The 58,478-nt window shown below is 35.9% G+C and overlaps 4 protein-coding genes and 2 pseudogenes across 6 annotated transcripts; 5 read left to right on the top strand and 1 right to left on the bottom strand.

The window, feature by feature from the left end:
- The first annotated feature begins 25,230 nt into the window (after positions 1-25,230).
- LOC140831671 (aldehyde oxidase GLOX1-like) lies at positions 25,231-26,966 on the top strand (annotated as a pseudogene).
- A 1,690-nt stretch (positions 26,967-28,656) lies between these two features.
- LOC140832656 (uncharacterized) lies at positions 28,657-35,897 on the top strand. 3 transcript variants are annotated; one of them, XM_073196786.1, is made up of 17 exons: positions 28,658-28,879; positions 28,999-29,187; positions 29,327-29,388; positions 29,485-29,552; positions 29,718-29,839; positions 30,831-30,936; positions 31,354-31,405; positions 32,036-32,153; positions 32,272-32,302; positions 32,413-32,436; positions 32,518-32,642; positions 33,039-33,120; positions 33,597-33,719; positions 33,853-33,906; positions 33,983-34,052; positions 35,053-35,086; positions 35,367-35,897. In XM_073196786.1, the coding sequence occupies exons 2-17, from the start codon at positions 29,013-29,015 to the stop codon at positions 35,705-35,707; spliced, it is 1,587 nt and encodes a 528-aa protein (XP_073052887.1). In that variant the 5' UTR covers positions 28,658-28,879; positions 28,999-29,012; the 3' UTR covers positions 35,708-35,897. The 3 variants fall into 3 exon arrangements, with proteins under 3 accessions (XP_073052889.1, XP_073052887.1, XP_073052888.1); XM_073196788.1 differs by lacking the exon at positions 35,053-35,086 and having other exon boundaries at positions 28,657-28,879; positions 35,367-35,547; XM_073196787.1 differs by lacking the exon at positions 28,658-28,879 and having other exon boundaries at positions 28,994-29,187; positions 29,327-29,392.
- Positions 35,898-37,649: 1,752 nt separating this feature from the next.
- On the top strand, positions 37,650-41,016 carry LOC140832655 (zinc finger CCCH domain-containing protein 6-like; annotated as a pseudogene).
- Positions 41,017-44,397: 3,381 nt separating this feature from the next.
- LOC140831905 (uncharacterized) lies at positions 44,398-46,000 on the top strand. The gene is made up of 2 exons (XM_073195617.1): positions 44,398-45,726; positions 45,872-46,000. Exons 1-2 carry the CDS (start codon positions 44,398-44,400, stop codon positions 45,998-46,000), a joined length of 1,458 nt encoding a protein of 485 aa, XP_073051718.1.
- An 893-nt stretch (positions 46,001-46,893) lies between these two features.
- LOC140832654 (probable methyltransferase At1g29790) lies at positions 46,894-48,432 on the top strand. The gene has a single exon (XM_073196784.1). It carries the CDS (start codon positions 47,060-47,062, stop codon positions 48,221-48,223), a length of 1,164 nt encoding a protein of 387 aa, XP_073052885.1. The 5' UTR covers positions 46,894-47,059; the 3' UTR covers positions 48,224-48,432.
- A 64-nt stretch (positions 48,433-48,496) lies between these two features.
- LOC140832653 (auxin response factor 5-like) lies at positions 48,497-54,333 on the bottom strand. Its single transcript, XM_073196783.1, has 14 exons — positions 53,258-54,333; positions 52,990-53,102; positions 52,371-52,469; positions 52,191-52,247; positions 51,964-52,116; positions 51,794-51,878; positions 51,543-51,633; positions 51,250-51,414; positions 50,999-51,121; positions 50,846-50,921; positions 50,603-50,738; positions 49,352-50,523; positions 49,020-49,207; positions 48,497-48,874 (listed from the first exon to the last, which is right to left on the bottom strand). Exons 1-14 carry the CDS (start codon positions 53,358-53,360, stop codon positions 48,721-48,723), a joined length of 2,715 nt encoding a protein of 904 aa, XP_073052884.1. The 5' UTR covers positions 53,361-54,333; the 3' UTR covers positions 48,497-48,720.
- Positions 54,334-58,478: the final 4,145 nt, after the last annotated feature.

Raw genomic sequence — 58,478 nt, 5'->3', positions numbered from 1 at the left:
AACGTACTTTACTAGTTGAAGAATCTATTCATGTCATATTTGATGAAACTAACTCTTGCTTGCCTAGAACTGTTGTTTCTGATGATGATGATATAGATATCCTTGGCGAAAAGTTGGAGTCCACAAGCCTAGATGATGTTCCTAAAGAGCAAGAGGACGCACCTCTTCCGAAGGAGTGGACTACACACAAGGATCATCCCATGGACCTCATCATTGGTAGCCCATCGAAGGGAGTATCTACTCGCTCTTCTAATATGTGCAATTATCTTGCTTTTCTTTCTCACATAGAGCCTAAGAACATAGAAGAAGCTTTACTTGATGATTCTTGGATTATTGCTATGCAAGATGAACTAAATGAATTTAGAAGGAATAAAGTTTGGAATCTTGTACCTAGACCCACTGATAGACCTGTCATAGGAACTAAATGGGTATTTAGGAACAAGTTAGATGAGCATGGTACAATCACTAGAAATAAAGCTAGGCTAGTAGCTAAAGGATATAGTCAAGAAGAGGGAATTGATTATGATGAGACTTATGCCCCTGTTGCTAGACTAGAATCCATTCGCATGCTACTTGCTTTTGCTTGCTCTAGAGACTTTAAATTGTTTCAAATGGATGTTAAAAGTGCTTTTCTTAATGGTGATTTGAAAGAAGAAGTGTATGTTGAGCAACCTATTGGTTTTGAAGATGTGCACTTATCTGATTATGTGTATAAACTTGATAAGGCTTTGTATGGTTTGAAACAAGCTCCTAGAGCTTGGTATGAGAAATTATCTACCTTTTTGCTGTCTAATGGTTTTTGTAGGGGTAAAGTTGATATTACCTTATTTACCTTGACTAAAAATAATGATTTGCTGATAGTACAAATATATGTAGATGATATTATTTTTGGTGCTACTAATGAACACTTGTGTAGAGATTTTTCTAAGCTTATGCAGGATCACTTTGAGATGAGCATGATGGGCGAACTCAACTACTTCCTTGGTCTCCAAATCAAGCAATGCAAGGATGGTTTCTTTGTCAACCAAGGAAAGTACATCAAGGATATGCTAAAAAAGTTTGGGATGGAGTCTTCCAAAGCCTCATCCACACCTATGAGCACGACAGTCAGACTCGACAAAGATGAGGGAGGTAAACCTGTTGACCAAAAGTTATTTCGTAGCATGATTGGCTCCCTACTCTATGCGACTGCTAGTAGACCTGACATTATGTTTAGTGTTTGCTTGTGTGCACGATTTCAATCATGTCCAAAGGAATCACACTTATTCGCCTTAAAACGCATTTTCAAATATCTTTCAAATACTTCAAATCTCGGATTATGGTATTCTAAGAACTCATTTTTCGATTTAAAAGCTTACTGTGATGCCGACTTTGGAGGATATAAGGTGGATAGAAAGAGCACTAGTGGAACTTGTTTCTTTTTGGGAAATTGCTTGGTGTCATGGTTTTCTAAAAAGCAAAACTGTGTTGCACTTTCAACGACCGAGGCCGAGTATATGGCTGCCGGTAGTTGTTGTGCACAAATTCTTTGGATGAAGTATCAATTACTCGACTATGGTGTTACTTTTTCAAAAATTCCAATCTTTTGTGATAATACAAGCACCATATGTCTAACAAAGAATCCAGTTCAACATTCTCGTACTAAACATATTGACATTCGACATCATTTCATTCGTGATCACATTGAGCAAAATGATGTTGAACTTCACTATGTTGACACCAAGAATCAAATTGCTGATATTTTTACAAAACCACTAGATGAATCTACTTTTACTCGTTTGCGTGGTGAACTTGGCATGATTGAGTTGTAAACACTAGTCTAATACTCTCGTACATATTTGTTAAATTGAGGGGGATTATTATTAATGTGAGCATTATAATGTCGGATAATACAAATTAATTGTATTTATCCATAATTATGGCTCAACATTCATTTATGTGCTAAATATTTTAAATTTTATTAGTGGATATTTTACCTGTTTATTTGTCTCTCTTTATACTTATGTCTTTTTGCTTATCACAAAAAGGGGGAGAATTTATTTGGTTAAAATTGCTATTAAATGGTTATTAAATAAATTCGCCTTAATTCAACCTCTTAGACTTGTTATTTGATTAAGGGGGAGTTATTTAATAATAATTTAAATTATGATGATTATTGTTATCTCAATTTTTAACCAAGTTTTGTGATCATCAAAAAGGGGGAGATTGTTACGCCTTAAACGCATACAAATCTCGAGGATGAGATTAATGTTTTTAATGCTGTAACATATCCCAAAGTTTTTGTTTTGATGATACCAAAACTTGGCTTAAAAATGTACTAATGTTTTATATTGAGGCATGCAGGAAATTAAGAACAGTTTACGTTCGGAAGATCCGAAATGTTGTTCGGACGGTCCGAAATTGTGCAATTCGGAAGCAAAATAGAAGCTGTTCGGAAGCTGCGATGAGAGCGTTCGGACGTTCCGAAGACGTGATCGGACGTTCCGAACACAAGCAATCAAATCACTTCAATGCGGAGACAAATTGATATGACTGATTGATCGAGTAAGATTTCGGACGCTACGAAGACTCTTCGGACGCTACGAAGTGTTGAAGATTTCAAATCTCCGGAAACGCGGGAAAGTTCGGACGGTACGAACTTGAGTTCGGACCTTCCGAAGTTGTTCATCACTGTCTGAAAGAACTGTTCGGAAGCAACGAAGTATGATCGGTCCCTCCGAAGCATATGTTCGGACCCTACGAAGTCATGAACGGACGATCCGAAGTCATCCCAGATTTACGCAAATTGATTTCAATCAGATCGGACGTTCCGAAGCATAAACAGAAGATCCGAACCTTGGCGTCCAAGTCTAGTATAAATAGGCCTTTGAGGATGCATTTTCAATCATTCGATCCCACTCCACTCTCTTGTCTCTTACAAAGCTTTCTACTATCTCTTGTGTGCGTTGATTAAAAGAGTTGTAATATCAAAAGAGTTGTAGAAAAAGAGTGAAAGTAATACTCTCGAGTGGGTTGTAAAGTTCGTGGCTATCCTTGGAGCCCTCAAGGCCAAGTAGACGCATCGAGGCGTGGTTGTAAAAGCTAGCTTGGAGCTCCTAAAGCCAAGTCGATATAGTGATACCTCGATCCTCATCGAGAAGGGGAGACGTAGACGATTCTTCGTCGAACTTCCATAAACATCTCTATCCCTCTTTACTTTACGCATTTACTTTACTACGCATTTATTTTACGCACTTACTTTACGCATTCACTTTATTTGTGATTGTCCCTCAAGTCTTCCGCTTGCAATTTTTGCAAACTCGTTTTAAAAACGCTAAAGGGCCTAAAAGAACCTATTCACCCCCCCCTTTAGGTTCTTCACTGGTAATCCAGATACATTGGCAAGAAGAGCCTCTTTCCTTAAAGGAAAATTGGCAGAATGGTGTCATATGGCAGCGTTACAAAAGAATTACAAACGCCTAAGGGGTATCAACAAAAGAACTCCTTTGTGTTGTAAGGAAAATGATCTTCCAACTATTATTGGAAGTAAACCACAGAAGCATAAAAGGAGAAGTTTTAGGACTCATCCCTATGCACGAAGTGGAAGAAGTTCTTGGAAACCAAGATCTGTTTGGTCCAGACAGAAAGCCAGATCTTATAAATCTGGACAGAGAAGCGGACCATCAAGAAGTAGGATATCGTCCCATGCATCAAACTCATCTCGAAGCACAGGAAGAACACCTACAAAGAAAACTTTCAGAAGAGCTCATACGCGAGCCAATGAAAGTTTCAAGGATTGTAATTGTTGGACATGTGGAGCAAGAGGTCATATCTCGACCAACTGTCCAGAAAATGAGAAAAGAGGTATTAAACGCTTCGATCCTACTCCGGATATAGAAGATGCAGTTTATTACCAAGATCTCATTCAAGTATACCGATTTGAGGACATTGCCTCAGATGAGAGTATATATGAAGAAGAAGAAGTCTTAAGTCAGGAAGAATCTGATGGAACAGAATCGGAATCTGACTGAAGACGAGATGTTTCGACACGAAACACATGAAGATCTGTCTGGATTTTTCAGCCAGACAACAATATCTCATAACATGGTTCAAAGAATCATGAGAGAAAATCCGAGTCTACAGAGATATCAAGGTTTCTCTGCAGGACAGGTAGAAAAATTCTTAGGAAGTCTTGGCCTAAGAAACAGAAAGCATCATCTAATCTATAAAGTTTCTAGAAGGGAAATGGCAATCCCTATGGAACTCACAGGAAATAGAATGGAGATGCAGTTAATTCCTTCCGAAGAAATTAAGGAGGAATTACAAAAACTCAAGATAGAAGTAGCAAGGACTATGTCCTGGATTCATATCGGAGCAATCCAAATTATGATAAAGGCTACTTTCAAAGAAGGGATAGATTCACCAATCGATATTGCTATATGCGATAAAAGAATGGGGAATCTACAAGATTCAGTACTGGGAACAATCTCAGGAAACCTCTGTGCAGGGAAAATTGTAGGGGTAATCTATCCAAGGATAGCCTACAACCTGGCAGATCGAGATTTCAGCCGAGCCTTGACATTGCATCAGAACTTCAAGGAAAAAAGGCTGATGAAAGAAGGTAATAGGCCATATTCTATTACCTATCAAATTTCATATGCTCTATCTAATACACATCATTCTGAATTGTTTATTAGAAACGAGTTTATTGAAATCCCTGAAATATTCGGAAAAGTTGCTCAGGCAATTTATCCAGAAAGAGTTGAGTTTCCTCTAATACAGGAAACAGATATCCAGATCCAAGACAAACCAATTCTACAGAGGAATCAAAGCCTTAGACTGGAATCAAGAAGACTATCTTTTCAAGGAGATAGAATCACAAGTTACAGATGGGATAAAAGGCCTGTCATAGACACCCAACAGGAGCTGAAAAGTTTTTCTACAATAGGAAAACTCAGATGTCCGGAAGGGTGGAAGGAGGTTGAAATAGTATTTGATATTACAAAGCAAAGGAATCAATTTCCTTGTAATTCAATATACTATTTAGAACAACCTGCGATAGGAACTTACCAAGGACTGATTAATATCGGAGAATTGGAAGTACATATTCAAGGAATTTCGGGAAAAGAATCAGATCGACTGATTCTTGGACTAGAGTTTCTCGAAGAACACAAACCTTGGAAACGTCTAGAACATGGAATGGAGTTTATGGCAGAAGATAAAATGTGGAAAATCCAATGACCACAAGTCCATTCTCCATATACATTCCAGTAGGAATGTTGTATGAACAATATAAGGCAGAATACTTTGCTGCATATATTGATTCAGGTGCTGGAATATGTACAGCAAAACGAGGAGTTTTTCCAAATAATTTGGAAGAAGAGTTACCCAAGATTGCTGGAAGAGACTTTTCCAGAAGAATCTTAATCTTATGCAAAGGGATTAAGATGACTGAAATCATGATTGACGGTGCTGGACAAACACCTTGGTACAAGGTAAAGACACCACCAATCTATTTTCATGATACAGGAGCTGACATATTGTTAGGAAATAATTTCCTACAAATGTTCAAGTCCTATACACAAGAAAATGAGAGTAGAAGATTAGTGTTCACAACACCATGTGCTCACAAAATCATAGTCCAAAGACTTCGAGAGGCATTTTACAGAAAATTGCCAATCCAGTTTCGCAGCAAGCGTGGTGATTCAGGAAAACTTCTGAATCCAAAAATGAAGGATTCAAGACGGTTTGGAGAAACAATGCTCCAGTTAAGAGCAGATAAAAAACTCCAACCAGAAGATATAGAATGCCTTAAGATAACTCTACAAACAAATGAAGTAGAGTTCGAGTCTAAGGTATCATTGGAAGATGTCAAGAAGAGGATCAAAGAAAATTACAATGAAGATCCCTTGGCATGGTGGGACAGAAATCAACTCAGGGCTTGCCTTAAGATCAAGGAAGGCAAAGAGTATGAATTTGTCCGTTGTAAACCCATCCCAATGAACATCATTGATCAGAGGGATATGCAGATTATAATCAAGGAACATTTGGACCTTGGATTAATCAAAGCAGGTATGTCACCATATAGCAGTCCAGGTTTTCTGGTAAGAAATCATGGTGAGATTAAACGAGGAAAACCCAGATTGGTTATTAATTATCAAGAAATTAATAAGATTCTGGAATTTGATGGGTATTTTATACCTAGTAGAGAACACTTGATTAGTTGCATTCGCAATATTCTCTAAATTTGATTGCAAGTCTGGATTTTATCAGATTCGGATGCAGGAAGAAAGCAAGAAATTCACAGCTTTCTCCACACCTCAAGGACACTATATTTGGGAAGTATTACCAATGGGATTGGCAAACTCACCCCAAATATTTCAAAGAAAGATGGATAATCTTTTCAAAGATTATTTCAAGTTTATGTTTGTTTACATCGACGATGTTTTAATAGCATCCAAAGATATGAATGAACATGTTAAACATTTGGAGATTTTCTCTAAAGTTTGCAAGAAAGAAGGACTGGTTTTATCTGAAAAAAAAGCAGTCATTGCTACAAGAAAGATTGAATTCCTCGGAATTGAAATCGATGAGTCAGGAATAATTCTGCAAGAACACATAGTCGAAAAAGTGCAGAATTTTCCAGAAAGTCTCAAAGACAAGAAGCAACTTCAAAGTTTCTTAGGAGTTGTTAATTTTGCTGGGATGTTTATAAAAAACCTAGCAAAACACAGGAAAGTGTTCAGTCCATTGTTGAAAAAAGATGCTAGATTTATATGGACAGACGAACACACAAAAGGACTTATCCATTTAAAGAAGGTTTGCAAAAACCTTCCAAAGATGGCTATTCCTCAAGACGAGGATGATCTGGTATTGTATACCGATGCCAGTGATCATTGGTGGGCTGCAGTATTAACAAAGCTCACACCAGATGGAGAACAACCATGCAGATATTGTAGTGGGTTATTCTCAGATGCAGAAGCCATAAGATGGCATATCAACGAAAAAGAATTTTATGCAGTAAAGAGGGCTTTTGAAAAATGGCCGTTATTTTTACTTGCAAAGAAATTCACTTTGAAAGTTGATAACACTCAAGTTAAAGCCTTTTTAAGGAATAAAATTGAGTCTAAACCTGAGAAGGCTAGATTATTACGATGGCAAGCTTTGTGTCAAAATTATATTTTTGATATTATGATAATAAAATCTCATGAAAATATTCTTGCAGATTTTTTAACAAGAGATGGACAGCATTGACATTGATGCTATTATCAAGATGCAGAGGCATTTAAGGGAACACCTTGAAATGCTTCAAACCGAGTTCAACAAGTTAGCTGTTAACGCAGAAGTTGCGGGAAGGCTACAACAAGCTGATAAGAGAATTGTCTCTGATCGAATTACAGGATGTTTACAGGCATATACTCAGTTATGGTCTGTAACGCAAAGGCCTATCCTCCAGGGCATTGAGAGACCACTGGTTTCTCAAATGGAGAGTTTTCGAGTACAGGACTCTATACCTGTAGCAGGGGATTCAAATACCCCTTGCACAAGTGTTAAGTCGGGATCATCACGAGATGAGTCGGCTAAAACAAAAATTGAGACTCCTGATCCTTATCTTGAGTCCTCAAGTCAACCCTTCACCTCGGGGATTGAAGAGGAAGAGATCAACCTTAGGCCTCATATTGACAAAGGCAAAGCCAAGGTTGGTACTAATGAAGGTGTAATTTCTCCATTTCAGGTTTATCAGCAGAATTGGGAGAAATTAAAAACACGTATTGGCATTAACCCAGCTACAAATAGGGTTGATGTTTCAGGAAAATATCCAAGGATATGGATGAAACCTAATTCATATCCCAAGGAGGTTAAAGCTTGGTATGAATTTGGGGCTCTTGCCTCAGTTTATACTACATCACCCAGCTTTCCGGAAATCTCAGGTTTACCAAAGTGGATCCAGGAAGCTGTTCACGAGACTTGGGCAAACAATGATTATTTGTCCAGAGGAGATGTTTTGGAGCTATACTTCTTTAGTGCAGCACCAGAACCAGCAGGGAAAGGCTCTCACGAAGCCTTTCATTTCATCAAGCTAAGGAGGCCGGATACAAATATCCAAAAATTTATCAAGGATCCTCCAACAGAAGAAACACCCCTGGTTGCTTCAATCACTGAAGATGACATTTCTACCAGAAGAGCTTGGGGTTTATGGGTCTGTCTTACTGAGATGGACAAAGTCAAGTTTCCGTTCAAATTCTACAATCATTCAGTGAACGGATCATTCCTGTTAAATACCATGACAGGAAAAACAACAAGTTTTGCAGAAGATCTATTTGAAAAGAAAAGAAATCTTTTGTGGAACAGCAAGCTGCCGGCAAGCAAAGAGACTCGCCGAAAGTTCTGTAATATGGCACATATAGGAAGATGGTCGGAGAACATCTGCCCTGAATGCCAAATTCAGAAAGAACCAGAATTCGGTAAAGGTTTCAAACCGAGATCGGATCGGAAACATTTTACCGAAGCAAGGACAAGTGGAGAAGGTCCACATACACATTTTCCTCGAGGATACAAAAAACCGAAGATTCCTCGACAAACTTAAAAGGGACATGTGACCCTCAAAAAGCAGGACCACTATCATGTGAATGATAGAATCAAGACAACCACTAATTAGTGGTAAAAGACAAATGGACCACCAATAACAAATGGTGGATGACTCAGCAAGCATTGGATACCAATCTAAAAGGAATCCAATGAATAAAAAATTAACTGGTCCCGAAAAATTCATCCATAAATAAGGACAGAATGAAAACCAGTTAACATACGAGAATCAAAACTTAAAAATGTATCGAGTATATTTGAAAGTTTTGAAAAGAAGATTAACATACAAGAGGAAAGAGGCAGAAGCTCTTAAATGGTTAGTAAATCATTTTAAAGAGTATAAAAAAGATGAAATTACTGCCGATATCCTGGAAACTCATCGTCAATGGTACCTAAAAGAGATAAAGGAGGATGAGAAGTTGATGTCCAGATTAATAATCTAGACAGGGACCCTTCAACCACTACATGGTCCCCAAGCAAGCTGTAAAGGCTAATGAAGATTTGAAATCCGAGTTTCAAATCCGAAGAAGCCTTCTATAAATAAAGACGAAAGAAGGAAGTGAAGATCATCAAATATTTTCTCCATTTCTTTCATACAAGGTTGTAATATTTTCCTTTCAAGTTATATGAGTGTTAAGAGTCCAGCTACGATAAGTAGCTAAACAAGTTTCTCCTCCTCTACAGGAGGTTACTAAGTAATAAATAAATGTTTGTGTTTGAATAAAAGAGATCTTTGCTCTAGCCCCTCTCATGTATTATTTTCAAATTTTATTTTATACTGTACACTCTAAGGTAGGAAACGAATTAGAGTTGTGCCAAGTGCTGCTGAAGGAATCTGCGTCTGTAACCATCGGTTGCGATCGTGTGGTTGAACTGTGAGGAGCAGTTCGTAAAATACGGTGGATATAACCCGGTGGTACTCCGGTCAAAAAGGTATAAGATTTAATTTTATTTTACGGAAGCATGATGGGCCATTATTTGAAAATAAAATCAATTATTTGAAATTAAGGCTTGAGGGGTATTTTGGGAAATGAGGTATCAAAACCAAATTTGATAAAAATTGGGTACTGAATCCCAAGTTACCCTAAAATGAATTGGCATGTTGACTTTTTATAGATTGACCTAGGGGTGCAAACGAACCGAATCGAGCCGAATAATACAAGAATATTAATATTCGAGCTCGAGCTCGAAACATATGTGTAATATTCGTATTCGATTCGAAGTTCGAAAAAATGAAAATTTTTTGTTCGAGCTCGATTCGAAATAAAGTTCGGGCTCGAGTTTGATTCGAATTATTCGAATTTTGATTCGAATAGAATCGAACTGTAGTTCGAAATATCTCCGATTCGAGCTCGATTCGAAATATTCGAGCCATTATTTTGTAATTTGTAATTTTTAACCAATTAATGACAAACACTGTAATGAAAAATAGGTAACTCTATATTTTGGAATCTAAACTTTGGCATTTCAAAGATGAAATGAAAAATTCATCAAACATGAAAAAACAAAGTAGACAAATTAATTAAAATAACATCATGCAAAAACAAAGTAGACAAATTAATTAAAATAACATCAACTTATGCTGAAATATGCAATTCATAGCAAAAAAGTCAAGTAAATGGTTAAACTATTTTTATATGGAATCCAAATCCACATCATACTCCTAGCAAAAAATCAAGTAACTGGTTAAACAAACTGTATAGAGTTGAGCCACATGTCCCAAGCCAACTCTCAAGTCAAGTACTAGTTTCTTTTACATACCAAAATATACAAAAGTTGTAGAATGGTTAAACTACTTTCATATGGAATCCAAATCCAAACACTATACAGTTGAGCTGCACAGCTTGTCCCAAGCTATCTCCAAGTCAAGTCTGTTGCTTTTATATACCAAAACATACCAAAGTTCTAGGAAATCTAAAAGAAAAGTTCCACATTTCCAAGTATTAAAACCTATGCAAAAATCAAAATAGTCATTTTCATGAGCATGACTCTAATCTGCAACACAAAAACATAAGATGTAAGCATATAATGCTTCTTTTGATATCTGAAATCTGCAGCATTTTCAAATACACATGTTAGTAAACTAAAATAATTTAAATTAAGTTAAAACTAATTATAATTTAGACATACAATAGTTTACCTTCCAAAAGTAACTTGTTTTTAAAGCTGTCCATCAACTTAATCCATAGGAAGATTGATTGTCAAAGCTTGCTTTTCAGCCTGCAATAATAATGATAAAGGCATCATTTACCAACTTATTTTAAAAAAAAAAGAGCATTAGCAAAACTTTATATCATTACCTTAGTTTTTTTAGTCACCCCATGTCGTTTTCGACACCAATCTCCGCCGCACATCAGCATTTCTACTGTTGTAGGAGCTAAAGAAGAACGGTACTTGTCTATCACACGACTCCCGGCACTAAATGTTGCCTCTGAAGCTACTGTGGTAATTGGTATTGCTAATATATCTCTAGCCATTGTCGACAACACCGGAAATTTGTATGTATTGAGCTTCCACCAACCGAGAGCATCAAATTGCTTGTTAGGATGCCTGTGACATCCTTCTTCTAAATACACAGCTAACTCAGATTTTTTAGGTTGTACCATTTCAATTTCGTTTAAATAAGAAGAGAATTCAGACCATCCCGAAGAAAAACTAGGAATTTCCTCACTAATTTGAGTTGACCTACTGCTACTTCCTTGAGATTCAGAATTGGTTCTTGTTCCTTGAAGTTTTTCAGTAGATGCGTCTGAATATTCTTTATAAATTGCATACAGAAGCCTCTCAACCTCTTTAATATTACTCTCTGCTTCAAATGAGGTATAAAGTTTAGGAAAACTGAATTCAAGTGCACGCATTTTGCACCTAGGATCTAAAACACAACCAACAGCCATTAACAAATTGCATTCACCCCAATATTTATCAAACTTTGCCTTCATTTTTTGCACCATGTTTCTAATAAACTCCTCTTCATCACAAGATCTATCATCCAAGACTACTTTCACTCGAAAGACTTCATTTAAAAAAAGATTGGCAGTAGGATACTCACTTCCAGAAATTATATTTGTTGCATCATAAAATACTTTCAAGATTGAAAATACTTTAAGCAATTTATCCCAATCATCTTCAGTTGGACAATGAATGTAGCTTGGTTCCCGATCTTTAAATCTTGGAAAAACCTCTTTGAAAGCAATTGCTATTCCCAGCATCTCATAAGTTGAATTCCACCTTGTCTTACAATCATCAACCAATCTTCTTTCATTTAATTTCAATTGCTTCACAATTTCAGCAAATTGAATGAGTCTAGCATCTGTTCTTCTAATGAAATCCACACTCTGACGAATTACATGAACAATCCCCTTGATTTCATTGAGTCCATCTTGAGCTATAAGATTTAAAATATGCGCACAACATCGTACATGAAATAATTTCCCCCCACAAACCAGCTTTTTATTTATTCTCAAGAAATCTTCCTTCATATATTTAATTGCAGCATCATTAGCACTTGCATTATCAACAGAAACTGTAAAAATCTTATTTTCAATTCCCCACTGTCTTGCACATTTTAGAAGAGTATCTGAAATTTGAGGACCACCACGAGGGGGAGGAATATGAAAGAAATTGAGAACACGCTTATTCAATTTCCAAGACGAGTCAATCCAATGACCAGTGATGACCATGTACTCTAATTTCTGATTTTTTGATTTCCATAAATCTGTTGTGAGGCTAATCTTTTCTATATTTTTCAGCAAACCATGCAATTTTTTTTTCTCGGCTTCGTATATCACTGAACAACTCTTTTTTGCTGTTGTTCGTGATATACGAGTCCACTCAGGCATTCCACGTCTGCAAAACATATTAAAACCTTCTTCTTCTATTAATGTAAATGGATGTTCATGCATTAGTATCCATGTGGCAGCTGCTTCTTTCATGCGTTCCATGCAAAACTTTCCATCAAGTAACAAAGGTGATATAGTTGTATCTATAGTTTCGAAGCCTAACAATAATTGTTGTTGTTTGAGTTTATCATGTTTTTTTTTAGACTCCAAGTGACGGACACAACTTTCTAAATGACGTCGTAAGTGTGATGTAGTACCTGACCCTATTTTTGCGAGGAGTTGATGGCAATGTTTGCACTTGTACTTGAACTTATTCTCGCCACCTTTTGGGTCTTCAACCTCAATCATCTCTGACCATACTTCAGATCTCTTTTGTCTCTTTGGCTTATGAAGTTGATCATCATCATCATCATCAATTAGCACATCCTCTTTATCTATTATCTGTTCTTGTGTCTCATTTGAAGCTAACGAAACTTGTACATTAACTGAATTTACTGCTGGAACAGATTCAGTCATACCTGAAAAAGATACAAAATTACAAACAAATTAATTAAGAGAGTATACAAGTAAATTATCATATTTTTCACTTTATTAATTAAGGCGTTATATTATCCTCCAGTAAATTATTATATTTTCACAAGTAAATTATCATATTAATTAAGAGAGTATACAAGTAAATTATTATATTTTCACAAGTAAATTATCATATTTTTTTTTCAAAGAAACTTGTGAGCCAATATTTGTAGTTGTCAATATTCGACTATGGCTTTTGCGCTCTGGTGTAGCAAAATGTTTTTACATGAAGGAATTTGTACTTTAGTTGCCTATGTAAAATAACAAATGACTAAATATTACATTATGGCCTTTAATAATAATTTGCATTATTATTAATTTTATCCACCGTAAGATGCCTCATGGGCTTTTTTTTTTTCCTAGTCCAGATAGTTCTTTAGTACTCATGTCAAGGTTACGTAAATTTCAGAGAAGAACAAGGCTAGAACAGGCGGAAGGAAGTCTGAAAGAGCAAACTAACTGAGTTGAAACATAACATTCGAGGGTAAATTTTTTTAAAAAAATGGGGGACATAGGAAAAGCTGTAGGATCTTACCAATGGCGACAGGGAAGAAAACCAAACAGTAGAGATAAGGAAGAGATGCGCGGAGCTGAAAGAAAAAGAAGGCCGGCGCCGACGACGAGCCGGCCAGTCCTTAATCTGGAAAATAGAAAAACAAAACAAGAGAATAAGAACAAACCAAAGATTCCAAGATAAGCTCAGGGGGAAAAGGGGAGAGAAGCGAACAGAGTAGAAACTTACCAATCAGGACAAGGGGGAAAGCAACGCAGCGAAGGGAAGAGAGAAAGCAGCAGTTAACGGCAGGTGGTCGGGGACAAAACCGTCCGGAGGTGAGCAACACGAACCGAGAGATGCAAGAGCCAAAATGAAGGGATCGAGAACAACGAGGACAAACAACCGGACACGCAAGGCATTCATATCTGATATCTCTGTGTATATGTCTATCGGTGCATGTGTGGAGATGTGCATGTCAGCCACGTGTAATGGGAGCAACCGGGAACTTGTAACAAATTGGCCAAAAACAAAAGATTGCCTCTTTTATATATATATATATATATATATATATATATATATATATATATATATATATATATATATATATATATATATATATATAAAAATATATAAAATAAAGGTTCGCGAACTATTCGCGAACTATCGAATATATTAGTTTAGGCTCGAGTTCGGCTCGAAAAAAAATTCGAACATGTTCGAGTTTGGCTCGAGTTCGATAAGTTCGAATACGAATCGAATATTTATCAAATATGCTCGAAAAGCTCGCGAACATGTTCGGTTCGTTTGCACCCCTAGATTGACCGAAACAAATCCACGAGATCCACACGGCTAGTCAACTGGGGATGTTTATACATATAATATATCAAATTATTAATTCATTTCCATTCCCACAGCAGTATCAAATATCGCTCTTATTTACATTATTTATTTCCCAAAATTATTTTTCAAGGCATTTTTATACTTCTCAAATTCAATTGTTTACCAAAAAAATTCAGTTGTCATATTTATATTATATTATTAAAATGACAATACTGCTCATATTCCTCTATAAATAATTTAATTTTCCAAATTATCATATAGTATGTCAACTCGTCAAATTCAAGTGTGTCAAATGGAATGTTTAAAAAGTTTATGTAAAAATTGATAAAAACACTTAAAATAATCTCTTGCAAACAATAGATAATTTTTATAAAATGATTTTTAGATATAAGGAAAAGAACAAGTATCTCAGTTTGAATACTTTAAAGTTTCGGATCAGAAGGGAACTTCCATTTACATCATTAACTATATCAGTTCTTTTATTTGCGAAGTAGGTCTCTTGTGAGACGGTCTCATGAATATTTATCTGTGAGATGAGTCAACTTTACCGATATTCACAATAAAAAGTAATACTCTTAACATCAAAAGTTTTCATGGATCACCCAAATAAGAGATCTTTCTCACAAAATACGACTTGTGAGACCGTCTTACACAAGTTTTTACCTTATTTGCGTATGCCAATATAACATGTTGACAATCAGATATGGACCTTCAATTTTTCAATTTCATCGATTAAGTGTCTAAAATTAAATCTATTTTTTTCACATTCTCTTCTAATATTTGTTTTTGCCCCTCCTAATTTTTTTTAAAAAATTTTTCCCCCAAACCTCTATTTTCTGGTTCCACCCATGTTGATAATATAAATAAAATGAATTTATGACAGGTTGCCTTTCACAAATCGACCCGAAAAAGAAAAGAAAACGAAAGACACACCTAACAAATTAGAAATTTCCAGCAGATAATAATTAATTCCCAGTTTTTTTTTGCATATTTTGATGAAAAGAAATACTGCAATGTTTGATGTAAAAAAAAATGTGGCAGAGAAACAATACAAAAAATTACAGACCCGAAATCTTATGGCATACATTTTAGATACCGTTTAGTGTTATGAATTAGTTGAGCAAGAGATGAATAGTAAATGTGATAAAATAGAGATGAATAATGTATAAAAATACCGTTCGGTGTACTTGATGAATGTGAGATGAAACGTATTTTTGTATTCATCTCATGTTTGTCTCATTTTTAAGTCATCTCAATTTCATAAACTGACTCATAATGACAATAGATGTGAATCACATTAGACATCTCTCTCCACCCGCACGATAAATATATGAAAAGTATGATATTAATGAAATTTTACGATTATATCTTTTGACAATCATGAGTGATTCAGATTTTATAAGAGTGTTTAAGATTTTACAAAATAATAAACATATCGTTTTCATAATGGATTAATACACACCTAATGCAGCTCCGTCATTGAATTATACATATATATTGATAAATTTTCATCATTCGATGGATCCTTAAGATAGTAACCCTAGGATAACATCTCATTTCCCGATAAAATGAAACTAACAGAATTAAATGAAGATAATACAAATTGTAATTTATTTGTTAACTGGTCACTGCTAGTCATTGCCAGCTTCCTATTTCTAAAAGATCACATGGCATTTTTTTAGTTAGATATTGTTTGTCACGAAAATTTGCGGGCGTGCCAGACACGTGTTCGTGCCAAATTTGTGAAAATTATCTGACTTCTTTTACCAAACGTTGTGTTTCTCGATTTGATCGTTCGTTCTAATTCCCTCGAAATGTCTCCAAAAATAAGAACATAAAATGAAGAATATACTGAAATTAAAGGTGGAATTCATAAACAACATCAACACTCATTATGCTGCCATGAATTTGATCGACATTTTCACAAGAAAGTTGGAGGAATATGCGAAATCTGAAGAAACTAAAATACTGGAAATTGGAAAATATGCAGATAAAATATTGAGAGAATTGAAGAAGCTTTGTTGTAGCTTTTGTTGGATTGATTTGTTGAGAGCTTCTTTCTGATTCCTCCTTCTGCTTTTGTCGCATTCTACACATCAGTTTTTCCCTTCCACGATCACCCCACGTTCTTCCACCTTGGGTCATGGCTCAACTCCCGGCATCGTGCTTTTCTTGGACCAAACTGCAACTCTTCTTGGGCTTTTTCATTGGGCCTCCCCACATCATGCTCAACATCCTGCAGGCTGTTATTATTAATGGGCTTCCAAAGTTTGGGCTAAACAACTGCCCCCCTAGCCAATTTGGGCCATTGGCTAATTTGGCCCAATTTTGGCTATTTGGTTGATTTTACTGATTTGGCCCAGTGGGCCAAACTAGTTATTCACATATGAGCTGAGCGTGGAGTCTTATGATAGAAAAGAAATGTCCCATGGATTTGAAGATGAATCGACAGCTGAAACACATCTTTTCCCTCCACCAAGTTAAATCCAAGTGTGCATTCCCTGAACCCCCAGTTCTTCATTTCCTTCCCCTAAATCTCCATCGGCGCCCACCGATCTTCCCCAAGAAACCACAATTTACATCGCCTTTGTGATGCCATCCAAGTTTCTAAAAGTTTCCATCATCAATCTCCTTTACCTCATGCCACACCTTCTCAAGGTAAGGATATTTCATCAATTTATCCAATCCCCCATCACAAAAACATTGTAGAATATAACACATTTAATGATGCACTCAAGGTGTTTGTTAATATGTCTGAATGAGTTTTTTATGAGTAACACCTTGCAACACCCACTTCTTGCATCTTAACAGGGCGGCTCCCTTGGTGCGCATATTCAAAACTTGGCCTATAGCTGGTGCAACTTCTGTAATCTTCCATGTGCTTAAAGGAAATGCACCAACACAAGGAATTGTGATGCTCCACCAAATTCACTGAGGATGAGATCTCATTTTCTGGAATCTTAAAAACCAATAGAGATGGAAAATCCTCATGGTAGTGCAGTTGGCCCATCCGAAAGATAATTACCAAGCTTTGATGAATATCTCTGCCAGCAACTGAACATATATGTATGGATGAGTGTCAAACACATCGAGAGGAAATGAAATATGTAGGCTAGGGACAGTAGGCGTATGTTTTTACACTTGTTTGCCATGATTTGGCAAGTGTATTTTTCTGATGTGTAGAGTTGAGAAAGTGACTTGAAAGCCAAACTTTGTTGGTAAAATGCATTGTTGTTCTTGCATATGTTGCTTGGGACATATTTGCAGGTGTTTACAATTTTGGCATATCACATTTATAAAGGAAACTCTGCCAAAATTTTTCTAAAAACTAAAAAAAACGGCCAAAAGCCTGTTTTCTTTAACATTGACGCAAACATTGCGGGCCAACTCTGTCTGTTACCAACCAACGGTTGAACAACATTTTTCAAATAATGCCCTCCAAGGTTCCAAGGCATGCACTGAACGAAATTCATTTTGTCCTCAATTTGACCAACTAACACAACAAATATTCCTCCCCAAAATTTACCAACTACAGCGGATTCCATGAGCACTTATTTTTATTTATTCACAGATGCTCCATCATTATTTACAAACAACTTCAACAAAGAATGGCTTAAAGTTCAACAAAGAATGGCTTAAAAGCCTATTCCTCACATATTTACATAAACTTCTTATAGGCCAATATGACAAAATTAACCAAAGTGGCCATCCAGCCTACTTTGTACAATACTTTCCATCTTTTTCATCTTTATGAACCACCTGTCTCCGGCTGTCGATCTTTCATCTGAGCCGGAGCTAAGATGAAATCCTCTATTTGTAGCTTTTCTTCCTCACTACCTCCACAGTCCTCCTCAAATATTACTTTAGCTCCATCGATATCCCACAACTCTTCGTTCACCAGCTGCTGCATTTTGTCTTTCCACTCGGAAGTTGCAGCGACTTCCATTTCTTCTTTAGTGAATTTAATCATCGACCACCTCGATAATGGGTCGAACCATGGGTCTAGGAGAGACCATGGCAGTGGGTTTGAGAATTTTTTCAACTGCTTCCCTTACTTTCTTGGTGTCCATGTAGACTGCTCTTTGCTGCCCATTCACCTTGTAATCACGAATTCTGATGGGTCCGAAGGCTCCATCATAGTATCTAGCTTCTACTGCGTTGGAGTTTGACTGGTACGGCTGTGAATCAGCCTGTACCACTTCCACCTCATCTCCTTTCCACATCAATAGCAACTGGTGCATGGATGATGACATACAATGATTGGTGTGAATCCAATCCCTTCCTAGCAAAGCGTGGAAACTAGCACTGGAATTTACTACGAAAAATGCTGACAACGAAGATCGGGACCCTACAGTGACGTTTGCTGGCAACACTCCCAAAGTTTTTGTAGATTCCCCGGTAAAAGCCGCCACCGAGACTTCGGTAGGAATCAAATCTTCAACATTCTTGCCCAATTTTTGAAGGATTCTGAAGGGTAGAATATTCACAGCCGACCCATTATCTATTAGTACCCTAGACAATGGTTTTCCATTCACGTGTGCTACAATGTAGAGTGGCTTGATATGCTTAGTCATTTCGTTGGTGGGTCGCTTCATCAATACTCTTTTCTCTTCATCGACAAGAACACCAACGCTCTCATCCACCATATCAGATTGAATGGATTCTGTGCCATTTTGATCTCCAGTAAATACATCGGTCTCACATGTCCCTTTGCATTTGAATTCCTCTGGCAACATTAACGAGCCAGTGGCACACTCAAATGAAACCAAAATCTGTCCCACTTTGAAAGTAGCCCTCTTGACTGGTTCACTGTCTTCCTCCGATAATAGATCATCATCTTCCTCGTCATTATCTTCAGTAGCCTTCCTCCCAAATTTTTTCTTCTCTTTAAATGACTCCTCTATCCCAGACCTACGTTCAGCAGCTTTTTCTCTCAACAAACGTCGTTTTTGGGTTCTAGAAAGAGGCTTTGGGAATTTTGGATGTTCTACTCGCCTCCATACACCATCAGGGATTGCTCTGAGAGGAACAACAAAGCGGGAATTCCTCTCATATTTTTTATCGGTGCTCAGAAGAGATGGCCTCTGTATTATCTTATGAAATGACTGCTGGCCACTTCTTCTCTCATTATTCATCGACCAAGAATGTGGGCTCCTTCTGAGGTACTGGTTCTCCGGCCTTTTGGCCATGGATTCTCTGTCATACCTCATATTCCTTCCAGTATAATGCAGATCCTCCCCACTGTAGTAGCGATCTTTCCCATGAAAAGTTTCTGCTTTCTTCTCCCTAACCTCAAACATCATTTTTCGAGGCACCCAACACTTCTTTATAGTAATTCCTGGCCTAATGGACATGTCCCTGTTACCACTCCTTCTCTTCTCATTAATTAAAAAACGCAAGTCAGTACTGTTCATGTTTACATTGGCTACCGGGGGAAATGGATCTTCATTCACTATCATTGCTTCTTTTTTCTCAGGGAATTTCAGGATTCCCTTGTTGATTCTTTCCTGCAAGACATTTTTGAAAGCCCAACAAGCATTAATATTATGGTTGAAGGAATTGTGATACTTACAGTAATCTCTTCCTTTCAATTCCTCCCTAGTGGGCAGCTTGTGGTCTGGGGGGAATGTTATAAACTCTTCCTTCACTAAGTAATCGAAAATTTCCTCCGTCTTTGATGCATCGAAAGTATATGGTGTTTGCACTGGAGGAATGTTTTTCTTGGAGAGTTCTTCACTCTTGCGTTTCAAGAAAGGGACAGTGCGTGATCCGGAATTTGCTACTTCTGCCAATGCAACTTCCTCCACTTCCTGGAAATAAGAGCCCACTGTAGACTTTCTTTTATGACTCTCTTCTCGTAACAATTCCTCATACTCTGACACCTTGGCAGCAAGCTCATAAAAATCGCGGAATTCCATCCCTTGGAATTTCTTTCTCAACTCAAAGCCAAGTCCTCGCTGTGCCATTTTCACATATTCTGATTCTGGAATGCAAACTTTGCACCTACTCCTCACTCTTTTGAATTCGCAAATGAAATCATTGGCAGATTCCCCGGGTTTTTGGACCACCCTTGACAATTCTGCTATACTAATCTCAGGTACTGTTCTGAAGAATTGTGTATGGAATTGACGTTCCATATCATGCCAAGTCATAATAGAGTTCCGAGGTAGTGTTGCATACCATGTGAAAGCAGTACTGGTCAGGGAATTGGGGAACAGACGTAACTTATAATTAGAAAAGTTCTCCAAATTCGCCAATTCCCCACACTGAATTGTAAACCTGGCCACATGTTCCACGCTGGATTGACCGTTTTCCCCGGAATATAACGTGAAGTCTGGAATGCGGTATCGTTTTGGATAAGGGTTGTCACGATCCACAACATCAGGATACGGTTTATGGAATTCTGGTCTGTTGATTGGCCTCACTCCAGGGCCATACAACTCTTGAATCACATCACGTACCATCTCAAAATCCAACGTTGAAGTTTGTCTTAACTGGTGAGGAGGATAGATTGCCCCCCGAGTGTTATTCCCCAAACCTGGCGCTGAATATCCACGCATTCCCCCATCAACATACATCCCTGGATGTAAGTTAGGAGACGTCACAGAGAACACGTTACCAGCCATTTGTTTACTGTTGCCGCAGTTTTGGAATTTCAACCCCAACTCCTCATCCCTTTTGTGCGGAGGAGTGTATCTTCCTTCTTTGGCAGATTTAGGAATCAGTGCCTCCCCCAAGCGGCGACTTTCACCTGCTTGAGAAACCCCTGATCCTTGGCCTTGAACTTTTAGCAAATTAACGTCAGTTTCTTGAAGTTCAACATTTTCTGGTGTAACAGCCTCTCCTTTTGCAGACTTCCTCCATTCCTTCATTTCTGCCACAAATTCCATCATAACAGTAGAAAAAGTTTGGGTCATTTCTCTGAGATCACTGCGGATATTTTTCTCCATGGCCAACATAAAGTTCAGTGGAGACCCATCACCACCAGAAACAGCAATTCCTTCCTTCATAGTCTCTTCCTCGAACTGGTGTACAAGCCTTTCAACCGTTCTTCCTTCTACATCAGTTTCCTGAAACTCTTCTTGTGAACGATGGACTTTCCCCTGTGATGGAGGAATTCCCTCATTCTTCTCAGTACGCTTTGGAGGCATTTGGTCCCACCGGGCGTGCCAACTTGTTTGTCACGAAAATTTGCGGGCGTGCCAGACACGTGTTCGTGCCAAATTTGTGAAAATTATCTGACTTCTTTTACCAAACGTTGTGTTTCTCGATTTGATCGTTCGTTCTAATTCCCTCGAAATGTCTCCAAAAATAAGAACATAAAATGAAGAATATACTGAAATTAAAGGTGGAATTCATAAACAACATCAACACTCATTATGCTGCCATGAATTTGATCGACATTTTCACAAGAAAGTTGGAGGAATATGCGAAATCTGAAGAAACTAAAATACTGGAAATTGGAAAATATGCAGATAAAATATTGAGAGAATTGAAGAAGCTTTGTTGTAGCTTTTGTTGGATTGATTTGTCGAGAGCTTCTTTCTGATTCCTCCTTCTGCTTTTGTCGCATTCTACACATCAGTTTTTCCCTTCCACGATCACCCCACGTTCTTCCACCTTGGGTCATGGCTCAACTCCCGGCATCGTGCTTTTCTTGGACCAAACTGCAACTCTTCTTGGGCTTTTTCATTGGGCCTCCCCACATCATGCTCAACATCCTGTAGGCTGTTATTATTAATGGGCTTCCAAAGTTTGGGCTAAACAGATATTAATAGCACTTTAATTTATTTTAATTTCTTCTGATCTTAATAGAAACTTTGACTTAAAAAGTTAGCATCATCTATAAAAAAAATTTAACTTGGAATCCTTAGAAAAGTTTATATGGGGTGATTATTTATATAAATTGTACAGATAATCAAAGCTTATGAACTATGGTAAACATACAATCACAAGAGTATTAAATTAGACATGATTTGATAACTTGGATAATTTGAATACTCGCAATTATACGAAATAGGCCTCATAAATGGAAGTATTTGGTTTAAAAGATTGATTGAAATGTCATATGATTTAAAAAATTTGAGTCGTGCCATTATGACAAACTATTATTTTGATGAAACCATAAACTCTCAATCTTACAATTAGTATCAGAACCAACATTAAATGTTCGATTCCCGTGAATTACAATTACTGGAAGGACGATTGGCAGCAACAATATATAATTTCCCCAGCTAGGGCCACATCAGCGTCACATTGTAAAAGTACTAAAATCGCAAAAAAAAAAAAAAAACTTGTGTCTCGTCCCACCTTCATAACTATACTAAACGGTATCTTAATTAATTTGATAAAACGACGGTCCACCTTCATTAATATGCTCATTACTCTTATTCAATCCAACTCCCATTCTCCAAGTATGAATATGAAGAGTTTTATCATTGGACATCAACTGATCAAGAATTTTATTTGAAGAATTCTGGGAATTTCCGGCTAATAGATCTGCAATAAATCTTCACATGTCAATTAGGTTCAGAAGTCAAATTTGGTTATGTTCTTGCTTAGGTTTTTTTCCATCTTCAAGAGCTATTTTTGGTGTTCTTCTACTTGAATTTTGAACTCTCGTGCAAACAAACAAAAAAATGGAACAGAGAAATTATTCTCCGTTCGCAAGTAAAGCAAATTCCTTCACTATTTTTACAAATCCTCAGTTATTTCAAGATCACTGGAAGATATAAAAAAAGAAACTATAAGTTGGCTGAGATCGTGTACCAAGGTTTATATTCGTGGACAACATCACAACAAAATCGTGTTTGTTAAATATTGTGCACACATGTATATTTAATTTATGACGGCCCACTCAACCCACCAACTTTAATTTGTTAATTTTTTTTTTTGTAAGAAATTGCATCTTGCACAAAATCGACTGACACAAGCAAGGGTCGGTAAGATTGTGAATTGAGATTGAAGGAAAGAGCAGGTTAAGTCCTAGTGTTCATGAGAACTCGACGACTAAGATAATTAGTAGCCTGTAAACCACTTATCAAACATTGTGCGACATGCTTGTCCGATAAATTGTTGGTCGTAGAGACCGAAATGATGACCAATTGTCAAGTGTTCACATTACATCAACTCAAACGACACTGCAGGGAATGAATTTTATTTTCAATGTACACAAGTTGATGCATTTTTTTGAAATCATTTCGTGGATGTAACGAGGAAATTTTAATTTTCGAAGTATTTTGTATGTTACGGGGGTTGTTTTTTTTTTTTTTGTTTTTCCAGATAATTGTTGATGCTCTGTTTCCAGCTTCTTAGTTGTAAGTTCAGCTACGACAAATTATGTGAAATAGCTTAAAACTATCGAATTTTGTTTATTAATATTTCCATTTCCCCCCTAGTTTTAACTGTTGTCTTCCTCGGAAAGGTGTGACAAACAAAAAGTCCCTTTAGCTCTCTGATTGGCGAAATTGGGCAGGTCCTAATCCAAATCAAGGACCAAGAAACAAGTGGGCACTTGAATTATTTATGTTGTAGGACATTCAACATTAATTTTAAACAGCTATTTTTTTTTTTTATGAAGAAGAGGCATTTTAGGAAGATTTAATTGATTGCTGGTAATAAATTATTTCAGCTGCAACATGTGCCAAACAAAAGCAACGTGCTTTCATATACTTAAAAGAGTAGGTCTCTTATTAGATGATCTCACGAATCTTTATATGTGATACGGGTCAACTCTACCGATATTCACAATAAAAAGTAGTACTCTTAGCATAAAAAGTAGTATTTTTTTATGGATGACTCAAATAAGAGACATGTCTCACAAAATACGACATGTGAGACCGTCTCACACAAATTTTTGTCAGACTTAAATATTATTTAAAAATAATTTTGTTATTTTAGATATGACGATGACGATAATGATGATGATGATGATTATTATTATTATTATTATTATTATTATTATGTGGACTCCACATATTTTAAAGATTGAAAATAGTGTGACCTTTTAATATTTACTATTTCAGTTATTTGACAAATTTTAAATTTTTAAAAAGGGATAGGTCCAGTCAACAAGAGAGGATATTTCGAAAATAGTTAATGTAATTAGACTTGATTGGCATATTTTTGGAATTATATGTATACGTCGACATATTGTTCCTTATGTTTTCCCGTGACTTGTTTGATGAATAATATTATAGTTATGATTAAGTCTTCAGTTTTATCGTCTTATTGATTTATATATACGAGCCGAATCAATCCGATTCATAACTATAATGAAAGTAATATTTTTATATAAAAATCATGTGAGATATAATTACATATCAATTTTGTGAGACAAATCTCTAACCCAATCTGATTCACAATTTGAATTGATCTGTTTCACAAAAAAAGAGACATACTCATATTTTTAACCTAAAAAATAATATTTTTCATATATCACGTCAAATATGAGAATTGTCTTACAAAATTGTTCGGTATTACTGTCTCATATGAATTTGTATGTATAATTATTATTTCATTGCCGTATGTATCCATTTTTTAGGGGAATAAAACTTTCTTTGAAAAAACTAACATGTTAAAAAAACTAACACGTAACAAAATACACAAAATAATTAGTTTATCTTATGAATAATTTTGGTTAATTATAAATGGTTTATATTAATATTTGAGAATATACTATTTATATAAATTTGTGACAACAAATTAAAGAAAATTTTATCGAAATATGCTCTTATGTAAAATGTAATCGCTTAAAATCAAGGATAGAATTAAGCATATGATAATATGACAAAACAACATATACAAAATGGTTACGAAAATAAAAATATGTATCCTAAAAAAATTAACAAGGAATACAAAACAGAAATTTATTTTCACGCGTATTATCTTTTGTGTGGTGCTTTCATCGCTCTGTCCAACCTCAAGCATTTAAGGCCCCAACGAAACTCCAGAACCATCATACCCAAAGAAATGAAAATGAATACGCCATTCCTTCTTCCCTTCTTCCTCCCGCAGCTGCTGATCATACTATTTCTGATCCCGCACCAGAATATTCTCTCAAGCGCCGCTGCTGGCAGGTGGGATTTGCTTCAATCCAACATTGGCATAACAGCCTTGCACATGCAACTCCTCCACACCGACCGAGTCGTTATCTTCGATAGAACTGATTTCGGACTGTCCAACATATCCTTGCCACACGGGAAATGCCGCGACGACCCTAATGAAATGATTGTGAAACACGACTGCACAGCACACTCGGTGGAGTACAGCGTCGCTTCCAATTCCATCCGCCCCCTTAAGGTGCAAACCGACGTGTGGTGCTCCTCCGGTGCTGTCACAACCGACGGAACATTGGTACAGACAGGAGGGTTCAGAGACGGGGAACATGCAGTTAGAAAGTATAGACCTTGCAGGCTGCAGCGAAGATTATTGTGATTGGGAGGAAGATGGAGGGGGACTCCTGGTGAAGAGGTGGTACGCTACGAATCATATCCTGCCGGACAACCGGTGTATTGTTTTCGGCGGGCGGGAGATGTTCAATTATGAATTTTACCCGAAAAGACGCGGAGCGGACAAAGTGTACGAGTCGCCGTTTCTGAGGCAGACGAATGATCCGGAGAGCGAGAACAATTTGTACCCTTTTGTTTTTCTGAATGAAGATGGTAATTTATTCATTTTCGCAAATAATCGAGCTATCATGTTTAATTATAAAAAGGGTGTGGTGGTTAAACACTATCCGACAATTCCGGGCGGCGATCCTCGAAGTTATCCGAGTACGGGTTCTGCCGTTCTGCTGCCACTCAAGAAATATGGTAAGGCCGAAGTCTTGGTATGCGGAGGGGCCCCCCGAGGAGCATTTATGAAGGCAAAACAAGGTACTTTTGTGGGGGCCTTGAATACTTGTGGGAGGATCGGGATCAATGATGCGAATCCTAGTTGGGCCATGGAGACAATGCCAATGGGTCGGATCATGGGGGACATGGTGTTGTTACCGAATGGCGAAGTCTTGATCATAAACGGAGGGGGCTCGGGTACTGCAGGGTGGGAATATGGTCGGGATCCGGTTCTATCCCCGGTTATTTATCGACCTTATAATCGAGTAGGGACGAGGTTCGAAGTCCAAACTCCAAGCTCTAGACCCCGTTATGTATCACTCGACTGCAATATTGCTACGTGATGGTCGAGTCCTGGTCGGAGGTAACAATCCCCACGAGTTCTATATGTTCAGAATGGTTCTTTTCCCCACGGATCTCACATTGGAAGCATTCTCGCCTACGTATGTGCATGTTTCACGTCCGAAGATAGTTGCCTCTGTTTGGCAATCTAAAATTAAGTACGGACAGCCCGTCCAGGTACGGTTCACATTTCCTTCGGATCGGATAGATGGATCTTCCGTCATGGTAACAATGGTTGCTCCATCGTTTACTACACATTCGTTTTCGATGAATCAGAGGATGTTAGTACTTAGTGGAGGGAATGTGGTGACCATCTCGGGGAACACACATGAAATTCAGGTGACGGCGCCGGGTTCGGTCGTTCTTGCGCCTTCCGGATATTATCTTCTATTTGTGTGTCATCAAGGCATTCCAAGTGAGGGCATTTGGGTCCAAATCACGTAAATAAAGAATATTTATATGTTAAAGGATCGTTTTCTCGAACCCGAGACACATCGGAACTTTAAAAATTTTATTTTTGACATTCAAAACATTCACGTCATATGATTTAAAACATTAGTAGGATGTTTAAATATATTTACTTTTGCGTAATTAACGCTGATTATTCCGATTTTTAAGTAGGTATAATACTTATTGTAATTCTATACAAATGAATCTCTCTTTTGATCGTTTAATCAGGTCATGATCGAAAATTAGACTTCTTGTTTAGATTGTTTCAGAGATATTAAACAATTTTGTGTCGAGAATGGATCGACGGGATTTCAAAAATCCATGGACGATGTAGCCATGAAAGTGTCGGTGAATCTTCTTGTGAAAAAGAGGGTTGATCGATTTTTTCTTTGTGACGGAGGAAGTTGAAAATTCCAAAATTTTATCTTCAAAATACTTGTGTTTTTTATATGATTCTCAAAGACATATATATTTATAAGCTTTAAATCCTAATTACATCACGAAATATCGTTCATTAGTATTCTTATTTCCATTAATTAGTTAAAATTCATATTTTGCATATATAATGCAAAGTCAACTCTTTGTAATTAGATACACACACATGTAAACTTTAATAATCTATATTTAATTTTTTAATTAGTTGTTAATCAAGTTTAGACCTCTCTAGAATATTTAATAAGAATCATGTATATATCACAGTCACCGCTACTAACATTATTATTTATTTAATAGATTATAAATTACTAACTTAAATAATTGTGAACTTATTATAACTCGATCAACGATCAGACAACTCTAATGTACCAATGATATAAATCTTGTTCGTAGAATGAAAATTGAAAATTTCGAAAATCAAAATTTTCAATAATTACTTTTTGATAGCTGTCATTTTTGTGTACTCTTTACCAAAGCAAACAGTTCTACTCTATTTACTTAATTAGTAGTTAAGCTATCTTCCATAACTTCCAATACACAGAATCCAGTTATAAACTCTTTTATAAGCAATCTGTTTGATCTTCATCACACTACAACTGTCAAATTCAACTCTTTGAAGTTGACTATATCAACATGAACACAAAATTTGATGCTTGTGTTACCATCAAGTGTTCAAGGATATAGCTAACTGCGGGTTCATAACTTCTTGTAATTCAGAATAACATTTATTTTTATTCGTTCTTATCCTAATTAGTCCCATTTTTTCATCAACACCTTGACCAAGAATGTCATAGCTAAAATGTGATTGCACCCATTAGATAATGATAAGAGAGTAATAACATCGCCCCATGATCCCTTACGTATAATTGACATTGTCGACAAGAACATTAAGTTATGGTTAACGTATAGTACGGTTCCTTCAACTCATATTTCTCGATCGAATCTGCAACCATTGGTTTATTGAAAGTTGTAAATGAATTCGACAACGATGAGATATATCTTTAAGTAATAATAATGACATGATATCTGCAACTGAGTAAACACATTTCCAAAATGCACATGTGACACTCTACTTAGAGATTATTTGCACTATTAACTCATCAGATCACATGTGATATCTTCACTCGTAAGCAAATGGTGAATCTCCGACTACAATATATTTGCTCGTACACGTTCAAAAACCTCGTTTCTTTTAAAACCTCTTGCTATTATCATAAACCTTAAACTTTTTTCTTCCACTGTACATATATAAATAAAGTTGATATAACAAAAAACAAGAAAAATCACTTTGAAAATCTCCCACCAATCAAGGCAATCCTGGAAACCCTGATTAAAACCAATCCGCTCTAATCTCTATCCCCTTCTGATTGCTTTTCAATGTAAATTAAATTAAGTTAATTAGCATTGCAAGTCGTACTAGGGCTTCCATCTTCCAAATGTTTCTGTGAAACTCCCGAGTATTGAACATTGGGCGCCTATTTCTGCTCTCTAGCCCAAAGCCACAGGTGATCGTACCTATCTGTTTTGTGCTTGGTTTTTTTTGTGTTCCAGTAACCCTTGGTAACCCTTGGTTACGATATGTGATTTTATTTTATCTGGTATTTTTTCAATTTTTGGTCTTTAGTGAAGTTGGTGTAGATGGCGGAGGAGAATAAGGCAGAGGAGTTGAAGGGTGGGGAGCTTCTGTTCTGTGGAACCACAGCTTGGGATGCCATCGGTCGGCGGAGAAGCTTGGCGGAGGAAAATTTGGTTTCTCCAACGAGGCTTAGGCCTCTTATGGGGGTAGACATTCGATTTGTCTTATCTGGTTGCGGTATGGAGATAAAAATCTCGGCTTTGTTTGTTTATTTGTGCTTGTTTGCGGTGGATTAGATATGAAATTGTTTGTATTGGTTTCCCGCTTTCACGTAAGAAACGAGTGTTGAAAGTTCATTATTTTTGTCAAAATGTAGTGTCCTGTCATTGCGTGGCGTTGGATGTTGAAGGTCGCTGTTACACCTGGGGACGCAACGAGGCGTGTTAAGTTTTATTTTATTTTTTCAGGCGGATTTATATTTTTAATATGTTTTGAATAATTATTCTGTGTAATTTTTGTTTTAATAACGCACAGAAGGGGCAGCTTGGGCATGGTGATAAGATTCAACGAGATAGGCCGACAATTGTTTCTTCGTTGTCCAAGTTTGTTGCTTTTCTTTTTCTACATTCACATTCCACTTTTCAGAAGCATGCATATTATAAAGAATGCACGTTATTGGATTACAAGGGACCATTCATTTATGCTAAATGGTTTTGCATTTTATGCTTACTATTGCCCTATGTTAAATTTCACATTCTTCCTCTCAGGCATAAAGTTGTTACGGCAGGGGCTGGTAGGAGTCACACCGTAGTAGTAACTGAGGGTGGTCTCTCTTTTGCTTTCGGTTTGAACAAGCATGGGCAGCTTGGTTCAGGTTCTGCAAAAAATGGTGGGTTCCACTCTCAGATCTCATCATCAAAGTTGTCAATCATATATTGTTTCCTGAAAGTCTTTATATGACACAATTAAGTAATATTGTTCTAAGCCCAACAAATACTCAGAAAATGTGAATTTTCATACAGAACTTTCCTATTTGGAACTCCCCCGCCCGTCTCCAAAAGGCATGTGTGTACTGAGTATCTTCACTCTTAAATGTCCATTATTATGTTCACCTCTAACTGCTATCAAAATTGGGATTTCTCCTCTTAGAAAAATTACTCATTTGACTATCTTGATTACCATAATATGTGTGTTCAAATATTTTGTTACAACATTTTGCTTTTTTATGTAACTTATTTTCAAATGCCTGTCAGTGTCCATTGGCCCAGTGTAGTTGATTTTCTCAGTTAAAATAATCTATATTGGAATAAATTTGAGGAAATTAAATAACCTTTGAATTTAACTGATGGCTTATTTTAAAGTTTTTTTCAAGTGCCTGCATCCTGATTTAGTTCAAATCCTTTCATTAATGGATTTACACAAAATTGACATCAAAAGCATAGTAATGAGTTATTTGCAGAAGGTTCACTTTAACATATCGATTGCCATAAAATGATGCGGACATGTGTTCTGCAGTTGAATTGTCCTTGTCATGTTGTTCTTCACAACCGTATTACTTTCTAGGAAGTTTGATTGAACACTTCTTCCATTTTAATTCCGTGTTTAATCTTTTTCACTTGAATTTAATATATATTACATTCTGTGCTCACTATTTGGGCAAACAAGTCCAAGAATTGAAGTTCGGTATAGATAAAATCATAAAAGTTTTATCAAGTAAGTAATCATTTCTATTTGAAGAATATTGCTTTGCTAGTGGCTCCTTTAATTTGGACTACTTATTCGGTGTTAACACTTCATATTTCTCGTTTAGTTTTATATCTTTGTCTATCTGTTTATGTGACAAACTTGGTGGGTGGTTTATTGTTTTCCTTTTAAAGCAGAGGTTGAATCTTCTCCAGTTCGTTGCACAGTTTCTGAAGTCAAAGCAGCTGTGTGTGGTGGTGAATTTACTGTGTGGCTAACTTCAATTGAAGGATCTTCTATTCTGTATGGTTTGTGGACCTCATTATAATCTGACTTCAATAATGTGTAGTCTGTGTTTGGATGTGGCTCAGCTCTGAAGTCCACCAGTTTATTTTTTCCAGATCTTCACTCAACGCATTTTTATGTTGCAAATTAACCACCCAAAATAAACCAGTACACAATTGCTAATATACCACCCAATTGTGTTTTTCTCGCACTTATGTTTCCAATCATATATTATCTCAATTTTTTCATGTGATCTTTTCACCTGTCCCCGATTTAAACAGTATTTTTAATAGTTTCTTCATAACTTTTTAAAATTTATTTTAGTTGATGATAGGTAAAAAGGTCCTACAAGGACTGGTGCAGCTCTCTTGTTGTGACTACTTTTCTATTTATCTGTTGAAAATACACTGAATTTTAATCTAATATTTCTCCTAGAACTGCTGGTCTTCCTCAGTATGGACAGCTTGGGCATGGTACTGACAATGAGGTGTGCGGGCTAAGCGCAACTAATCTTATTTTTTGTACTTTTTTAGGCAATGACATTCTCGTCTTTTTTTGTTCATCAAATTTATCTCAGTCTTACAATTTTCGTAAGTGGTTATGTACACATTTACCTAGTGATTTATTTAACCCAAATAATATTTCTTTTCCAGAAAATGTCAGTTTCAGTTCTCCTAGACTTCAAATCGTCTATCTATGGTGGGTTCTGTGTCAGGTGTTCAGAAGCCCTTACATGGGATGTGATCACCTCCTTGATATTGTCATCGAGATGCATGATTTAAGTGCAACATAGCATGCATATTATATGAGAATTGCATTGTATTGTTTTGTTGTGTCATGAATTTGACTAGTGCAGAAAATTTTAACCAAACTGTGATTGAATGAAAAATTGAATGATGCTCATGCCTCATGTTTCATTTTGGAATGACTGGATTATTTCTTGTTTTTCTAATTCAAGATCTGGCTCATAATTTTGGGATTTTCTTTTCATAGAAGATGGATAATCTTCATTTCAGTTAGATGTTTTAACCGGAGAATTTAGTTTGCTAGCTATTGTTATTATCTTTCCTTTTTCCTTGGGCATTTCAGTAATTAAGAGACATTTTTTTCATGACAGTATAATACCAAAGATAGTTCTGTGCGGCTTGCCTATGAAGCCCAACCTCACCCTAGGGCAGTAGCGTCTCTTGCAGGGGAGACTATAGTCAAAGTTGCTTGTGGAACTAATCATACTGGTATTCACAGATTTAGTTTACCTGCTAACATACCTATATTATTGTGTTATCCTGTCACTTGCTTATCATGGATACTATGAATAGTCATTCCTGATTCCTCGTTTTTCTTTGACCTCAGTGGCAGTCGATAAGAGCGGTTATGTTTACACGTAAGTTTTGTATTTCATGGAACTTGTATGAGGTTATTTTATTATATGCGAGAGACAGTCACGCCTGCTTATTTTATTTAATCTGATTTTCTTTGTTCTTGAATGATTAGGTGGGGCTTTGGTGGTTACGGAAGGTAAAAATAATCTCATTTGTCATCTTCTTTTGTTCAATTTTGCTACTATCATGGGCTTAATCAATTCGATTCTGGAGACAGGCTTGGGCATAGAGAACAGAAGGACGAATGGTCTCCACGGCGAGTTGACGTTTTCACAAGGCATAATGTTTTGCCTCCTGATGCAATTGTTTCTGCGGGTTCTGTCAATTCTGCATGTACAGCTGGTTGGTGGTTCTGTGTTTTTTTTTTGCAGTGTGATTTTTCGAGTCCATTTGAGTATAACATTTGATTTGATTTGTGTGTGTCTTAAACGTAATTTATATCCATTTTTTGTTGGTTAACATTGAAATACAACTTTACACTTGGCTGGCCTTAATTTGTGTGTGGGTGTGAAATAATTGAGTTCCATTTTCAGTGTTTCATATGCAAAGTGAACTAGGTGTGTGAGAAGCACATTATTTGCAAAACTCGAGATTCATTGTTCTCTTTCTTAAAATATCTCCGGCTGCTGAACAACTCCTTATAGGTCTATGCGCCAAGTTAGTGATATGATTGAATCATGGGAACAAGATTTCTTGTGAATTTACACTCTGAAAGTGCTGCAATTATTGACTTTGTAGGAGGTGGACAGCTTTACATGTGGGGAAAATTGAAGAACAATGGAGATGACTGGATGTACCCTAAGCCTTTGATGGATTTAAGGTCCTATTTTGTTTTCGTTATGTGAAGCAATGCTTTTGTTTACTCATCTACAATTAGGTCTGGTGAAGTACAGTGTCTGTATCTTCTGCGGGAAACTAGAAAATATGTTTTTGGTGATATCTTCATATTGATTCTATCAATCTACATGTTGGCATTTAAAAAGAGCTGTGACAAATATAGAAGTAACTGCATTGGAAGGAACCAGACACTTCTTTTACCACCTCATGTTGTTTTCCAAATTTAGATGATGTGTTCTTTGCTTTCTCTATTGAGCCCCTCAATCAAAAAAAAAATTGGAGATAAAAAGTAACCTTCAAAACCATAACCACTGCCTTGGCCTTTGTTGTAATATCCTCTCTTCCTTACCTTAATAATATGATACCATCTTCTCAATGTTCTCATATCTCTTAGGGTTTTCTTCTGTCAAAAAATGAAGTAATCTAGTTTTAGCGATTAATATTGGTGTTCTTCTACAGTGGCTGGCATCTGCGCTGTATGGATTCAGGCTCTATGCATCATTTTGTTGGTTCTGATTCTTCATGCATAAGCTGGGGCCATGCACAATCTGGCGAATTGGGATACGGACCTCTTGGACAAAAGTATTTTGTTTTACTAAATAATTTTTGAATGCTACATATGCAGGCTCGTGCTCCACAATACAAATGTTTATATGAAATGATGCATGTCAATTGTATTTCAATGCATTTGTTTTATCTTCCAATGTTTCTGCAGATCTTCTGCAGCTCCTAAAAAAGTAGACTTGCTCGAGGGCATGCATGTTATCAGGTTTGTATCATCTTGTGAATATGAGAACTTTTCTTCGTCATTTTTTGTGTCACACTTGGCATGTTTTTTGGTGTAGTGTTGCCTGTGGATTTGCCCATTCATTAATGGTTGTTGATAGAACCAATGTTGCTGATCGTTTTGAGAAGGTATATGACTAGTCCTCTTCACTGAATTTTCAGTATGTTTGTAGAACAGTGAGGCGTTGAATGCATCAATCTATTCATCATGGTTTGGAACAAACAATATGTCAAGATGTCTTTATGGTCAACGTTTTTCTTTACCATCTTTATTCTTTTGTATCGGACAGTGTTGGTAGCTTACGTGGTTGGAAATATTGAGTTTCACCAATGTAAAAGACCATCTGTGTTGTACTATATGGGCTACAACGTTCATGTGAAAAATAAGCTTAAATTATTGTGTTTTTTTAAAATTGGGCTGAAATCCCCCTGCAAACAATTTGTATTGCACATGTTTTTATGTCCCTTGAAACTATTGTGGAAAATATCAATGAATATAATGAAAGCCTTACTATGTTTTTCTAACAAGAAAGAAAAGAAAGTGAGATTTTCAAATATTTTTATGGTGAGGAGATTATGCTAAATCTAAATAGAAAAAAATATCATTATTTTTTTACGACACTCGACTTATGCATATGCGCATAAAAACATGCTTACCAAAAAATATTTGTTTGCATTGGGTACTGAAAACCTTCATTACTTCTGTGTATATAAATGTTTGTTTATATGGTTCTTTTGTTTGTATATTTGTTTGGGTTTATTTTTTTAGGGTTTACAAATATTATATAAAGTATATGCTTGTTTATTTGTTTAAACAAATATTTTTTGTGGGTTTGTTATTTCGTTTGATTGATTGTAGATTCATCTCGTAGTTTGCTTCGTTTTTTAGGGGTTAGGAATATTTATGTGGAGCAATTTTTTGTTGAAATAGGTTTTACTTTTGTTTGTTATTTTGTTGTAAATTTTATTTAGTTTTTTAGGGGTTGGGGTTTTTGTGTTAAGGGGTGATATTTGGAAATGAAATTTAGTGAAGGCTTGAAAGATAAAAAAGCCAGCATCAAAACCTCTCCCTTTATGATATAGTAAGATTTCAAAGTCTATGTTAATTTTTCTGTGTGTCTATTGACAGCTTGAAATCTATGATGGCAAAGCTCCTGGTGAAGGTATGTTTTCGTACATCTCGTGTGCCCTCTTTCGAGAAGATGATGATTGAAAATAAGTAAAGATCCTAAAAAAAAGCACTATTATTTACAAATAGGAAAACCAATGAGATTTGGGTCTATTTTCAAGAACCAAGAGTCAGTTTCCAAAACCAACTGGTTGTATTTCGACATATAACTTGTTTGGGTGATACCATTTTTCACCCAGTAGCTCAACTATCATGTTTCAACACAACCTGGTTAGTCAAATTTTTTCTCTGTTTCTAAATTTATCATGGTGCAGGCCTTGAAGATCCCAATAATATACCTGAACCTGCAAGCGCAGAAAAACTTCCTAATAGAAGTTCCGTGAAAACTTCTCAGAACTCGAAAAAGCGAAAAAAGGGGAAAGATTCTTCAGAATCTGAGGGCGAGAACGAGGAGAATAGCTTTTCTGATGACAGCGACGAAGAAATGAATGGAAAGCACTCCGGTAGAGGACGAGGCAAAAATTCTGGTAGATCTACTCCAAGGAAGAAAGGTAGTGGCCGTGGTTCTGGGCGTCCTACATCAAAATCGACAGGCGCTCAGAAATCTGGTGGAGGAAAAGGAACTGGGAAGAGAGGAAGACCTAAAAAGACCTGAGCTTTACCGATGTTGAATTTGATTGATTTATTTTTTTCTCTGAGGTGTTAATCACTGATTTTCTTTTAATTTCTGGATGCATTTTAATTTTGAGCCCCCCTTTTAGCAAAATGCCATCCTGAGTTTGATGTTAGTCTAACTCGAAAGCAAAGTCGTGTCTTGTGTATTAAAGCACAAAATATTTAAAATACCTGTCCCGTAATTTTCCGCTTTTCAAAATTGTTTTATATATGCATTCGATATTTTCTGATAAAATATTAGGAACTTAATTATGATTAATTGATTCTGGGTTGTTTTTGCTTTTTGTTAATCTAATTTATTAAGTACGACGATATAGACATGTTTACCAAAAAGTATTTGTGCATATTATTACTGCTATTATTTCAATTTTATTATTATTTTATATGTGTTAATTTAATTCTGCATTGTCCATGTTGCTATTGGTTTCACCTATTTCTATATTAGTGAAAAAATTATTTTGAATTTCTCTCGAATAATTACCTATCTCTAAATTTCTACACCGAAACAAAAAAAAAGTTTTAACCACCAGACATGAAACAATTTATTTTGTTTATCAAGAAAGTACAAAAGCAATTAACAGACGTTTCAACTGTTAAAAATCTCTGAACTAAAAAAAATAAAATTATTCGACTAAATTTTTGAGTCCGAGCTAAATATTTAGCTCAAGTATCGTTTGATTTGTGTAATGTGAAGATAACGTATGGATATCGTTCACGTAATACATACCAATCAATGTCTAAGTTTTATGTTAAAAGTCAATGATTATAGAATACATAGTAAAAATTAAAATTACTCGTGCCATCAAATTTATTTTTAGTTGTATATTTGATTAAGACTTTGATACAAGCACGAGAACTTGAAAAGTTTCACAATTGTTCGGTATTTCGACTCATAAGTAATCTTATTTGCCGAAATAAAACAAATGTGACGGAAAAAAAATACATTAATCAGTTCCCTTATTTTCCGATGCAATTGCATTTTTCAGTAAAATGTTTATTATTAATATTCACTCGTTCGAAATAGATCAATTTGTTTTTTTATATAGTTTGAGAAAATCATTTGAAAAAATGTTCACAAACAAACTTTTATTTATTTCTATTAATTTATTTAAAAAATGATTTCACATTTTCAAGACGTAGATGATAGAGAATATGCTAGCAGAAAAATGTTACTAAATATTGAAATTGAATTATGTATTTGAAATAAAAAATAAAACCTATATATATTTGGAAGGAAATAATAATAATTTTTTGGGTTAATATTTTAAGTAATCTAGGGTTGGAAATGGAAACGTAGTTGCTAAAACTAGGGATGTTAATGGGTCTGAGTTTTACCTAGATCCGCAATAGACCCGTCCCATCTGGACGGGTTTGGGTATACTAAATGGGTCATAAGGTGGGTCTCGGGTCTAGTTTTTCAAACCCGTATAGGTATGAGACAGGTCATGGGTCATATAATACCCGTCTCATATATGTGGATATAAATATGTCTGATTCTGTTTTGGGTTGGACTTTAGTTTATTATCCAAATAGGTAGACCAATTATAAATAAAGCCCTACTGTCCCTGCATCACCATAATTATCCACTAATGCTAGTGGTTCAAGCCTCAATGTATCTCTCAAAGAAGATTTATGTTTTCATTTTAAAAAAATTCGGGTCTCACGGGTCTCATGGTGTAACCCGCCTCGTTTCATAGTTGGGGTGGGACGGGTCCAAAAAATATTTAACCGGGGTGGGGTGGATAATGGGTCGAAATTTTCTTCATGAAGGTGGGTCTTGGATTTAGCCATACTTGTCCCATTGACATCTCTGTTAGAACACTCGAATATTAATTAATTAAAATGTTTTTAAAAAATATTAATTAATTAACTAATTAAAGAAATTTAATAATAATAAATGAAAATAGAAGAATCTAGGGCTACTTCGATTCCTCCACCAGACCTCCCTCTCGTGTTCTGGTTATTTCTCTATGTCACGCAGCAATCAATGACGGTAAACAATAAATTCCTTTTTTTTTGGGGTAATGATTGCAAATCAGTGTTGAGGAATTTATTTGCAAAAATCGATTGAATTTTTAAATATATTTATATCCTTCGCGAAACCATTAGAACATAATTGATCGTAAAAAAATGAGAAGATTGCAGAAATCGAAAAGAGTTGCGTGGGCTTCAGATGATAATCTTTATCAGGTATATCTCACCGAGAATCTTCGTTTCTTCGTTTTGTTAAGTGAATGAACTTCATCATAAAGTAGTGAATTAGGATGGGGAAAAATATTCGAGTTTTCTGAACTGGATAATTTAATTAATTGGGATAATTCATCCATCTAATTCAGTTGGGACATTCTATCAAATACGTTGTCGGAAGCAACTGAATAAATGTTCAGCCTCATTCTTTGAAATATATATGAATTAAACTGGTTGTTAAAGTTCGCTAGCGCAAGAATCTGAAAGATAAATGTGAGTAATTTCAAATCCATTTGTGTGCTCTGGATGATATTGATATATCGATGATTGAAATCCAGTTAGTGATCTTGATTGAGGGACATTTCTGATTCATCCAGTCATAATTTAAACTCTTGTTAACAAATGAAATAGATTTTAAATGCAATCTACACCTAATATTCTTGTTATTTAAAATGTTCCATTTAACAATATCTAAACGTCTAGAAATGAACAAAGATTTGAACACGAGGTTCAAGGTGGTTGGATTGCACAATGCACTCTGTCAATCCTCTCCATGAGATATCTGTTTTCTGGTGTATCAAATTGAGACAAATTGATGCAAGGGTGGTCATATCCCCCGTTTCTCGTGTCGCGTATGAAATGTGAAGTCTTGGTTAGCTTCCCCTGTCAAACTTGGTGGTTTATAAGTGAAAAAATGGATCAATTAATCATCACCTAGTATATGGGTTTGTGAAATTGTACTGTTTGCACCTCAATCCGTGGGTTTTGAAAGCAAAACATCAGAACCAAACACGGTATACCAAATTTTTGGGCAGTTGAGAAAGATAGTTGCCTCTCTGTCTAAGCTGTTTTAGGTTGCTCTACACTCCCCAGTAAAGACGTCTATGGAGAGACGGGACTCAAAGAAAATGAATGGGAGTCGAAAGGTGGTGGCTCATAAAGGATCCAACTTTGATTGATGGGTGGGGAAAGGACTCAGAGATTTAGAGGGGGTTTAAAGATAATTTAAAGTGTGACTCAGTGATAGGAGGTTTATTAGAGTTTAATTCCAAACGTACGAATTTTTTATTAGTTCCTTAGGTAACTAAAGTCTTCAACGATATGAGGTGGAAGTCCCATTTGGTCGTAGATATTATGATGTTTGTTTATCATCAAGCCAGTAGTTGACTTGCAGTCTATGTATTTGAGGTTGATCCTAAATTGCTGCATGATGAACTATTACATTCCTTTAACAGGTACGGCTTTTTTGTTCAGAAGAATCTCCCGCACTAGTGGGATTGGGAACGCAGAACCACCTCCAGGCAAAGGCATTATGGCCACTGCAGTCAACAGGTACGGGACTTGATGACAATTTACCACCAGGCTTTGAAGGAATCGAACCTGCAAAGCTGTGGAGGATTAAGTTGTCTCAAATACCATTAATTACGTGGAGATGCCCTCCCAGCGTGAGTCTACTACGATTGTATTATCGTTATTATCATCATCGTCCAGTTCAGATCACTTGAATACTCTTATGCATTTCTTCACTTGTTTTGCAGTTCGAAGTAAATAGTTCATGGAGAGTGGTTGCTGGAGAAGAGAGCATAGAAATGGAAGCCCAGAAGCGAAGGGAGATGACAATGCTGGAAGCCATATATCCACGCTCATCAACTATTCCTCCCAAGTGCGATACACTTCTATTTTTGGGTTCTTTCTTTTTTTTTTTCTTTCTGCCATATCATTTTATGAACTGAAAATGTTTGCAATGTCATTTTTGTGAAAAGAAACGAGTAACGTTAGCAATTTAATGTTCCTTGCAGCGATCACACGTAATTTTTACCTCTTTCCAATTTTACTCTATTAAATTATTATTTCCTACTTTATTTATCGAGTAATTTGGCTACATGTTGGTCTTTCGTACTCCTATTTTCAGTTCTTGTCTTCTTAAGTTCACTTAACGTATAGCCTCTATCTTGGGCAGCCCATCCGATTCAGTGGGTGCCGATGACTTGGTTATTAATGACCAAACCACCCCTTTGGTCCCCATCACACCAGTGGAAGATGAGGACATTGCATTGGATACAACATTTGGCTCCATTGCGAGGAACACAGACTCTGCAGATGATAAAAGAGTAGCGAAAGGAGTCGAGCCTGATACAGTATTAGCAGCTCAAGTTGCATTGAGTTTAATCACGTCAAAGAGTTATCAAGGAAACTTGATTGATCGGGAGCTGCTCATAAAGATTCTCAGTGATCCAAAAATGGTTGAGCAACTAATTACTCACCATGCTGCATTGTCCAGCACACAGAACATGCCACAATCATCCCACATTACTAAAATGCTGCCTTCCAAATTTCAGACCATGCCAGCCATTGGAGTTCATACTATATCATCGACCAGCATGCCCAATTTGATGTCTCTTCCCAAAAATTTATTTAATCCAGTCAGCATTGCTGTGAATAGAAGGGATCCAGAACTCATCACCCCTTCGATGTCTACGAGTAATTTACCTCTTTACCCTCCAAGTAGGAATCCGCGGCCATCTGTGCCTGATGTTACCCCATTGCCCAGTCCCGAAGTTCCCAAGGGAAAAGACATCAACTACTACAAGAGCCTCATTCAGCAACATGGAGAAGAAAGAATGGAGGATTTTACCTCGATATTCTCGTCAAACCAACGAAGTACAATTGGGAATCAGTCGAGAACCATCAAATATAGCGAAATCAAGAGACGCAAAGCAAAAGATGATGAAGCCCTGCATATTTTTCAATAGTTCTAGGGGATGCAGGAATGGAGTTAACTGTGCCTATCAGCACGGTTCAGCGGCCCAGCAGAAAGTCATTGGTATTCAAGAGGTTCAAGGTGCAAAGAGAGCGAAGATCCATAGATAGATTACTGGTTCATACACACCTGTGCCTTGAGCATCTTCACCCTGGCATTGAAATGAGAATCAATTTGTATTATTCGTTTATTCATGTTAATTAATTTTCCTTTAATCCAAGTTGTGGTTCTGTCGACTGCCTTCTTCTTCCTTCAACTTTGATGCGTGTCCCAAAGATTAAGATGGAGATACACTTTTTGACTTCCTGAGATATCAAATTTGTGATATATATTTTGGCAGTCTATGGTAGTAATAGATCATAATATTAATTTACCCTCTTATGTGTTGATTAAGATTTGACATGATATTAAATATTTAACTAAGTGTCTAAACGTAATACTTTTTTTTATTATTATTATTTTCGATATAATGATTTTTCTATATTTTTTTTATTAGAAGTGATAAATTATCTAAAAGATGCCAAATAAATAAAAATAGAATTGAATTTTAAAACGTAGTATTTTAGGAAAATTAAAAATAATAACAAATAAAGTTATATAACGAAGGTATAATTCTAATTTCAAATAATGTTTGACCAAATTAATTAGTACAAAAGTCTATTAAATTTTCAACTTTTTTTAAATCCAATTTCTTGTATGGCATCGGACAAGCCGATGAATTTACGACGTCACATTAGCTTTTGTCAGTGTTAAGTCATCATTTTTTGATGTCATATTTAGATTTTCTGGTTCTGCGTTAATATTATGCCGAAATATGACTGAAAACTCAGAAAATCAAAGTTAGTATATAAAATCAAACTTTGAAAGTTCAGTGAACTGAAATTCAAAAACTAGAAATTTAATCTATTTTTTTAATAGAAGTATACATCTTTCTTCAAGTGAGCATATTGCACATATCTTGCTCAGTGTAATTTACTTGACTAGTTTAATTTGCAGGGCTATTGCATTAGCCAAGAAATTTACATGATGCATACTGAAAATTAACGACTACGAGTACCTATGTCTTAAAAAAAAATCACTCATAAACACTTTTGGCAACTAAAGAAGAAATGAAATGTAGAATGAGTTTGATTTTGAATATAAGAGTTTTGACATGTAAAATAACTTTTTTTCTAAACAAACAAATAGAAAATTCAGAATATTAATATTATTAAAAATCAGAATAATTACAATCTTTCATTCAAAACATCGAAATAAAATCTAGAGAAAAATCTTAGATCGTGGGATGAGTACAGACTTGACCAAGGGTCAGGTCTGACCCGGACCTGAACCAGAACAGGCCCATGGTCAACAGATAGGTTAATAGAGTCAATGGGTTTTACCCGGAGCCGTGGTCGGAACCATCCTAAGACAGTCCGAATATGGTTTACGTCTAGAAAACCTGTCGAACCGTTGGGTTGGAAGCTTTTGGCCAGCGAGTAGGTTAATTTTTTTTATTTTATTTTAAATCGACGACTACGATCAACATATCAACGGTTACGATTTAGTGACTGTTTGTCAACCCGATAGATCGACCATTTGATAATTTATTATTATTATTGACTTTGAAATCAACGTCACGATTTTGTGGCCGTTGTTAACGATGATGTGCTCATTACTTCATTGTGCAGCGGTCAATCTGCTGGGCCGATCGTTAAAATATTTTATAAATACCTCTTACCACTTTCATTTTTTTCTCATTATTTTATCTCAATTCTCAATTTTTTATTGATTCTCAAAATATCAAATCTCAATTATTGATTTATTTTCAATTGTTGATTTATTTTTACAATTACTTCATTTTCATATTTATACAAATAGCCGAAATCGGATCAAGTCGTAAGAGTGGCAAAAGAAAGAGAAAGGGAAAGGGCGTCATGCCATGTGAGTCTCGGACTCTCGGTTATATATATATATATATATATATATATATATATATATATATATATATATATATATATAAAATCACGATATTAAAATTTGAAAGATAATTTCAAAAAGGTAAAATACTAATTAAAAGGTTACTAATTAAAAGAATAAATAAATCAAATAAGAATCGAATTTCGATATTCTAACTCAATTTATTAACAAAACAAAAATTTACCAAAAAAAATGCAAATTTGAAGAACTAAACGAAGGAATTTGTCTGAAGAATCTTAACAAAAAAACAAAACAAAACAAAACCCTATTCTGTCAGGTCTAATTTAGTGCCATATTTGTTCTTCTTGCTCTCATTTTTTGAAGTTTTCAAGCTGACTCACTATTCCTATATTTAATCGGAGAGCAAAGACGGCTCTGATTTGTACTGAAATTAATTGCATGTTTATACAATTACTGACCCAAATTCGATTCAAGGGTGACTGCAGAGTGAGATATACACAAGTCAACTATGAAATGAGTAGTAGGAGATCATGGATTAAGTTAAGCTGGTAAGTTTATTTACTTTTTATGTCATTGTTGGATATATTTTGTGGATAAGTTTTAAAAACCGGGCAAGAAAGTTTTGATAAAAGAATGACAAAAATTTCTAGCAAAACATAAGAATAAAATTGAATGGGGCGCGACTTCTATTTATTTATTATATCTAAATTTTTTAAAATGTACATAAAAAAGTTATTTTTATTATCAATCACAAAACTTTTGTGAAACGATTTTACTGGTCAAATTTGTGATACATATATTCTATTTTGATCACCAATGAAAAAATATTATTTTTTATGCCATAAAAATTACTTTTTATTGTAAATATGAACAAAGTTGTCATGTCTCAAGAATAAAGATACATGATACCGTCTCATAAGACATTTACTCTATTGGTTTTTTGTTTTTATTTTTTTCCTAGAGAACATTGTCGTAATAATATAATTAGTTATATTCGGTATGCATTGCATGCGGACTTATACGATCTTTTTTATAATTAATTTGGTTCATATTTAAATTTATGTGCGTCATTTCGTAATTGTAAAAAATAACGAAATATTAAAATTATAATTTTAAATAATAAATTTTTAAAAATGAGATGAGAGTTATTAAAATACACTAGGTATTACCAGAGACGGGATTGATATAAGGGCTGTACTGGGCTGTAGTGAATCCCATTTTCAAAAATTTAGCGACGGTTTTTCAAACCGTCGCTAATATTTGCGACGGTTTGTACAACCGTCGCCGATGGGGATCGGCGACTGTTTTAATTATACCGTCGCTACTAGCGACGGTTTATTCAAATGTGAATAAAAACAGTCGCTATTAGCGACGGTTTTTCAAAAAACAGTCGCTAATGGCGACGGTTGTTCCAAAAATCGTCGTACATCCGTCCAATCAAGTCCGGACCATTATAAGGATGAGGACCAAATACATTTTATTCTTGTTTAAGATTATAACTTGAACTATTTTGAAAATGGAATATCAATCTGCTGCAAGAAAGGAAAACATTGATATCTTCTTTCTTTAAGAAGAGAGATCGTCAAGCTAGTGAAGATACTTCAATTCCTACGGTCCTTACAATGCAACATCAATCCAGTGAAAGTCTTCTATTTCCCAATATCCAAATTCCTTCATGTTCCTCTCCTAGAGACGATCATCAGTCTTCGTCTACTTTTATTGAACGAGATCCGGGAAAAAGAAAACAGATATGTGAATATCATGTTAATGTACGAGATGAGATAAGACGTTCATATCTAAATATGGGGCCTTATCAACCAGATATGTTGGAGTATCCAGGTACGAAATTTGGAAGCCAGAATCGTCGTTTTCAGAAAAAATGGTTTCAGAAATTTTATTGGTTGGAGTATTCGCCTTCAACAAATAAGGCATATTGTTTCTATTGCTTTCTTTTCCTGAATGATGTTAATTCATCTAATATCTCGGCATTGGTCAATGAAGGATTTGACAATTGGAAAAGGGTAAACCAAGGAAAAACATGTGCTTTTCTTTCCCATATTGGTTCTGCAGCTTCTTCACCTCATACTATGTGTGAGAGAAGGGCTGAAAATTTGATGAGGCCCTCACAACATATTGATAAAGTGATGCATGCACAATCTAAAGAGGAAAAAGAGAAAAATCGTCTGCGTTTGAGCACCTCAATTGTAGCTGTTCGTTGGCTAGCACTTCAAGGTTGTGCTTTTAGAGGTAACGATGAATCTCTATCTTCATCTAATCGTGGAAATTTTCTTGAATTGATGAAGGCTTTTGCAAAAATGAATATAGAAATTGATGAAGTTGTGCTTGAGAATGCTCCAAAAAATGCCCAATATATCGCTCCAGAAATTCAGAAAGAGATTTTACATATTATGGCCAATAGAGTACGAAAGATGGTTCGTGAAGAAGTTGGAGATAAATACTTTTGTATTCTTGTTGATGAAGCCCGAGATATATCTAAACGAGAGCAAATGGCCATTATATTGAGGTTTGTGAACAATCATGGGATTTTGACAGAAAGATTTTTTGCCATCAAAAGTGTTAGTGACACTACCTCAATGAATTTGAAAAATGAGATATCAAATGTTCTTGTTCATCATGATCTCCATGTTAAGAAAATCAGAGGCCAAGGATATGATGGTGCTAGCAATATGCGTGGAGCCTGGAATGGACTTCAAGCATTATTTCTCAAAGATTGTCCCTATGCATACTATGTCCACTGTTTTGCACATCGTTTACAACTGACATTGGTTTCTGCAGCTAAGGATGTTAGTGTTATTTGGGAATTCTTTTCTCATTTGGACAATATTGTTAATATTGTCACTTCTTCTACTAAGCGCATTGCTGAATTACATACTGCACAAAGAAATGAAATTGAGTATATGTTGTCAATTGGAGAACGTGATTCTGGAAGTGGTGCAAACCAGATTGGTAATTTGCAACGAGCAGGAGCTACTCGTTGGAGTTCTCACTATGATTCGGTAAAAAGCTTGATAGGTATGTACACTGCAACTTGCAAAGTTTTTGAAGTTCTCAGTGATCATTTTCCAAATGGAAGAGCTAAGGCTGAAGTTCGGGGGATTTACAGAAACATGGCAAGCTTTGAATTTGTGTTTATTTTGCACTTAATGCATAAAATTATGAGAACAACAGATACTCTTTGTCAAATTCTTCAAAAAAAATCTCAAGACATTTTGACTGCTATCACATTTGTCACTACTACCAAAACTTGCCTTCAAGAATTTAGAGAATGTGGGTGGAATGAATTTCTTCAGGAAGTTAAAGTTTTTTGCTCAAGAAATGAAATTGATGTGCCTGATCTTGATTGTCTATATAAGATTGGACGTTCCTGTCGGCAAACTACAATAGAACATCATTACCACTCTGATGTTTTTAATGCAGCAATAGATTTCATTTTGATGGAGTTAAATACTCGGTTCAATGAGTCATCGGTGGAACTTCTTTATCTTAGTACAGCTTTAGATCCTAAAAATTCATTTGACTCATTTAACAGTGATGATATTTGCAAGCTTGCGAAGAAGTTTTATCCTGGAGATTTCACAGATCAAGAAATTGTTACTTTGGAGTATGAATTGATACATTATAAACTTGATGTGATGCAGAATTTAAAGGTTTCTACACTTGTTGAGTTGTGTCAGCAATTGACCGAGAGTGGACGGTCAAGTGTTTATGTTATGTTGACTAGATTGATTCATCTTGTTTTGACATTACATGTGTCTACTGCCACTACTGAGCGAGCTTTTTCAGCAATGAAGCATGTGAAGACGGCACTTCGCAATAAAATGGAGGATGACTTTCTTGCCGATTGTTTGACACTCTATATTGAACGAGATTTAGCTAAACATATTGATGTAAATTCTATTATTGATGAATTTTATGTTTTAAAATCTCGTAGGGCACAACTTTGTTGAACGATATAATGTATTTTTTTTAATAATATATAACTTATCATATTGAGTTCAAGCCCCCCTCAACTTTTATTCCTGGATCCGTCCCTGGGTATTACCTAGTTGAACTTATCATCTTCTACTTAGTAATCAACACTCTATAGACAGAACATGAGAACAATATGTATTTTGTATTAGAAAGTTGATATGTTATTAATATATAATTAAAAAAACTTAATAATAGAAATAGATGACAATTTATTAATTAATATATAATAAAAGAAATTTTGCGGGAAAACTTATTAATATATATTAAAATGGTACACACAAAAAATAAAAAAAGCATCAAAATTTACATGTGATTTGACAACGCAATGACAAGGGTCCATTTCTCCTCCACTGTTCTCACTCTCTGCTGCTCTCCCGCATTCTCACACAAACAACACGACACCCATACTGTATTGCGAGCTTGATTATCGGATCCTTCGAAGGTCGAAACAGCTGCAAGAGGAAACAAAATATGGGTTCTGTTTCTTTGGCTATCGGGGATGGAACAGCAAGATTCAACAAAGGTTCAGTTTGTTCCTCGGCAGTAAATGTGTTGATGATTTTTTCAGTAATCGCCACAAATCTTTTTGCTTTTTATTCTTTCAGTTACCACCCCACAGCCCTTCAGCACAATTACCATAATCCCAATAATCTCTCTTTGATCTCGGAAAAAGTGAGCGCAATCCTTAGAGAGATTGGATCTTCGCAGCAGAAGCTATCCCAGATGGAGAAAAAGCTCTTAGGGTATGAAAGCATCGATCTTTCCAGATCCAGTGTTGCTGAGGAGCTTAAAGTTTTCTTAAACCACCACCAGCTTCCTTTGGGTAAAGATTCAAGAACTGGAATTACCGAAATGGTGGCATCTGTGGGGCATTCTTGTTACAAATCCGTGGATTTGTTGTCTCAATTCATGAGCTATAAAGTTAATAGTGTTTGCCCTGATGATTGGAGCCTTGGTCAGAAGCTGATTCTCCAGGGATGTGAGCCTCTTCCGAGAAGAAGGTGCTTCGCTAAAACAATTCCTAAGCTCGGATTACACCCCTTTCCAGCCTCTGTTTGGAGAAATGTTAGTGAAAAGATTTATAGTTGGAGCGGTCTGGGATGCAAGAACTTTGCTTGTCTGAGCAAAAAGAAACTGAACAGGGATTGTGCTGGTTGTTTTGATATTGTTGAGGGCTATGAGACCCAAAGATATGTTAAAGCTCGAAGCAAAAATGATTTCCTTATTGATGATGTGCTGGTGATGGCGAAAGATGGGGTAAGGATTGGGTTCGATCTTGGTGGTGGTTCGGGGACATTTGCTGCTAGAATGGCCGAGAAAAATGTGACTGTGGTCACTGTCTCCTTGAATATTGATGCTCCATTTAATGAATTCATTGCCTCTAGGGGGCTTTTCCCTTTGTATTTGAGCTTAGACCATAGGTTTCCATTTTACGATCACGTGTTTGATTTGGTTCACATCGGCAATGGACTGGACATGGGGGGCCAAGCTGAGAAACTGGAGTTCTTGATGTTTGATATTGATCGTGTGTTGAGGGCAGGTGGATTGGTTTGGTTAGACAACTTTTATTGTTCAAATGATGACAAGAGAAGGGTTGTGAGTAGACTGGTCGAACTGTTTGGGTATAAGAAGTGAAGTGGGTTGTTGGAGAGAAATTTGATGGATCGAGAAAGCCAGAAATTTACTTGTCCACTGTTCTACAGAAACCTACAAGAGTATGATACAATAGATGTTTCCTCAGCTTATTGTTTTGTACAATAGAATTCGTCCAAGTGAGTTGTTTTTAACATGATCGAGATCTCTTTGTAACGTCAAGTAAATGAATGGCATCGGATTTTATTTTTAATTTTTTTGTGCTAATTTTAATAGATCATACGAGATCTGGATCGGTCATAGGCTAAAAATGTGATTTTCATCTGTAACATTACAACAATCAAATCTTAGCAAACATGATAAAAATAAATATCTATTACAGATTTTACAGTTGGCTCAGGTTCTTTCGACTGTAATTTGCCAATGCTTTTTGTGGGACTGGATATGAAGATGCAAGTTAAGACGTGGGCAAATGTAGATTGAAAGCAGGCCTTTTGATCCTATGACCCATAGGAAAAAAGGATTTATCTGGAAATCAGTTAGAGGCCATTTTTACCGCACCCATCTTCAGATGCTGCGCCATTAATTGCCTGTACGCCAGCCGAGTTTAAAAGCTGCATTCCCTCTTGTCCCATCTGCTGAACTTCCGATGGTGATAGAATTCTGATGCATTTAACACAGCCCACAAATTCCCTACGCGATTCAACATAGCATTTAGTCTCCAAGAATTTTTGTCTGCTCTGATAGAGCAGATTTACGTGGAAATGTTTGTATGAGCAAGCTTGTTTGATGGGATTAATTAAATAAGTACTGAGTAGAATAGGTTAATGGGACTTACTCCCAAGGATCATCTCCGACAAGTAGAACATCGTTTTCGAAATCCACATAGACCAGTTTCCATCCAGAACCCATGTCATTGAGCAGGCCCTTGAGACCAAACATGTGTTCTATTTCCAAACGTAGCTCATCGTAAGTCTTGAAACTAGAGACATCGATCGACCTTCCCACAGACCCGACCTTTTGTATCTGTCAAAACTCATCTCATCAGCATAGAATCATATATTTGAGAATTTCAATCCATCAACATAATTATAATGTCACACTCTTGTATGCGTAATCAAATGCTGTGTTAAAACATATTTCTTTTGTTCAAGTAACAAAAACAGTTACCTTCGTATAAGTCCGGAATCGTGGAGTAACTTGCTGCCATGAGCCATGTTGCAAAAGATTTTTGTCTTCAAAATCCACATTGCTTGAAGATGCTCCTCCCGAGTTATCTGCGTATTCATGGAGAGAGAATGTCTGAGAATCTGCTAGGCTAGCTGATGTAATCTGGGATTGGACATCCTGATTTGGGCAGAAGTTTCCCACTAGGTAATCAGACTGATTCTGGAAATCAGTGTTCTTTAGTGCGCAAAAATCATCCAAGATCGTGCTAGAAACAGAAGGATCAATTACTGTACTTCCATTGTTATTATCACCAAGATTGAGGCAGCTATATATGTCACCCTGAATCTGGCTCTCATCTGATGATAAGTCTTTCAAACCACATGAATTATACTGAAGAGTCGACATTTCTTGATGAGACAACATGGTAGGGAGATTGGTTGGGGACATACACTTCGCATTGTTAAAATGAAAATCCCACGATTCTTGACCTGCTAAAGCCGGCACTTTGATCATAGTTTCTGGTAAAGGAGAAGGCTGACCGGATTTCTTGAACACAAAAGAAGACCCAGTATTTCTAAACATGGCAGGTGAGGAGGTACATATTGAAGAATACGTGTTAAATTCAACCTGACTCGGGTACTGGAACAAGGGATTAAGATTTATGGACTGTACATGGGATGGATCATTTTGCGGAGTTTGAAAGATTTGTGAGTCCAACCTAGAGTGTGTGATCACCGGACTCGTTTGCATCCCATTACTCTGATTCATGACTGGAACATCATGTTTGTTATCGTTGCACTGCTCTTGTGACTGAACCTGGCTAAGCTGATCTATAGTCAGTGAAGGTCCTACTGTATCCATGGAAGTTCGGTGCACAACTTTTTCTGGTGCCTCTGGGATTGACGGCAGTAAAACATTCGAGTTCATGACATTTGTTTGGCTGCTAACTAATCGTTCAGGATAACTTTCCATGTCTGGGGGAATAATCTGTGGAGGAGTCGGTTTATTTGCAGACTGCACCGAAGATTTGGATTCCTGGAGTGCTGTGTCTTTTATTAGCATCTTTGTGAAGTGGTCTGACCATAGACTTGATACCGAGGGACATGGAAGATCTCCAAGTGGACTGTGGAAAAGAGGCCGATTTATTAAACCTTCCCATTCTGTTTGCGCCGCTGATATAAGAAAAATGCCCAACTGCTCAGTACACGGTAAAGACATGAACAGCAGCCATTTCAAATGATAGAAAAATACCTGAGAAAGCAGAGTGGAAAGGACGCTTCAGGTTGCCTGTTAGAGATGGAAATATAAAGAGGCTTTCTGGAGTCTCGATTTCCCATGGGCTAACTCTACTTTGCTTGTCACAGCAACCAGGCTCATCCCACTCTACCTGTCACCAAAAATAAGCAAAACATTGGTCCAGCGGGGTCACATTTTTGCTAGAATTAGAGGTATCTGAGTTTCTTAGTTCTTACACATCATACAAGTGACAAATACCTGCAGACTGCGCCATTTGGAATTTGGCCATCTTAGAGGATCCAAATCGCTTATACCAGTAATGGTTCCCATATATCTGTGTAAATAGCAAAAGAGATGTCAGATAACAGAATATGAGACATCAAACCGAACCTGACAAAATTTTAAAGTCACCTTCGTTTATTGGAATCTTCTGTTTCAAACATCATACCAAACCTCATACCTATGGAGAGTTGTGTACCATACAATGCTTTTCGATATTTAGCCAGTGGAATGACAAATTCTGAGGGGCATGCCCTAGAAAATGAATAAATATTGCAGAACAACCAATGTTTAGACTTGTTTTTTTTTTTTGGGCAAGAATCCGACATAACTGCTCAGTCAATCAAGTGATGTGTGTATCTGAAAAGTAAAGGAATAAAAACCTTGGATTGTAGAAGATTGTGAACGGGGTTCTGTTAGCCGCAGCATGAGCAGCAGCAGCCAGGATTCCGATGTGCATGCTATCAGTAGACAGAACCGAAGATGGCAAAGCTGCTTGCTGACGATTAACACGCCTCACTCCGAGTAATAGCTGTGACTTCTCATCTCTACACACAACCACGGTGAAATTACAGCAAATTTTGGAAAAAAAATTATTTTAATAAAGAATTCCAAATATGCATTCTTGACCATTACTTTACTTTTTTTTAAAATGAACTGCAGCAACAAAAACTACCTGATAAATAGAACCGCATCGCCTGCTCTAAGCCTCTTTGCACCAACAAACATGCTCCAACCAGTTGTTAGAAGGTGCCGCTTTGGCTGTCCTAAATAATGAAACAAGCAGCAAGGAAAGATTTGAAAACTGGCATTGAGTCACTGGTTAGTTTGGCATAAAATTTATGACTTGAATAAGAAATAAAAACACAGAACAGGAAATTTCTACAGAAATAACTGAAACAATGAAAAAGGAAACAGTTTATTTACCCCGGTATATATGTCGAAAAGTCCATGTGTTTTCATGCAAATCTCGGACAAGTAGTTCTTGAGTTGGTGGTTGCACAGAGTAATCCTGAAAAGAAGTACTAAAAGTATATAAATTAAGTCTTATTATATGAATAGAACGAAATAAATAACCAAATAAACCAAAACCGAACCAGCAGTGGAAACAGCTTTTCTGCAGCTCTTCGAGGAACTGAGAAGCCACCATGTGTGCTAGTATCACTGGCCGTCAATGTCTTGCAGAAAAATTCAGCTGGATGTTTACTGGGTTTTACTCGAAAGTCCGGTATAGGAAACACATCCTTTTCCTAAACAATAAGCAAAATATGAAACCGCAAAACAAAAGGCAACAAAAACTAGTTTGCAATGGTGTATATCTTACAGAATTCACCGGCTGAAGGCTCATTTGGGCATAAATTTCATCTGTGTCTTTGTCTGCCTATTTGTCAAAAGAAAGTTAGATGGGTATTTCTATTCCAGTACAGAAAATGATCTGTTTATTTCAAAACAACCCCCTTCTTTTTGGTAAAATTAAGTATACAAAAATGCTGGAAGGACATACATGGAGTGTAACATTGTGAACTTGACACAACAAATGAGAAGGTAGGTTTGGATAGCTTGGTATTTGAGTTGTTGCTGATCTATTCGTGGATGCAGCAACCTGAAAAAAAGACAAGAAAGATCCTATTATGCAACTTGACCAGTCGAATTTGCATATAACTGTCTCGTGTCCGAAAAATCACCATACACATGAAAAGCATTAAAGTTACATGCTGTGACTATTAGTATATTATGAGTTATGACTCATAAAAATAATATGAGGTTTCCTAGAGGGCATTTGTACAAAACTTTCTGGCCCCGAGCAAGTGATGGCTGAATAATTCCATAAATGATCGTAAAATAGTTAAAACTGCAAGTTTTCTTAGAATATGCATCAAGTACGTGTAAACTACACAATTATTTGTATGGAAATGAATTACTATAGTAATCCTAGTTCAACTTTATTCTCGATATTAACGAAGCAAGTAAAGATTATGTGATCCCAACTCTGCATCCTCCTCTAAGTTTCACTTTACCCGCAATTTTCGATCTTATCAAGCACCTCAGTTCAAAATAATAACAATAACAGGGGGCTCAACCACTCAAATTTTCAGTTTTGCTAAGCTGAGAAAAATACTCACCTGTTCACTGTGCCCTTGTGGAAAATAGTACACAAGGCTTCCAACCTGAGGCAAGGTAACAAGCGGACCAGCACAAGCATGCCACAACTCAGAATTCATTGGTTTCTTTACCCCTATTAAGAACCATGGTAAAGTAATGAGAATTCTACCTAGTACCACAAATTTGAAGAGATCTTAGAAAATTATTTAGATTTTCTAGAAATACTGCAAAACAAATTTATAAAGGCATGTGATATATCATTATAAAACAGAGGAATGTATAACAGACCAGTATGATCCTGCATTTCTTTCAAGAATTTCATCCCTTCAAGAATATTATGTCCACCATTGACCAAACCTTCGGGTTTGAACTTTTCTTCGACAGAAGCCATATTTGTATATGTATTTATGCTCTACTTTTCACCTGCCTTAATCCCAAAAACATCTCCATTTCAAGAAATCGTCACACTCTAGGAAAGATATAAGCTTTGCATCCAAAAACATTCACTCACATGTTCTTCAATACCTAGACAAAAAGGGAGACGATCCATTTCAAGGAGCATCGGTTTAAAGAAATACCCGTCATTATTATTTCTTGGAGGTGCCGAAGACCAAAGCCGATACAAATATCCAGAGAGAATCTAATACTATGAGAGGAACCAATCAAAGAAGCCTGCCGTAAAAATCCAAAACCACAGAACAAAGCCACACTGCAAAAAGTCACTGAAAAATCTACGTGGGGCTTCCTCTTCCTCTTCGACTATATGAAAAACAACCCCTCATCAGCTAAAGCGAGAAAAAGCAAAACCAAAAAAACAAAAAATAAAATAGAGGGGTCCGTTTTCTTGCATCAAAGCACGCGGACCGTGCCATGCAGGGTCGGACTATCAAGTGTTTCCCTCTTTTTCCCCATCTTTTCGCTTTAGATTATTTCTCAAAAGAAATTGACCTTTCTCAATCCAAAAATTCCAAAAATAACACCAAAAGTTCCGATCTTTTTGAACCCTTTTCCTCTCTCTCTCTCTCTCTCTCTCTCTCTCTCTCTCTCTCTCTCTCTCTCTTCACTCTCTGTTCACACCTTCACTGTAGTTGGTTTATTTGTTTTTTTTTCTCTTTAATGGGGAAGAGGGTAGTGCATGCTCTTATCCTGCGCCCACCACACTTTCTGAAAATAGTAGATTCTGCTGCAGCAGCTTTAGGCCGAGAAATTTGTGAATTGTGAGCTTTAGAAATAAATAAGAAGCGTGAATTAGCAGAACAAAGCCATTCCCACACGAAATCATTAGTATACGCAGCGGAGAACCAGTCAGACGAATTAATTAAACCGGATTAAGTATAATGGACTGTAGTTGCTTGCATCCATAGACTACACCTACAAATAAAGAACAACGAGAATTTATATTGGTTATACTACTTAGATTCGTTGGATTTATAAAAAAAATGGATGTATTACAATGCATTTCCCCTTTTTTTGTGAATTAAGGGATATTGGGGAAACAGATCTGATCAATTTTTTATAAAAAAAATGACCTCCTCATATAGTGAACAAATACACTACATGAGGCTAAAAAAAATATTTGACCAAGGTTGAGACAGGTTAATCATACCGATATTTACAATAAAAAATAATACTCTTAATAAAAAGTAATATTTTTCATAGATGACCCAAATAACACATATATCTCACAAAATACGACCCGTGAGACCGTCTCACACAAGTTTTTGTCATAATACTATATGTTCAATACTGCATTTTATTTTTTTCTTGGCCATCATGGAGATCACTTGATAAATTTACATGCTTAGTTTACTTCGTATAGTGATTTATTATTATTTTACAGGTTGTTTCTCCGTTTTCAAGTCTCAATCTATCCACAAATTGGGGGAGAATGATGTCAATGGGCCAAGAAACATTTGTCTCATGTGTGTTTTTAGTCTACCATTAATCTCTTTTTTCCATCAAGTATTATTAAAACTTTTGAAATTGGTTATAATTTCCATTTTTCCTCCAATTACAAGGTCTAAAGATATTGAGTTCCGAAGATCAAAATGTTTAGTTAACTCGAATCGAATCGAGTTTAAATAGTATCTTACTTGAGTTTGTTGAAAACTTTGAACTATGGTCGAGTAATTCATAGTGATAGCTCGCGTTTTACCATTTATAGTAAAATGATCTTTGATTTTATGTTCGATTGTTAAAACATGTGATTAATTAGTTTGCACCCTTATTTCGATTAGGAAAAAAATTGAGGCAAGAGGGGTGACTAGTGAGGTGAAAGTTGGGAAATTAATTATTAGGGGTGGGAAGAAAACGTCGTTTTCCTTGCCATTTCATAAAAAAACATAGGGAAATTTCTCTAACGTTTTAAGAAGGAACGTTGTTTTTTTTAAAAAAATAAAGAGTAGAAAGTTGTATTTTTTGATTCTTTATAATTTTAATCGTTTATATCGTTAAATTTCAGTTTTAATTATGTATTTTTAAATTTTTGATGATTTTAATCATCTTTCATCGATGTATTTGTTAGTTGTCCCACATCGGTTGAATAAATAATCTGGAAGTTGTATATATGGGATTGGACAATCCTCTCTTCTTAAGCTAGCTTTTGGGGTTGAGCTAGGTCCAAGTTCCAATCTTAACATGGTATCAGAACACGGGTTCCACAGTTATGTGTTGGAATGCCTATAATTAGACCACTCGTTCTGCCCATAATTGGGTCATTTGTAAACTCTACGCTCCATATGTGCATTCTTAGACGTGAGAGAGGAGTGTTAGTTGTCCCACATCGGTTGGATAAATAACCTGAGAGTTGTATATATGGGATTAGACAATCCTCCTCTTTTGGGGTTAAGTTAGTCCAAATTCCAATATTAACGACATTGTTACGAAACTAGATTCATCAGTATCAAACTGACAATATATTAAAATTGTAAAAAAATAAAAAATTACAAACAACAACTAAAATTCCAGAATATAAATGATGAATCATAAAGAGATAAACAGATGTACCGGATCAAAATGATGACAACACCTTTCGAGAATTTATAAAACAAGGTGGTGGTGATAAATTAGAGTAGAAATTTTGAAAAAATCAAGACCGAGGCGCATTTTAGAACGTGGATTACGAGGTTCTTAACAGAAGGGTCATTCCTCTTATGTTTGGTTGGATCAAGACTGGACCCTTTGTCGTAATTTGTAATATATTAAATTCATCCTCTCGCTTTTATCGGGCTTTGTACTCATCAGATTTGTTGACTGTTTGTCACGCGTGCGGGTCACGACAAATTAATTATACGGCGCAAGTTAAGACCAGCCTCGACTCTCGTGCACTTTGTTTTAATTACAATTGATGTTTATTTTATAATTTAGGATAACATTTTATATTGTTTGTTTGTTTCTTTATACAATTTATATTTCATTATAATGTAAAAAAGAATTGTTATTACGGGAGACACATATATTATATATGATTGTGATATGTTTTATATTTATTGTACACACTTATTTAAATATTGATGAAATGTTATTCATTTATTAGATTTTTTTTATCATGTGAATGTCAAATCATCAGTGTCAAATAATTGTGTACGTTATATGTATAACATATCAAAAAGATCATCGATGTGATTGTGCGAAACACGAATTTTGTTTTGGAACATGAAGTTAATTATCAGATTTATTGATACAAAAATGAAGGGTGATATTTATTTGCTTTACCTCTTTCAATAATTCAAGAATGTATATATATTCGAAGTGCCAGAGTTGAAATTTTTCCATATAACTTTTAAAAGATATGGAATTTGCGTGGTGAATTGGTGATAATGATATCTCTAACATTCAAAGCTTCATATTATCTTATTATATTAACTTTATATTGTATGTTATAATTGATTAATAAAGTAGAATAATCATATCCATGGCCTCGTCCTTATACGCCTATGAAATGATCATAATTTCATAAATTTTTTTAAAAAAATTATGAAATTTAAATTACAGCATTACCATTGGTTATATTTTTTAGTAAAATAACAATGGTCAGATCTACAAAAATTATGTAAAAAAAAAAAAGTTTTACATATTTTTTTTTACTATGTTGGAATCAATATGTAAAATTCCAATGGATTGAGGAAAAGGGTTCTCAATACATACTTTGTTCTTGAAGGGTAAATAGAGAGCAAAAAATTGAAAAGTAGCCCTTTTTCATTCTCCAAATTTTAAATCGGGAAAAATAGTGAATCATTGTTATTACATTCTCCTTTTTCATGGAGAAACGTGACGTGCATCATCAGTCTAAAGTTGTACTAATTAATGCCCTATTAAGTAACATAGGGATGGTTAAAACTCAAGAGAATAGAGAGGAGAATAATCAAATATTGGTTGAAAATGTGGATTTTTCATAAGAATTGTATAATGTTAGAGATATCAAAGACAAATATCAATTTTTTTTTTATCGAAATTTGTTCGTTTTTCGTTATGGTTAACTAAATTAAATATCACGAAATATATGGTATGATGAAATTCCATTTTGGGATGAAAAGATTAAGCTTATAGAGAGTTAATCTAATGTGTTCATACGGGGTTCTGATGTACAACATCTTGCGGAACAATCGTGGATTTCTCTACCTGTTCGGATGGTCTTACTCCTTTCGACGAGCTCGGTCCTTTTGGTGTATTGGCTTTGGAAATTCGATCTATGTTAGATCGAGCTTGTTAATTAATTTCAAAGTCTATTCAGTATATGTGACAGACGGCTAATGGTGCGACGCATTTGTTAGCTCGCAATGTTATCTTTTTTTTAACAGTACGATTAAATGGATATACTTATCAACATTGAATTTCAGGATCTTCCAAATTAATTATATGATAGTTTATTCAAAAATAAAAAAGACAACAGGTATGGGGAGCAAGCAAGACCTTTCTTTCTTTTTTCCAAACACTCGGGGTTGGAGGATTTATAAATCTAATATAACGAAACAAAGATCACGGGTTCTCATCTTCATTGACCTTCTTTGGGATTTTTTTTTAAAAAAAAAAGGGAAAAGGAACGGTTTTTTGGTCACTTAATTAGATCACATGAAAAATAATATAACCTGATGTAACATCGAAATTTGCATTTACACCGGAGATCCGTCGAAAAAAATTGCCGGATCCACGTATGAATTATATTAGTTTTGATAATATGCGTCAAAGGATATCAACTATTTGGGTTTAGGAGATGATTAAGTGCTTACAATTTTTTTTTGAATCAAAAAAAAAAAATAACAGCATGTGCATTTGATATTTTTCCCCCTTAAATTCAAAAAGGATGATCGATTGCTTCCTTGCCATTGGATTATCAGTGGATGATGATAAAAAGGATAAAACAAAGGAAGATATTCTGTTTATGCAAACAAATGAAGGAAGCATGCGTGACCATTATCAATTATGGCAAACTAAAGGCAAAGATATGGTATCATGCATGCATGGTGCATTTACCTTTTCTGCTTTTAACTCCCAAATGTCACCATCTGTG

This window comes from Primulina eburnea, chromosome 5, assembly GCF_022965805.1.
Source record: "Primulina eburnea isolate SZY01 chromosome 5, ASM2296580v1, whole genome shotgun sequence".
Taxonomy (NCBI): domain Eukaryota; kingdom Viridiplantae; phylum Streptophyta; class Magnoliopsida; order Lamiales; family Gesneriaceae; genus Primulina; species Primulina eburnea.
This window is presented reverse-complemented; position numbering and strand designations above follow the sequence as displayed.

Bases quoted from the DNA above. Each gene is read 5' to 3' on its own strand.
- LOC140832656 (XM_073196786.1), top strand. From the start codon at position 29,013: ATGGCGGAGGAGAATAAGGCAGAGGAGTTGAAGGGTGGGGAGCTTCTG. The intron at 32,643-33,038 runs GTTGGTGGTTCT...TTGACTTTGTAG, and splicing joins CAATTCTGCATGTACAGCTG to GAGGTGGACAGCTTTACATG. The intron at 35,087-35,366 runs GTATGTTTTCGT...ATCATGGTGCAG, and splicing joins TGGCAAAGCTCCTGGTGAAG to GCCTTGAAGATCCCAATAAT.
- LOC140831905 (XM_073195617.1), top strand. From the start codon at position 44,398: ATGGGGCCTTATCAACCAGATATGTTGGAGTATCCAGGTACGAAATTT. The intron at 45,727-45,871 runs GCAAGCTTTGAA...CTTGCCTTCAAG, and splicing joins GGGGGATTTACAGAAACATG to AATTTAGAGAATGTGGGTGG.
- LOC140832654 (XM_073196784.1), top strand. From the start codon at position 47,060: ATGGGTTCTGTTTCTTTGGCTATCGGGGATGGAACAGCAAGATTCAAC.
- LOC140832653 (XM_073196783.1), bottom strand. From the start codon at position 53,360: ATGGCTTCTGTCGAAGAAAAGTTCAAACCCGAAGGTTTGGTCAATGGT. The intron at 52,117-52,190 runs GTAAGATATACA...CTTATTGTTTAG, and splicing joins GCCTTCAGCCGGTGAATTCT to GAAAAGGATGTGTTTCCTAT. The intron at 49,208-49,351 runs GTAACTGTTTTT...GAGTTTTGACAG, and splicing joins GATTCCGGACTTATACGAAG to ATACAAAAGGTCGGGTCTGT.